Source organism: Cupressus sempervirens, chromosome 8, assembly GCF_028749045.1.
Source record: "Cupressus sempervirens isolate cs-2001-9-10 chromosome 8, ASM2874904v1, whole genome shotgun sequence".
NCBI lineage: Eukaryota > Viridiplantae > Streptophyta > Pinopsida > Cupressales > Cupressaceae > Cupressus > Cupressus sempervirens.
In genome coordinates this window covers 322698066-322770154 of record NC_143125.1, presented here as the reverse complement: position 1 = coordinate 322770154, position 72089 = coordinate 322698066, and positions in this window count along the sequence as shown.

The window sequence follows — 72089 nt, the reverse complement described above, 5'->3', positions numbered from 1 at the left end:
AAAATCATAGAAAGTGCACATGTGAGAATTGATGAGTTTGTAGAAAAGGTTGAAGAAGAAAGCAAGAAAGAACCAGAAGAGTATAGAAGATTTATCTACTTTGAATTTGATACATTGCTAGGAATATTTAATAATAAGGAGACTTCATCTTTCAAGAACACTACAATTACCGAGTTGCAATAAGTTCAAACTAAGTCACAAGGACTCGAGTTATAGTCTAAAGCTAACAAGTTAACACCTACCAAGTATGAAGGATTTGAGCCACAAACTGAACAACCTTAGTCTCAAGTTGAAATTCAAAAAGAAGATAATGTAATTCATTCAAAAGGCAAAGAACCTATATTGGCCAAGTATGTCAGAAGGCATCATACACCTGATCAAATTATTGGAGATAAATCAGAAGGTACTATGACAAGAAGCAAGCTAAAATGTACATGTTTACTTGTTGAATTTAAACCTAGAAGTGTTAAAGATGCATTGGAAAATGAAAGTTGGATTGAGGCTATGAATGAAGAAATAGAACAAATAGAGAAGAATAAAACTTGGACCCTTGTACCTAGACCTAAAGATAAAAATGTGATTACAACAAAATGGGTATTTAGGAATAAGTTGAATGAAGATGGTAAAGTATCAAGAAATAAAGCAAGACTAGTATGTAAAGGCTACTCTCAAGAAGAACGCATTGATTATGGTAAAAATTTTGCCCCTATTGCAAGTATAGAAGGTGTTTAGACCTTACTTGCATATGCAACACACAAATGATTCAAAGTATATCAGATGGATGTTAAATCTACATTTATAAATGGTATTCTTGATAAAGAAGTCTACATTGAATAACTAGAAGGTTTTGTTGATCCAGACAAAAGGGATATGGTCTGCAAATTACACAAAGCACTATATTGTCTAAAACAAGCTCCTAGAGCATGGTATGAAAGGTTACATAACTACCTTATACAGATTGGTTTTCAGAGAACTAATGATAATAGTAGTTTGCATATCAAGGAAGGACCAGATAACAAGATTGTATTGACAAAGATATTTGTGGATGATACTCTATTTATAAGGAATGATGATCTATGGAATTTTTTTTCAAAACAAATGAACAAAGAGTTTGAAATGTCCATGTTTAGTGAGATAAAATTCTTTGTTGGATAATAAATACAATAGAACAATAATGGTATCTACATTACTCAATCTAAGTATATCAAGGAGATACTCAAGAAGTTTGGAATAGAAGATTTAAAACTAGTTGGAACCCTCATATGTACTAGACTAAATATTACAAAAAATGTGACTCCAAAGAGGTAGATCAGACCTTACACAGATCAATGCTTGGGAAATTATAGTATGTAGTTCATACAAGACCTGACATTGCTTTAGTAGTTGGAATGGTGGCAAGATCCTCAACAAAACCTAGAGAAAATCACATGATGGCAATCAAAAGAATCTATAGATATTTGAAAGGCACTAAAGACTATGGTTTATGGTACAAACTTGGAGAAAACTTAGACCAAAGGCATTCACTGATGCTAATTGGGCAGGAAATCTTGATGATAGAAAAAGCACAAGTGGTGGAGAATTCTTTCTTGGTAAAAGGTTGGTATCTTGGACAAGTAAGAAGCAAAATTGCACATCCCAATCCATGATAGAAGTAGAATATGTTGCAACAATAGTGAATTGTTCTAACATTGTTTGGTTTAAACAATTGCTGGAAGGCATGAAGGTTGAGATCAAAGAAACAATTGTCATGTTTTGTGATAACACCAATGCAATTAACATACCAAAGAACCCAGTGATGCATTCCAAAACTAAGCACATTACTATAAAATATTATTTTGTCAGAGAATTGGTGTAGGACAAAGAAATCAAATTGGAATATGTTCATACAAAAGAATAGATTGCAGTCATATTCACCAAGCCATTACCTAAGGATGCATTCCTATATCTAAGAGGTAAGTTAGGGGTCATTTTCCTATTTTAAGCTCACTAAATGAAGTTTTAGTGATGCATCAATAGGAACCAAGTTGAAGATCAATTAGTTGATGAAGTATAGTCAAGAGAATAATGCATATGAATCAATACTCAAGGCACATTGATACTAATTTGGTATGTGTTGTCAAAGAGGGAGAAGATTACTATCATATCTTTTTGAATTTTTTTTTTGTCATTTCAAGAGGGAGAAGTTATGTAATTCCTTCATAGAGGGAGATTACTACATGAAAGAAGAAGTTTTTTTTGGTGAAAAATCTAAGAAGGAGAAACTTTCTATTAGAGAAAGTCTTGTTCTCAAAGTTCATTATGCTATGACATGTTGTGTTGCTATCAATGCCAAAGAGGAAGATTTTTGGATATAATTATCTAATTATGTGTTGTCTTTGATGTCACACAAATGTCATATCATTTGTCAATTAGTGCTTACTAAGCTCACTTGGTCAGCAAGTCATTTTTCCTTATCTATCAAGCAATCCTGAAGTTTACTCTATGAAGACAATTTCTACTGAGCTCACTCAGGTATCAAAGGAAATTATGGTAGAAAACAGTGTTAACCGAGTTCACATGGTTAAAAAAGGAAAGTTGGACAAAGTTAGTGCTAACCAAGTTCACTTAGTTACAAAATGATTTTTGCAAGTTTGCACTGTTGACCAAGCTTTTGTTGGTTAACATAGGAAATCATCTTAGAACTAGTGTTTACCGAGTAGGGTCAGCTAATAAAGGATTTTTTTGTTTTGGCATGAGAAGCTTAATTATTTTAAGTATTGGTTCTAGCTGACTATGGTAATGATTAATGGTCATTCTAATTTGTATTGAGCCAACTTGACAATTTGGATGATATAAATATAAGGTTAAGTTGTGATTTTCAAGTGTGTGCAAGTGTATTGTGCTGTAAGGGATTACAAATTGTAATAAGGTTGTAATCACTGGATTGTAATAATATTGGACTTGTAGTTTGGTGGATGTAGCCTAGGGATTGGGTGAACCACGTTAAATATTGGTGCCTTGTGTTCATTTTTGTGTGATCTATTATTTTTTGTTATTGGTTATATTTGCATGCAATTTTTTTTTTTTGTCCGTGGTTTTATGCTAACAATCATTTGGACAGTGGGTTCATTGATCTTAACCTTGAAGCTATTTGGGTAGTGGATCCAAGAATCTTCCACAACTCCTAATAGGGTTGGAATCTCCTAATAGGGATTAAAAGTATCCTAATAGGGACAAATATTTATTGATGTTGTAACAAAATCCTAATAGGGTCCATCCTCTAACAAAAAATATTTATATACATCATCTTGTGGGTACCATCCCTACTAGGGTTTTCTTTCTAATCAAGGGTTTCCCTAATTAACATACTTGGTGTTAATTGTGCATGGGTATCTTGTTGTGGTTTCAATTTATATTACTCACATGCTTAATTTTGTTTAAGGTTAATATTTTTAATGATAGTTGTATAACTGATTCACTCCGCCTCTCAGTTATATTAGTGGACTATATATATATCCTAACAACACTATAGTACTTATTTTCTTCTAATAGTTGGGTGCATGTTCTTGCCTATATATCTTGGATATCTTCATACATAGATAACACAACATTATTATTGTCTTGTATATTATCAATCCAATCATTATTCTTATCCAACTCTTCTCTCATATAACATCTAGTAGCATTTGGTATCTCTGACTTCTGAGTGTAAATCTATGAAGCGTGACTTCTTGGGTACTACTTGGAACTTTAAAGTCATGGGTATGGGTGCGATATTAGCTACTATGGAAGATGATGAAACCATGGTAAAATTAGGGACCTTCAAATGTGTGCATCTCTAGGACTTTAAAGTTGTAGACTTGTGCACTTATGCACCTTCACACCTTTGGAACTTTGGGCATCTTCAAGACTTGTAAAATTGTAAAATTGTACACTTGTGCACTCATGCACCTATGCACTTGCACACCTTGTGTAACCACGTACTTGGAGACCTTTGCAAGGTGCTCAAGTCCCCAAAAATCAAATTTCCTAGATTTGAAAATGATTTATGAGTTTTTCTTAGATGGGGCCTTGGAGAAATTCTATGTATTTATTTCTTATTCTTTTGATGATTTATTCCCTCCTTATAGCCCAACATTATCATGGAATCCTTGTTCTTCTTCAATCTAAACTCCTAAAGCCCATGTGTTGAATCTCACCATAATAGTTGCATAAGATGACAAACTCATTTAGGTTTGTATGTTGAAGCTCTATATCTTTGATCTTTGAGTGTGTAACACTTTGCTTGGGAACCCAAAAGAAATAAACCTAATATGTTAAAAAGTTTACTGAACTATTTTTTTAAAAGTTTAAACAACATCAAAGTAATAATAATGTAGAAGCAATATATACATACACATCAAGAATACATAATCAATTACAAATACAGTTTCAATTCCTCAAGGGTTTCTTCACATTGTGTCACATTTAATAAAGTTTTATTAATAGGTTTAAATCTCAATTACAATGTCCATAATCATAAAATAAATAAACATATACATAGTCATATAAGAAAATGCATAAGTATAACTAATAATATGAAAGAATATCTACTGAATAACATCCACTGCACATGTCATAGGGTATGTGAAAATAGATACAAGTACATCAATATACAATACAATATCTTATAGGATCTCAAAACACATGATACATAGACACATCAAATGAATAGAAGTCTTCAAAAAAAAATAAAAAATGATAATGGTACCACTATATCAAGAAGCATCCAACATCTGTCAATCTGAGGGAGACCCAAATGGTAAGAATACACTACCTCTCAATTGCATGGTCACCTAATTAGGCTCCCACTCCCATCGTTGAGGAGAGATAATGTACGATTCACATATAAATAATCAAATCATAAAATAGTCTTAGGCAAGTAATCCTGATAGCCAAAACTACCTCAAGGGTAACACAAACTACTCAAGAAGAAAAGATAACCAAAGTTAAAATAACACTCATCCAATACCAACACCATGTACCAAGTCAACATCTAGATATCAAATATAAATCAAGTATCAAAATCTAAAAAGACACAACTACCTCCAAAAAAATGTCAAGTGTCACAAGCACAATAATCAATAGATAACAACTGTCATCAATAAAAGTAAACCACCAATCACTAACTCCAACAATAAAGAACACCACTAATGAATAACTGATCATTCTTTAATAAAATTCAATTGTCAACAATAAATGATATCTAATCAATGAGTAACAACTCACAATAAATACACCATAAAAAGTAATATCCAACAAGTACACCACTAGAGGCCAATATAAGAAAATCATGAAGGAGACTTAGGCTACATACTATGAAGTGTCATCACATGTGCCAACTCTAAGGTTCCCTAGCAGTCTCATACAACCCTAGCCCTCTAGTAACTCTATGTGGAATCAGAACACCCTCTTGTGAAGACAAGGAAACTAGTCATACCTCTCAAGGTATCATTTTCATCTCATCCTTAGTCTATACAAGCACTTAAGGCATGAATGAGGAAAAATCTCTAACTTATTTTGTAATGCATCTCAAGAAAAATGGCTAGGCATGATAGTTTAATTATTATATTATCATTTGTTACATTTGAACTTACAATGAGTTACCCTGGTAGCCACTTTTGACCTAGGCCCCCATTGCAAGCCACTCCCATAGACATGCACCTAGAGTACCTTCCCAAAAATTGCAAACCACTATAGTGTCCCATACCACAAAAAGTAATATTGATCGAATTTGGTTCCTTAACAAGCAACCCAAAAAATAATATTGGTTCTCAAAACCCAAGTTCTCATAATTGCTCAATAGCATAAAACTCATAAAATGTAAATATCAATTTAAATCATAAAGTTCATCATGACATCTAGTCAAATAATCATAATTTTTTTTTAAAAAAAAATGCCTCTATGCATATCCTAACTTGGCGAACTAAACAACCCACAAAGAAAACTATCAAAAAAAAAAATATCACAAGACTATAAATAAAATATTAGAAAACACATAGTTTTTAGCTACATTATTTAATTCCACAAATTTTTCTTGTTTAGTTTGGGTCATAAGGATGTGTTTAGAAATAAAGTAAGAAGATACACATTAATATAAATTATTATGCTAATATACTTATTTAAAATAATAAGTATTTAAATATCCAATCTTTTTGTGCATATAAAATATCATGTAATATTATCATGTTATTAATTTAAATAATCTTAAATCATAAATGATTTAATTAATAACATTAATGTATATTATAATATTTAAATATTGATATTAATTTTAATTTCAAAAATATTAATATGACTTCTATTTAAGTCTAATATTAATATTTACTTTTTCTTTAATTCATAATGCAACTAGAGATAAAATTATAAATTTAATTTAATTATTTATAATTTCTCTCATAAAGTCAAATAGTTATAAACTAAATGATTACAAAGTGAGCTCTACCACAACTTCTCTTAAAATATAAGAAAATTCTAAATATTTATTTATTAACCTCCCTCTTGCATTAATTAATATGAAATTATTTATATGCAACTAAGAGTTTAACTAAACTTAAATAATCACTAATACTAACATTCACTTTATAACTAAATAGATATTATCTATTTCATTTAAAAATTAATTAATTAATATTATTATTTTTAAATAAATAAATGTAAAAATTAAATTATATTTTTATAAAATAAAAATAAATATGCAATTAGTATTTTCACATGTCTTTGATCTCTCAAACCATGCAAGCATACTATACTTAGTTTTCTATTTTAAGTATATTTGTTTTCACATGCATGTAACCTTACTATACTTAGCTTTCTGTTTTTAGAATATTTGTTTTCTCATGCATGTAATCGTACCATACTTAGTTTTCTATATTTAGCGTATTTATTTTCACATGCATGTAACCACACTATAATTAGTTTTCCATTTTTTACATATTTATTTTCACATGCATGTAACCATACTATACTTAGTTTTTATTTTTAGCATATTTATTTTCACATGCATGTATACGTTTAGTTACAACATGCTTTCCTCTCAATTAATCTTTTTCCTTTTTTCAATAAATATTGTAATTAAATTATTTTAGATGAAAGAAGAATATTCATTTATATTTAAAAAATTTATGATAATCACATAGTTCTCATGACAAATTTAAAGTTGAAACCCTATTTGTTCAATTTATTGTTTTCTTCCAATTTTCAATAATCAAATTTTCGTTATATTAGAAAGGAGTTTATAAGAATATAGTCACAATAATTTTCTACAATTTTTCTTAGTCAAGTTTTCTTGATTAATAAGTTTTCCTTTTTCTAATATCTACAACATAAGTCTTTATTCAAAAATCAATACAATAAATTAATAAGTAATATGTAGACACCTAGGAAGACACGAAATAGACAGATCTTTCAATGAAATTTTACAATTGATTTTCAAACCCTACCTCAAAACAACAGCTAAAATTTGAGACAATTTATGAATGCATACAAATCTAAACCCTTTGAAACTCTCAACAATTCTTTTGATCCAATCCCAAATTTTGCTCCCCAAAACTTGTGTCATTGCAAAATGAGCTATATATATATCTGATAAAGAGTTCTCTCCTAAATTAGGGCTCTAATTATGCAATCATGAGAGGGAACTCACTGATTAATTACTATTTAATACTTTATTATCTTTTACCTTTTCATGCACAACTCTTTTAGATATTTAATTACAAAATATCTTAATTTAAATAATTTTCTTTCTCTCTTTAATTAATTTTCAAAGCATTTTTAATAATATATTTATTAATTTAATTAATAACATTATTTAGAGTTTATTATTAAAATAAAACTCTTAAATAATTATGATTAAATCAAATAAATATAATTACGCCACAATTAGAAGTATAACTCTATATCTTAAATTTCATTCTTTTATATTCTATTTTTCTCCAGTTTACTAATTAGTACAAGCACTAATTAAAGCATAACTTATTATTTAAATTAATAATAATCAAAGCTCATTGTTTAAATACAACTCTAATTTAATTATTATTAAATAAATAATTATAATAAAATAATATTAAATCTTTAATATTTTAATTCTCTTTTTGTCTAAGTTTTTAAACTAAATCTTTTAAATTGAAGTACATATTTAATTAATTTATAATTAATTAAATATCATCATATTCTAATTTCTCTTTAACCAATTTTCTAAATTTATACTTCTAAATTAAGACTTTTAAATTAAAGCACATATTTAATGAGTTCTTAATTAATTAAATATTTTCATGCTTTAATAATTTTTTAATCAAATAATATTTAATTATAAGATTAATCCAAATATTATAATCAAACCATTTACCAAATAAATAATATAGCGAAATCCATATAAAAGCAACATTACCAAAACAAATTGAAATTCAAAATCAAACAACACAGACAAAGATAAACTCACGGGTTTTAAAAAGGTAGAAAGTTAGTTACAAGTCCTCCTTGCAAGGCAAGTATTTAGGCTATGGTTGGAATTGGACTTGAACATTATCTCCCCATTCTCACCATTGAGTTATTGTGATAGGGCATGCTCATCCTGGCAATTCAAAGAAGTCGATGCCTAGTACCTACATTTTGCATAAAAGACGAGCATGTACATGTATATAAATATATCTAAAATAAATAAGAAATGACAGGGAGTGGTATATTGTGTAGATCTTGACTAGCAAGTGACTACGACTCCCTCCCTTAACCACATCAAACATAACAAATAGAAAGATAAAATAGACACACACACCATACACATGCAATTATGAGGTAAGTACCATAATAATTGTAAGTCAAACATCAAATGCTCAAATAAAATAATGCATCGTTACAAATATGAAGTAATTATCATTAAAGAATCATTTGATATTGCTATGAAAGAATCACATTTATTAACTATGAATCATTAAAGAATCATTAATGCACTAGTAACCATAACCATTAAACAACATATGGAATGTAGTCAACTAAGTAATCATCGTTGATATATCTCTAGTCCAAGTTACAAAATAATATTGTTGAAACTAACACATCCATGAAATAGGCATAAAAGAGTATAATAAATATAATAGAAAAATTATCTATGGGTGGGCACTACAGAGTACACATCTATGAAGCACAATTCTATGTTGTGCAAGTCTATGAAGCTATGGTAACTTATAAAAAAGGATAATCATTAGTAAACTCCTATGTCTAGAAGGAAAAAAGATGCTTAGTGATTCAAAGAAATTGGTGAAAAAATGACTGACTGACTACAAACATGAAAATACCACAAGGTGTGCACTTGTGCACCTATGCATGTGCGTAGGGTGCACAATGTGTGCTAAACTTGCTAGGTGGAGTTTTTTAATAGAAGACCAAAGCATGTTGCATGGTTGTGTACATGTACAAGTCCACAAGGTGTGCAACTATGCACTTTGGAGGTGTGCTCCTACATTTGTGAACTTAGTCTATGCATAGGGGGAGATACAAACTTTGTACACCTTTGCAATTTTTAACCAAAATAGCTCTTTTTGACCATCAAGGTTGGATGACGCTTCCTTATCTTGATTACCAAAATTAGACCAATCCTCGAGGCATCTTAGAAGAAAACCTATTTTAAAGAACAAATTTCCATGACCTAAAAGAAAAAAGATGGGTCCCCAGTTTTGAAGTTGAAAATAAGGAGTGTATTTTGGAACATCCACAAGTTACAAGAACTACGACTACAAAAATACAATGAAGATCTCATGAAGGAGATTGAAACAAGATAAGGATGATCATAAAGTTCAATGAAATTTTTATTTTCTGAGTGACTTAATGCATTGAATTTGAGATCTACGGATTTGGTTAAGAGAAAAAACATAGAAGAATCTAGAAGCATATAGTTCACTATTTAAGGAGATGTTAAAGAATGTTTTTTCATTGAAGATCATTACTGTTATGTTGGGTTTTTTATGTGAAGCAAAGAGAAGGAAAGAAGAAAAGTGAACCAAGAAGAGAAAAAGGAAGATCAAGTAGAGTTAGAGAAAAGTGAAAATGTAAAGAAGTGAATCAACCAAATAAAGATCAGACAAACTAGAAAAAATATCTAAATAAGTAAGGTAGTGTGAAACCTAATAGATCATTTGACTGTTACTTTATTACCAATGTAGAAGAAAAATATCTTAACCAAGTGGACCTAACAAGTCTATGAAATCCTATATAGTAACATTGATCAGTGATGTTTGCAAGTCCTTTATAGAATGTTGCTCTTTAGATAGGATAAAAAATGATAAGGTCTAGATGATCTTTATGTTGAAATTGTCTAACTAGGTTACACTAAAAATGTGCGTGAAGCCTATAACAAGGATGGCTCCTAGCAAAGCTCACTTAGAAGAGTAAAATTATTTGGGTTGTCAGTCTCAGGTGGTTTTTTCCCTTTGTAAGGTTTATTCCATGTTAAATCATGGTGTCAAATATATGATTTTTTTAATGTTACAAGTTGATTTTCATGATATTTACTTAATACCCCAACTCAATAAAATATAAGTTATATTTCTGATACTCAATAATAATAAAAATAGTGAGATATAAGTTTGAAATAAATTGATCACAAGATTGAATTGTAAAGTTGAATGAGATCACCGAGTTATTACCATTGAAGTTTATGAAGTTTGAATTGATACTAATTGTTTTGGAAGGCCTATTGGATAATTGGACATAATTGATTTTCCCACCCCCCACCCCCTCTCAGTTATCTAACAAACATATATGGTGTTGGTATGCACGGTTCTATTTCTATGGTTGTTGCTTCTATAGTTTACATGTTTCAAAATTAATAAAGATATTGAGAGCTATTTTAATTGTATAATTGATTCACCCCGCCTCCTCTTAGTTATCTTAGTGGACTTTACTTTCTAAGAATTGGTATTAGAGATGAGGGATGATCAAGGACCTAGTAAACAAACTAGGGAAAGTTCAAAGAAACATGAGACTATGGATGATAAAAAGATTGATGAGATAAGGGATTCTACAACTGAAATGAACATTCTAGTTGATTAGGCAATGGACTTGTTGAAGACTTTCTAGCTATTCTTCCATTATCTTTCTTTGGTGTTTTTGTTATCTCTATTGTTTGACCCTTCGTTGGGGATTCTTTGTTTTTGGTTGTTGATGCATAGTTTCATTTGGAATTTTTTTACTTATATAGTGTACTCTTTGTAAATGTTTTAGGCCCTATTAAAACCTATTTTTAGTTAACCAAAATAATTGGTATTAGAGATTGAGGTCCTTGAAATAAAATTTTAATAGCTTAAAGATATCCATGGATTATTTCAAGAAAGAAAGTTTGAAGTTTGATGGAATTGATTATAAAATTTTGAAGGAGAATATGAATTCTCACTTGCTATGCATTGGTCCAAAATTTTGGCTAGTCACTATGAAGAAGAAGATTGTGGTAGATGAAGACAAGCTCAAGAATCTTGTGAAAAACCTAAGAAATAAATATTTAAATCTTTCACATGAAATTTGGATTACTTTACATAAGACATTTGAAGGTGACGAACATGCTAAAAGGCTAGATTAAAAAGTTGGATATGTATGTTTCAAGATGCTAAAATGCAAGAAGATAAAACCATAAGAGGATATTTGATATTATTAAAGGAATCAGAAGTTTTAGTGGAACTAAGACGTAATATGAGATTGTGTGAAAGATTGCAAAGACTTTGAAACTTGATTACCATCATAGGGCATAGATAAATGAATAGGTTATTCCTTATACACCTAAATTTACAAAATAAACTCTTCTTGCAAGGTTACATTCATCTGAATTATGAGTGAAACATAATAAATAATTTCCTAGAATGTAACCAAATTTTAGTGTTCAAAGAGACAAACCTACATTGGCAAGAAGTTCTAGCACAAGTGGAAATTATGCTAGTGACACTTGGGAAGAAAACCAAGAAGAAGATAAGAAGATTGATGAAGGACTTTCCTTGCTTATGAAGAGAGAACCTAAAAGCAACAAAATTTGTGTTTGTTGGGCATATAAAGAACTTGATCATTATTCTTCTAAATATCCTAAGAGAGAAGAAGTTTAAGCCTAGAAAGCTTTACAAGTCAAGAATACCCAAGGATTGCTTCTTTATTAATGAGGATGATGAAATTAATTTTAAGATGGAGAATTTCCTAGATGGTAGTGATAATGAGGATAATGAAAAATGATTTGTTTCTATTAAAGAGGAAAGTCCCCAAAAAGAAATAAAAGAAGAAAAAGCTTAAGTATGATAGATTGAGAAGAAAAAGTCTGATTGGATTATAGATAGTATCTGTTCCCATCATATGATTGAAGATATCATTTTTTTTAATGAATTTAATAGTTATGATGGTAGAATAGTTAGAGTTGGAAATAATGCAACATGTCATGTAAAAGGAAAGAGATCTATTAATCTTGATGGAAAGACTAACACTAAAGATGTTTACTTTGTGAATGGATTGAAACATAAGCTTTTCAGTGTTGGATAACTTGTTGACAAGGGATATCTATTGTAGTTTATAGAGAAGACTTGAATTATCAAGGATAAGAATGGTACATTTATTGGGACTAGTACAAGAACAAGAGGCAATGTATTTTAGTTGAACCCTATTGAAATGACATGTTTAGTTGCTAAAGTTGTGATAGTTGGTTATGTAATAAAATATTTTGTAATATAAATTTTATAACATTGTAAAGGTTAATACTACATTTTTAGTTATATATTTTCCTAAGATTGTGAAACTGACTAATATGATGTGCATAGAATGTGTGCTGGCAAAACATAAGAAAATTTTATTTCAAAGTCAGATGTTTACTACTTCAGTAAAGTTGGATATTGTGCATACAGATCTAAGTGGTCCTACAAGAACAAAATATTTTAATTGTGAAATTTATTTTGTTTTTCTTATTGACGATTTCACTAGAATGTCATGGATTACATTTCTTAGAGATAAATCTAAATATTTTGAAAAACTTAATGTAATGCCCCACCAAGGGATCCAAAGAATTGACCTAGAATTTCACTAAGTTTGGTAGCATTTTTTTTTAAAAAAATATAAAAGTAAATACCACATATAACTTATGCACCATAACGGAAGCAATATCAATGTCCATCTAAAAGTAAACATAACATACACAACTAGTTACATTCTTTAAGATCCCTTAACATTGAATTACATCTAAATCAACTAAAATTATTGAATCCATCTAATATAAAAACCACATAAAATAATAATGATAAGTCCAATGTTTATGCATTACATTTCTAAATGCTCAATCATCCACTGTACATGTCACAGGATATGAAAAGCTTAAAAGAATATACATACGTGAAATATATCTCAATCATACTGATCGAAGACTCCAAAATGGTTGAGTCAAAGATGTCACAACATGACATCATCAAGAATAAAACCACATTTCAGTCCCATCATGGCGACTAGAAAATAACCAAGGATAACTAATCGATGACTCAAAAATATAGTTAAGTCAAGCATCTCAGATACATAAGGATCTCAACTATGACAAACAGTAAATACCAATATTACATAGAGCATTCCATCACATAACTATGGTTGGGTTTATAAAGATCGAGATTAAAACATCATCATGACATTACAATCACATCACCCCCAAGCCTCTGGTAGACGTCCTATAACTGGTCAACACTAGTCAACCCAAAACCCAAAACAGTAGCATAAAGAATACACAATACAAACACATGTTTTGGTTTTGCTAAATTTACAAACTTGAATTAAATGTAGAGGTTTCAGTTTACGTTTCCAAGTTTGGAGAATGAATGGAGGAACATTTTGTACATTTTTTCTAACACATGTATTGTTTTGGATGGATAAAACTTTTCCTTAATAGGTCTAAAAATCTATCTTCCAATTATAATATTTTTTTGAAAACGTCCCCCACCAAACTACCAATTAAATTTCATATATGAACCTTTGATATAAATCTTTATCAATTCAAATTTATTAATAACATATTTACAGACCACATATATATATATACATACATACATACATACATATATATATATATATATATATATATATATATATATATATATATATATATATATATACATACATATATAAATATATAAATAATAATTATTATTGCATTTTATAAATTCGAATTACAATAATTTTGATTGATACAATATAACATATGAAATTTTATTAACAATGAAAATCCGATTTCATATATGACATGAACGACTGTTATACAAATGCATACATATTAATGAGTACAACCGGCGGTACGCAAGACCCTGTGGTCGCAGGGCTCGCGATGTTAGTGGATACTATGTACCCCTGCCGTCGCGGTACTTGCTGCAGCAGATACATTGCGACCGCAGTGGGTACGGGGGCGCGGGTCTCGTCCCCCCCCACTTATACATATTTCCTTTTTTTTAAAAAAATTGCATAGGCGATTTCATTCGCTGGTTATTATATGCAATTTTGATTTTTAATAAAGTTTTTCTTGAATAACATTTTTAAAACGTATTCAATCAATCTTGGTACGATATCATTTGATTTTTAATTAAATAAATATATATGTATATATACATATGTATGTATGTATGTATATATATATATATAAGTATATATGTATATATATGTGTGTGTGTGTATATATATATACACACACACACACACACATAGAGTTTTATCAAATATCTCAGCATATAAACATGTATACATATACATATATATGTGTGTGCGTGTGCATGCATGAGTGTGTGTGTGTGTGTGTGTGTGTGTGTGTGTGTGTGTGTGTGCAGATTCAAAAATATAAAAATTCTAATTTCAAAATTTTCCTATAAACTTTTGATCTCAAATATATCCAATAATTTATCTAATGGCTTGGCTACAATTTAAACCCTAACCCCGTGTTCTTTTCAAATCTATGCTTATAAGATTCTCAAATAAATTTAACTACCCATATTGAGAATGCATACAATTAAATAGAAAAATCCTCAGAAAACATATGGAAGACATGGAGAAGATAGGGAATGCAAGATGCGGAAATAGCATAAGTAAAATCACAAGAATCTACTTGGATTCTGATGCTGATTCGCTCTTCCTCAGAAAACCCGCAGAGAAAGCTCCTCCCTTCTTCAGAGTTCCTGAGTCCTCCAATGCTCCAAATGCTCTCCAAACGCTATGTCTAAGCTTCTAAGAATGCCTGAATATAAAGAGCTCTCAAGAAACACCTAGAATGTCTCTAGAAATAGCTAGAAGGTGTCACCAACTAAGCATGTGTCTTTTCCAACCTTCTAGATAAGTCATAAGGTTGTAGACACCATGTGATTAATTGATGCACTAACCCCCCTGTTGTTGACATATGAGAAATAGAAAGGTACGTTAACTCCTAAACAAGCTTATAACTCCAATTTACTTTTTATATAATTTCTATTTAAATTTTTATAACTTTCATTTTAATTTTTATAACTTTTATTATTATTTTATAATTATTATTAATTATTAATTATTAATTTTCTTTTATTTAATTATTTTTCCTTAATTAATTCTCATTTAATTAATTATAATCAAAATATCAAAAACCATGATATTTTATATTAATTTTCTCAAATAATTAATGTATTAATTAAATATATTTATTAAGACTTAATTAATAGAAAATTCAGCATAGACCTCCAAGATAAAATATGAAAACCCATCATAGAGCAATTCACACAAAATTAGGCTAAAGGGTTAAAAATAACAAAATATGTCATCTGACACATTCGGTGGGTAAAATATCCAGATACTTGTCCTACCTTACTAGGACAAATGGTTTAAGGGTTTGGGATTTGGACTTGAGAATTTATCTCTTTTCTCTTATCATTGAGATAGTATAATAGGGTACACTCATCTTGGCAATTCAGAGAAGTCAATACCCGGTACCTACAACCTACAAAAAAACCATGCATGTACATACAATATCTATAATGCTAAGCTAAACAGGCAATTGCAGGAAGTCGTGCATCATGTAGATCCCGACTAGCAGGTGACTATGACTCCCTTCCTTAACCATATCAGAAATGCCATACAATATGAGCAAACACGCACAACATACAGATGCAAGTATGGGGTAAGTATCCATAATAAAACACATGAGATAATAAACGATCTAACTAATCATCAACAATAACTGAAAGCAATGTAATGATCATCATGCATACATGAAATGTAAAGTCTAAATGATCTCATCATATACCAACTGAATCCATCACATAATGTCTGATAATCTCAAAACAATACCACTAATCCATCATCATAAGGCTAGTCTAACATCGTCTGATAATAATACCAACAATGTCCAGAAAAGATGTAAACGAGGGTAGGCACTACACTTAAGATATTTTAGAGTATAGTATAGAATGAATCTAGATTAAAGATTAAATTCTTGATACTAGATAGAGGAAGATAGTTCATCTCAAATGATTTTAACAATTTTTGTGAGAATAATGGTATAAAGAGACAACTTGCAACCCCTAAGACTTTGTAGTAGAAAGAGATAGCAGAAAGAAGGAACATATCAATGATAGAGGTAGCTAGAGAAATGATATTTTAAAATAATGTATCACATACCTTTTGGAGAGAAGTAGTGAACACTGTATCACATATCTTTTGAAGAGAAGTACTAAACATTATAGTATACACTATAAACATAGTGCATAGTAGATAAGGCACTTGTAAGACACCATATGGACGTTAGTTTGGACATATAGCTACTGTGAAATACTTTAGAATCTTTAGAAGTAAATACTATATTAAGAGAGATGATGATATTGGAAAGTTTGATTTTATAAGTGATCAAGGAATTTTTCTTGGTTATTCACTAAAAAGAAATGAATATAGATATTTTAATCAGAGATTGAAGACTATTGTCGAAAGTTCTAATTTGAGAGTTGAAAAAAAATTTAGAATTTAGAAAAGGATACTTGATTATGATTCTAATGGAGGGACTAATCACAGAAAAAATAATCAAAATTTTGAGCAAGAATTATTTTTATTAAATTAACACTAACTTGCAGACTAAATTACAAGGAGAAGGATATAGAGAAGAACCAAGATTAAAACCTAGAGAAGAAATTAGAATTAAGAAAAGTTATACCTAACATAAATGTGGAAAATAATCAACTTGTTAAAAAAATCTTTGGAAGTGCAAAGGAAGAAGTTATGATAAGAAACAAGGTTAGTGAAGAATTGTGTTTAATTTCTCAAGTTGAACCTAAGAATGTTAATGAAGCTTGCAACGGTGAATTTTTCATAATGTGAGGCCTTACCTCGACCCATCATAGAATAGATATTACATTATCATTTGATATTTTATGTTTTGAGAATTTGATACACTTTAGACTAATTTGGATAGTGATTTAGAAGATCTGATACTATGCAATGATTTTCTTTATGGTGATCTTACCTATGATGATTAGAACCTACTTATTATGCTTGATGATAATTTGTATATGTACTTAGTTGTTTATTTTATTGATGGATATGGAATCATGATTAAATACAAATGTTAGATGAGTTATATTTGAAAAGTTAAGAAATGATGTTAATGATTATATCATTATGATATGGAATTATGCAAGTATTTTATATGGACATTGATTTAGAAATGAAAGGGTTATTTGAAATTAGAATGAGAAATGTTAAATGTTGAAATTCAATTATGTGATTATTTTTATGTGACTTTTCCTTGGACTAATGATATGCGAGTTTGAGTGTGTAGGAAAATAACCATGGTAAAAAGTTAGAGAACCAAGGCGAAACCTATATGCAAATTGTGAATGCCAAGCTTTGATCTATTGAAGAGATTTGAACCTTGTTGTTATGTTTTTCATGAATTCAATGTGAATGTGTGTTAGATTAAATTCATTTTGTGAAATTCATATGTCACTTATAATGTGAAATATATTTTATGGTGTCACTTGACACTTGTAATGTTTATGTGTATAGTGAGATGTTGAGTTAGGATGTTGGCAAGAGACACCTAACCTATGACTAAACCAATTAGGATGCCTAAATTAAATTTATTTACATATTATAGTCACATTAAAATTCCTTTTAGATGAATTTAGAATTCATAGTTTAGGGAAACTTTAAAGGGCTTAATAATGTTCCTAAAATGTTCTTTTAGTGAAAATAACTTACGCTTATGTTAGCACTATCAGTTAAGAATTTAGTTTTGACATCCTTAATGCATAAATAACTTTTATGACCCTTGAAATATTCTATTTACTAAGAGTTTAAAAAATTGAAATGGTCATAACCAACTTTCCTTCTTATCCACATGTTTGGTTGAACTTGCATTCATGAGGGGAGACTTAGGTGGACGAAATATGCTTCTCACATTTATGATGATTAGTGGGGTAGGATTTTGGAGGTTTTTTAGAGGAGATTTTCAAACTTAGTGGTTGTTCACCTACTCTCTAGTTTTAGAGACTTCTAGATTTTGGAGATTGCGAAAGCTAAGAAAGGAAAGGGGCTCTTCTCAAGTTTTTATTTTCCATTATCTTTGGAGGAAGGTTTGTGCTCTTGACATTAAAGATACTCTTGTAGTTTTTTTTTCTCTTTGTTGATCTAGTATGAAATTTTATTATTTGCATATATATTATGTAAATTGATCTTGTTGTAGTGTTTAGTGTGATCAGATTTTATTATTTTCCTTTTTCATTGTGATTTTGATAGCATGATGTTAATGGATGTGGAAGGAAATCACTCACCCTTGAGAGGGGAGCAATGGCCTTTGGGTGAAGGAGTTAGTTGAGCCAACCTTTGAGTGTAGAGTCTCTTCTCTAGAAGGAAGAGGGATAAATGATGAAGTATGGGCTTCATGTGTCAAATATGTATTCTACACTTAGGGGTGATAAGGGGAGAAATTTTGAAAGAAATGGCATATGTATTGTGAGCCTTTTGAAGACACATTTTTAGTAGCCTTGTGAAGGCATGTTATTATTTGTATTTGGCTTCTTCTCTTGTGGTTGACACACTTTTACCCTCTTTCATGGGTTGCATAGGTGATCCATTGTAATGCTAAGAAATGGGAGTTCAATGTTGTGCTTATGTAAGTTTTTCATTTAGAGTTTGTGTATGTGTGTAACTCATTTAGTCTTGGTTCATCAAGCTTGGGGGTGGTCTCCAATAATACCTAGGCTAGGAGGTGAGCTTTCCATGGTTGCACTCATTGTTTTTTAGGTTTGACATGGATTAAAGATGTGTAAAAGCTTTGGAGTTTTTCTCAAAATGGTTTTATTGTAAGAAAGAGAAAATGATCTATTATATAGTTTCTTTGTAATGGAATAATTTCCATGATTTTATTTATCTTGTATTGCTATGAAGAAAACTATGTAACAGACAGAATGTATCTAGTTTTTGACTATGCAATATAATGTGTAGTGCAAAAGTGTAAATGTATTTTCAATGTGAATGGATTCTTTGAAATCATTATGGAAATTGAATTGAATGAAATAAAAAATTCTTAAAAGTTTGAATTCAATGTGTTTCAAAAGATAAATGAAATGTATAAGTATGTTTGCAAGTTCATTATGAAATCTGGAGTTATAGATGAAATGTTGAAGTTATTTTACATGTGATACTTAAAGGAAGAATGAAAAATTTGAAATTGGTGTAAAATGTATTTGAAAATAAATTGCATTTGAAAGAAAATGAATATATAGTTATATGGAATACATTGTTTATTTTGGTAGAAACAAACTTTAGAAACAATGGTCATTTGATGTTCCAATAAGGTTCATTTTCAAATTTAAATCAAGAAACACTATAGTTTCAATTCAATTAATTAAATTGATTAGTTGTATTTGAAAATAATTAGATAGAGCATTAGTTTATTTTATAACTTAGAAACAAAATCTACAAAGTAGAAAATTAATTAAGTTAGTAAAATGGGGAGTAAATCAAATGAAAAATGATAAGAATAAAATTTACAAATAGAGACCTTCAAGTCTTTGATAAATGTATGAGAACAAAAAATAAATTATTTGTTAAAATTTATAGAGATAATTAATTAACTTTCCTAAATTACCTCCTAAATAGGTCCTACTAAATAGGTGCAAGCTTTGGGTTTAACCATGGAGGAAACTCCTTAGTTAAGCGCGCTTAGGCTAGAGTAGTACTAAGATTGGTGACCTCCTAGGAAGTCTCGGTGCTTCACCCCTATGAGCATCACCTAGATCCAATGAGTGCTAAGTGTTCAATTTATTCTCATGAGAGATGGATTCATGTTGAATTACTACTCATGAAACATAGGTCAATGAGTTTGAATAAAAAATGACATAGTTAAAAAAAACTATTAGATAAATGTGGAAGTTTAAAATAATTGGGAACTATAAATAAACTCTCATGCTCATTGTCTATAAATAGATATAATAAAGTTGCTTTATAAAAATAATTACTCCTATTATTATGGTTGAATAGTTGTTTAAAAAAAAAAAAAATATATATATATATATTGTAAAAATAATCATTTTATAATAAAATTAATATAAAAATATATTTATTTAATGAGGGGTACTCCGAGTGGGTCCCACCCCCTCTCACATGCTCCCAAGCGCATATGCACATGCGTTTAAAAAGAAATATATTAAAAATTATTAATGTTTGTTAGAAGAGGGACAAGCCAGAGACACATGGATGAAGGAATTTGAATTGTTGAAGACAAGTTTTGTAGATTATCTTTCCAGAATCTCAAATTGATTAGAGGTAACAAATTTGGATTTGTATATAGATTTTGACACTTTTTTCATTTATGTCAAAGGGGGAGAAGTATAAGGAAAATTGCATAGAGTATAATGTAAGGAGGAGAAGAAATATAAGGTAAAATGTATAGAATTGTATAGAGTATTATGAAAAAGGGAGAAGTAGTATATGACATATATATAAAGGAAGAGTAGTAACTAAGGAAAAGATGGTTATAAAGTTGATGATCCATAATTTTGAAATTTTAAATTTTCGAAGGCCACAATTTTGAAAGTTTTGATCAACATTTTGGGACTTAGCCAATTTTCCCATATGTTGACATCAATGCCAAGGGGGGAGATTGTGTGAAATATGGCTAATTAGGAAAAGTTGATATAATGATTGGGTTTTCATTTATGGAAACATATATCTCAAGAAAATAAGGTACAGTGTATAGATAAGTATTTCATAGTTAGACATGGAAAATTGTCTAAGGATCAGATAGTTTCACTAGAAACACAGACAAATTTGATGTATGTGGTTAGCAGAGGTAATATCAACACATGCATAGTTAGGTACAAATGGTACAAATCTCAAGGATTACATTTCTAAGCCTACAAGTCAGTACGAATAGTACAGATCAAGATATGAGTTAGTTACCAGACGTACAATGTATAAGAAAGAACATAGCATATCAATAAATGGTGAATGATAGGTTAAGGAATTAAATTGGTTATGAAATAATTTCTTAACTAATTAGGGATGAAATCCTATATGTTAACCATAAGTTAGCAAGAATTATTTTTGTACTTTACCAAGCATGTGATAGCTTGAACATCGATTGGGAAAGATTTGTTAAAGTGCAAGGTATAAAGGAAAGATCATGTTATGTGAAGTAAAGAAAGAATTATATGTAATATGAAAACTTATGTATATACTATATACATGTTATTGAAATCAATTTTGATGCAAAATATGATGTATGATCAGAAGATTGAGAAGAATAATAGACAACAAGAAAGAGGTTTTTATGTTCATATGTTTGTGTAAAGGAACTTTACTATATATTAATGTTTGGGTAGTGGGCTCATCTTGAATACATTTTGTAATTGTAATACCAAATATTAACAAAGTTGAAGCAACTCCTAATAGGGTTGAGGCTTTTAATAAGGCCTAGTCCTCTAACAAGGACCAAGACACTATATGTATTGCATATACTCCTAATAGGGTCAACATCCTTAACATAATACTTTTGTTTAGTGGATCATTTTGTGGGTACCATCCCCATCGAGGTTTTCCCTTGGCTAGGGTTTCCCTAGTTAAAAAAATATGGTGTTATGAGTTTTCTTTGTGCATGTTTATTATTATTGTTCAACATTGTTACTTTACTTTCATATGCATGTTATAAAGTAATCAAAAAAATTCAGTTGTGGGCAAAAGTTTGTAGAATACTAATTCAGCCCCTCTTAGTATTACCTATTTCTAACATCTACCCCTTTGGCACTAATGGGAAATCAATTAGCAATGTAGTCTTGTGCCAAGGTATCCTTCTTATCATCTTAGACTCTATCAACTTTGTCTTTACTTCTTCTCCCTTCCATCTAATTAGTGTATTTCTCCCCCTTTGACAACAATGCCAAAGGTGACATACCTTTGCTAAACTTGCACATATTTTGATGTTCATGTTAATCCTATTTTCTTAATTTTTCTAACTACTCCAATCTAGAATAGCCTCTATCTTCATTAGTCCATGGAAAAATTATTATGTTAAGTTCATGAATTGATGCATACTACATCTGCTTATTCAACCTTTGATAGGTGCAACACCCCTAACTTACTCCTTAAATTCTCAAAACTCTTTCTTGGTAGTGGTTTGGTAAATATATCAACAACTTGTTCCTTGGTTGGAATGTACTCTAATCTAACCTCTTTATTTAGTACCCAGTCTCTTAGAAAATGACACTTTATTGCTATATTCTTGGTTTGTGAATGCATTACTAGGTTCTTAGATATGTTGATAGCATTGTTGTTGTCATAATGTATAATAAGCTCTTCCACTAGTTCTTGTATACCTTCTAAAACTTGTTAAATCTATACAGCTGCTACATACTCTACTTCAATAGTTAATATTTTTATATAGTTCCACTTCTTTCTAATCCATGCAACCAACCTTCCTCCAAGAAACAATGCTCTGGCACTTGTGATTTTTCTATCATCAATATTGCCTCCCCAATCTATATCTCCATAAAATTTCAAATAAAATTCTCCTTTTTTTTGTACCATAAACCAAAATCTTGAGTACCTTTTAGATATTAAAATATCCTCTTTACTGCTATTAAATGTGAGTCCTTGGGCTATGCCACAAATCTTGTAATGATTTGTACAACTTGACAAATGCATGGTCTACTATGAACAACATCTTGTAGCTTTTCAATCATTTACTTATATAAGGTTTCATTTACTTCTTAGGATTAATCTTCTTTAGACAATTTTCAATTGGAAACCATCAATGTATTGACATGTTTTGATCCTTCCATTCCAAATGTCTTCAATATTTATTTTATGTACTATCACTTTGTAATATAGATACTCTTCTTCATTTTTTGTACCTTTATTCAAATCAAAAAAATTATTCCACCAATCATAGACATTTCAAATTCATTCCTCATTTCTTCTAAAAATGATGTGCTTAATTCATCATCACCTCCAAATATTATATCATCCACAAAGATTTCAGCAATTAGGACTTTGTCTTAGATTTCAATCTTGACATACAAGTTACAGTTATCAATTTTTCTAAGAAATCCTATTCTAATTAGATAAGTGTGTATCCTCTCATACCATGCTCTCAATGTTTTCTTTAATCCATATAAAGGTTTCTACAATATGCAAACCAAATCCATTCCTTTTTCTATAGAAAAATCTTTAGGTTTCTCAATATGAACTTCTTCTTCCAATATTCCATTAAGAAATGTTGATTTGAAACCCATTTGATAGATTTTGAATCTTTTATAGGCTTTATATTCGAACAATATCCTTAATATTTATAGTCTAGCTATGAGGGAAAATGTTTCTCCATAATCTAGTCCTTCTTCTTGTGAGTAGTCTTTATAGACCAATCTTGCTTTGTTTATGATCACTTCACCACTTTGATTCAACTTCAAAATACACACTTATTTTTTGATTAATTTTTTGTCCTTGGGCTTGGGGACTAGTGACCACATTCTATTATACTCTATTTGATCAAGTTATTTCTTTATAGCCTGCTTTCAATCTTCATCTTTAAGAGAATCCTTCACCATTTTTGGTTCTACCTTTGATATTAGGCATGTAGAATTTCTTGTGTTTAGATGACTTTTGGTTAATACTTCTTTGTTTCTATCTCTAATTATGTCTATTACATTGTGATTTATTCTAATCCTTTTTGGTGTAACCAATTTTGTGTTTGCATATCATTCCTCACTTTGATCTTGTTGAGTCATTGTTGGTAAAGTCTAATTAGTTCTTGTATTTGTTTCTTAGGTGTTTGTTTTCTCTTGTTCAAAGTATATCAAGTTATCATATTCCTCAAGTTTTCTCCTACTGTGTTCTTCATTCTATTATGAGAATTTAACTATCTTCACATTTTCACTCAATAATTTTGTTTGTTTTCAAGTTTAGACACTTGTATGCCTTTCTCTTTGTTGAATAAACCAAAAAAATTCCTTCTTCACTTTTTGTGTCCATTTTTTTGTTTCTTTCATCTTTTCTTTATGTAGCACTTATTGCCAAATATTCCGAAACAACTCACATTTGGTGTTCCTCCATACCATATTGCATAAGGCATCTTATTTACTCATTCCCTAAGTTGTACCCAATTAAGAGTATAGACTAATATATTGATGGCTTCTCTCTAAAATTTGCATGATACATTATTTTGTCTTGGCAATTTCCTTGCATATTTAATTATGGTTCTATTCGTTCTTTCTACAATACCATTTTGTTATCATGTTCTTGGTTCTGTTAGCTTACTTTTGATTCCATTATCTTCAAAATATTGATTGAATTCATTTGATGTAACTTTGCCTTCTCTATCCGATCTAAGACATTTCAAGGTTCTTCTAGTTTATTTTTCCACTGTAGCTTTGTATTTTTTGATATATTAAATGATTTTGATTTTTCTTTTAAAAAAATTACTAACATCATCCTTGAATAGTCATCAACAAAAAGAATAAAGAATTCATCTCGATGATATTTCTCTGGACCAATAGTACCACAAAGATCTATGTAAACTAGATCTAACAAATTTTGTGTTGAGTATTCCTTGCTTTAAAATCTTAAACATGTCATTTTTCCTAATTGACATTCCTTATAAATATCATTATCCAATTTTTTTACTATTAGGATACTTCTTACACTTTTCTTTTTGCTCACTTTTTCTAGATTGTCAAAGTTTGTTTGACATAGTATCTTGTGTCATAACTAGCTTTCTTCAACTTTAGCAATAAAATATTATCCTAGTGATGCATGTATCTTAAAAAGGTTACCTTTTTTCTATTCACCAACAGCAAGTTGTCTTACACTCTTTTCAAATATTTTGCATTTTCCATTAATAAAATCAAACTTAAAACCTTTATTTATCAATTGTGAAACACTCAAAAGGTTGTACTATAAACCATTAGCTTAGTAAACTTCATCACATACAATATCATCACTTAGATTAATTGTACCTTTTCCTTTGATCAAGCAAGGTTATCCATTTTTTTAATTTAATTGACCCTCAATCACATAGTTCCATGGTTGCAAACTTATCTTTATCTCCAGTCATATGATGTGTGTATCCGCTATCAATAATCTAGTCATTGTTCTTGTCCACTTGTGTAATTAATGCCTTCTATTCTCTGATAGCTTCTTTGTCAGTAGATGATTCCTCCTTTATGACAAAAAAAACTACCTTATAATCATCTCCATTTGCATCATCTTCATTATCTTTATCTTCAATTATATAACATGCTTTCTTTCTTTTTTGTCCAAAGTATCTACTCTTTTTGTATTGGTTCTTTTTTTCTTCACTTTGCTCCTTCTTTAGCTTGTTAGCACATCTATGTGAAAAATGACCAATGTTTCTACAATTCCATCATGGAATGAGATTATTTCCTTTCTATATACCTTTTCCTTTGGGAAATATTTTCTCTATTTAGGCTTCAAGTCCTTCTATCTCTTTTTCTTCTACTACTAGGCCTTCATATTCTCCATCATTAAAAAATATTCTCTTTCATTGTATGTCTTCACTTGATAAAGCTTTAAGTGAAATTTCATTGATTGGTTGATTGTTATCATAGTTACTTAGCTCAAACTCTATTTGCCTACTGATAAGTGAATCAACAACAATCTTACTCTTATCAATAGTTCTTAATTATTTTATAGTTGAAACTCTGATTGCATATCAGTTAGGTAAAGTTCTCAACATCTTACTTAGAACTTTATTTTCATCAATAGTACCTCCAACTCTTTTGATTGGAGAATTTTTTTTAACTCTTGTCCCATAATGTGCAATAGTATCACTCACATTCATATTTATGGCATCCATCTTTCCTTTTAGTCCTTTTTGGGCTTCTAGAACATGTGTATCTCCCTCATGCACTTTTAAAAATTTATCCCACATTTATTTTTCTATTTTTAGACCCTTGATATCAAAATAATTTGAATCCTTTAGAGCACTAGCCAATTCTATCATTACTATCTTGTGTAGCAACCTCATTTTCTTTTGTGCATCATCAAGTTGTCTAGTAGGTTCAATATACTCTATGGTAAGAAAGCCTTTGGTATTATCTCCAAGTCCTAATAAGTGTAGTTTCATCTGACTTGCCCACATGCCAAAATCTTCATATTTGTTGAACTTTGGTGCTTTGTTCCTATACATCTTGTGATATTTTCCCAAAGAAGTTATGCTTCCAATTTAGAGACCAATGTTCTAATACCAATTGTAGATGTAGGAATTGTTGAGTAGTCATTTTTCACGATGCCAATGATAAAAACCCTTATGAATTTATCTCTTGAAAAGATGATCAAATTGGCCAACTCCAAGGCTTTGGATGGTTATTTTCTAACCTACTAGGTAGCTCAATTGAAAATAAATGTGAATGTTCACAAGGAGGCCTTTGTTGGTACTTTTATCTATAAAAATTTGTGAAGAAATATAGCTAAAAACTAATATATTTTTGTATTTTCTAATTTTTATGATGAATGCAAATTATAAGAATGCAACTATATGAATTCCTATTCTAACAATGTTTTCAAAAGAAAAACACAAAGTCAGGGTAATAATAAATTAAAAGGAAATTGCTTGAAATGAAATTCCTAATGGACATAAGTCATAGCCTCAATGCATCTACAGATTAATTTTTTGAAAGAGATAAAGTAAAAACCAATAAAATTAGGAGCAGTGCACCCTGAACTCCACTGATGCAATCTTCAAAGGGAGAAATGAAAACTATAGGATGTTTCACAACTCATAAAATGTAAAGCCACAATAAGTGTGCTTACATGAGAAAAATTTCTGTTCAAGAATTTGAAGGTGAATCTTTCACCAATTTGTCACAATAGAGGAATTTTTTAGCAAATGAAAAACACAAGAACTAATTTATCAAACAAGCATTAAAACACAACAAAACCATTGGCTTCATCACTATTAAAGAACATAAAATTCAAAAAGGAAATGCACATTCCAATAAGAAAAACTATATACAAAATGAGAGCACCAATAACATACTTTATTGCATCAAAATACTAGCCTTGAATACATTACATCCCTTTATTTATAGGAAAGATCACCCTTAATGAAAATTTTGGATATATGTATTTTTACTTGAAAAAAGCATGCTAAAATCACTAATTTTAAGATAATTACCTACAAACAAACTCCTAACTAGATGCTATGTAAACTTGTACTCTTTATTTTATTAGTTACATGGTGCATGAACCTTTAGATGACTCAGAAAATCTTAAAGAAGAAGAAGATAAGAAGAGAGGGGACTATAGATGTGTAGGACCATAAAATAGGCTAATATCTAACATAATATGAGCAAATCACTAACTCAATAAACATACATTGATACCCTCTAGTCTATCATGAAAGACAAATAAACAAAAGGAAGTAACATAAAGTTAAAAACCCCCTCTTTTACTTGTAGCTCCCATGTCTTTCTTTCTTCTCCATGTGATGTAGCTCCAATTGCCTATAGTGCACACAATTAGGAAGTAAAAGTCTATGATAATGATAATGCTATGAGAATACTAGAAGAAGTGATTTAAGCTTGAGAGAACAAAAGACCAAGGACCAAGGGACTAGAAATGAGAGGAATAATGGTCAATTTGTAACCAACACACAAGATAAGAGCATTGGAGTTATAATCTTAGATATGTGACTAGGCAAGAGATTCCTTTGGGAATCCATGACACATATGACACAAGATGCCAAATGTAGGATTGTGTGAAGCTTGGAAGTCAAACATGGCTATAAATGGAAGAGGATCTATGATGCATCATGTAACACCTCAAACCCACTTAAAGCCAAGAATCTATGACAATGGAAGCCAACTATGGACATGCATAAGGAATAAGAATATATGGATTATGACATATCTTAGCCAAGTGTAAATGGAGAACCCATTATGTGTCATGCCCATGTGTCACAGTAATGTCAATATCATGTGGAATATTTGAATTAAAAATCCATTGTTCTACACAAATAGAAATTAGGAATTTGGAAATTATGAGTGGAAAATGGGACTTAGGAAATTGTAAATTCTCATAGTTTGCAGATGATAAATCAATTAATTAATAAAATTAATTAATTGAAAAGGTTAGATATGAAGAATAATTAGTGAAATGACATAGGATTAAATTATGGGTTATTTGATCCTTTAGAGAAAATTAGTAGATGATTGGCCAATTTGATTAAATAAGTGTGACAATATCTTTTGATGAAAATGTGATGATAATATAGATTGACTAGGATGATGATAGGTAGACCAAAGCCATGGTCAAATTGATTGATTGATTAGAATTGATAGCATTCCAAGGACACATGACATGAACTAGGGACATGTAAAACTTAACTAATATTGTAAATGCTACAAGATTGAGATTGATTGATATGGTTGATCATAATAACATTGATGGATGTTGTCAATGTCATTAAAATGGTTGATAATTCCATGATCTGACACTAAGGGACTCAACAATGTCAAAGGTTGGATGATGTGAATGATAGTTTGACCTAGCACTAAGAGCCATGAAAATACTAAGGTTAGATTGATAAGATTTGATAGATTGATAGGTTTCAAATGCATTGAACTCCACAAAAATCCTAGGATTGGAAAGATGATGATTGATTTGGGATGTTTGACATGTTTTGGGTTGATTAAGATTGATTCTAGGTAGATTTGGGGTGGTTCTAGGTTGTTTTGATATGATTTTGAGTTGATTTGATATGATTTTTAATGATGTTGAAATCATTCTGAAATGATTTGCAATTGATGTGAAAGAGGATATGCATGATGACAAACATTGTTGAGATATAATCAAATGATGATCAAGTTGGCCAAAAGATTAGAATTAGTAAAATTAGAAAATGGGGTGAGTTAGTATGAAGAAGTGATGAAACCATAGATGTGAACCATTTTTGAGTGTCTATATTTTGCCCCTCTTTGATATAATGTGATCTAGAGCATTGTGTCAAATAATGCAGACAAAAAAATCATAAAAGAATGTCCCAATAATGGTGGTATATATTGGTGCCCCCTTGAGAAAATTACCAACATAGGAATATAATAGGTCAATTTCATTGACAACGAGAAGACAAAACCATAGCAACTGGAAGATCACAAATTGAAGCTAAAATGTGAAAGTTATGGGCTCTAAAGTGCAAGAAGCCATCACAACCAACATAGAAAGGGCCTCTAGGTAGAAAAAAACTATAAAAGGTATTGAAGAGGGTTTTGAAAGTCATTATCACCCTCACATTTGGTAGAAAAGGGCTATGGAGCAAGTCGAATGGAATAGTTACCCAGGGAGCAACACTATGGAAAATGAGTACATACCTACCAATGATAGGAAGATGATGGAACTCTAGTGAGTAAATGAAGGTTGTCTTTGTGCCTTTTATGCTTTTCTATGCTTTTCCATGCATTTTGGGCACTTAGGAGTCAGTTGGGGGTCAAACTAGGGTCAAATGGTGTCTCGGGGCTAGTTTAGGGCATCAAAACACCGCAACTACACCCAAAATGTAGCCAAATATGCAATGGGAACACATCACATGACCAAGTACTCATTAAGTGCAATTGGCATGACTAAGTGTGCCATGGGCACAATTGGGCCCCAATTGTGCCCCATGATGCTTCAGGGCTCTGAATGAGGTCCAAATGAGCCCAGATCAATTCAAAACTTGGGGTACACTAACAAGACCCTAGGAGGATATTAAAAAAGGGTTAAGACTCAATAAAAGATGGTAAAATTAGTCAAACTTGGTCAAACTTAGGGTAGATGTAGGTCAAACCCAGTCAGATGTTGAGAGCGATGCAAAGGGCCTAAAAGGGTGAAAATGGACTTGGAATGACTTGAAACTTGGACCACATGTTTAAAACCCTAGGAAGAGTTGAAAACATAGGTCAAATTAGGCCAACATGGTCAAAAAATGTCAAACCTAGTCAAACCTAGCTCAGATGGAGGAAAAAGCTAATAGAGGGATAGACAAAGGGTCAAAATGATGCAAATGAGCTTGAAATGACCCAAAATTTGGTAGACATGTTCAAAACCATAGAAAGATTTCAAAAAATGAGTCAACTTAGTCAAAAAGGCTTGGGAAAGAGTCAAAATTAGGCAAACCAGAGTAAAAATAGGTCAAACTTGGGTCAAAAAGTAGGTCAAAAGCTATAAAAGGTTGACATAGGTTATGCAAGAGGATCTGCCGCTATTGTGGACAAGGGGACATAGGCCTCAGAGCCTAATGTTATGTCATTAGATGACTACTAGTAAGCAAGGGATCTTGGCTAATCTTGGTTTATATCATATTATATTTATGCTAGAGGTGAGAGAGAACAAAGATCTATTGATAGAATTAATAGAGAGATGGCATTCAGAGACTAGTTCATTCCATTTGTTGATGGGGGAGGCTATTGTGACCTTGGAGGATGTATGGCACATCATCAAGATTTTGATTCATAAGGATTTAGCTGTGTACAACCTAACAACTAGGTGAGTGGCACTACATTGAGTATTCAGATGTGGAGATACAGAGCTGGGGATTTGGGATTATGAGATTGGATGGGACCTATTGGTGGTATGCCATGGGCGATTGATAGTTGTGATCTATTGGGTTATTGGTGGACTACTAATACCTAATAGGCATGGACATGGATTCCCTATAAGATGGGGCCAGGTGCTAGATAGGATGATCATGGATGAGACTATGTTTTCATGGGGCCCATGCATGTTGGGGATGTTGTACTACTATCTACATTAGGTAGCATATAGGGGTAGGCTAACATTTAGTACTATGGGTGCATTATTATAGATCTAATGATGGAATCATATGATATATGGTTTGTGCAACATCATCCAAGGCCCTTGATAGATCTAATAGTACTAGTGCCACAAGTGAGATCATAGGCAGAGCAAGATGAGGAGGATGATGAGGAGGGAGGAGATGAGGATGCTGATGGAGAGAAGGGAGATGAGGATGATGATGGGGAGTATGGAGAGGATGCAGAGGCAGGGGATGATGATGTAGGGGATGATGATGAGGATGCTGAGGGAGATTATGAGAGAGATGAGGACGATGGAGATGATGATGAGAAGGGTAGGGATGATGATGGAGATGGTGATGGGGGAGAGGATAGGGATGGTTATGAGGAGGGTGAGGGTGATGATGATGAGAAAGATGATGAGAATGACATAGGTGTGGATGCGGCAATGATGGATGTTGAGGAGGATCTAGTCGATTACACTAGGGGGACACTAGTACTAGGACAAGTAAGGCCTAGCCAATGAGAGCTTCTGGAGGTGATTGGAGGTCTCTAGAGTTAGTTAGAATGGGTTGTAGTGAAGAGATATATAGTGATAGAAGAGAGGGATCAGGCTATGGTAGAGAGGGATGCTGTAGTACATAGGGCATAAAGGGCAATGCCGGAGTCCTAGAAGCTCATTAGCAACATTAGAGATTCAAATTTTTGACAGATGGCTATGATGATGACTAGGGCACATATGGAGACACAATTCTAGAGGGATTAGTATGAGAGGGTAGTGCCACTAGGGTAGAGGGTAGAGAGATTTTGTGCATTGAGATCTCCCTCACATCGGACACATAGGACACAAAGTAGTGTAGGAGTGATGGGATCAATGTGGCCACCACAAATAATAGAGGGGTCATCCTCAAGGCCAAACAGAGGCCATAAGGCTAGGGACAACATAGGGTGACATAGAAATTCTCATTTATAGAGGGGATTCTCTATTTTGCTTTTGTTTTCTATTATGCTCTTTCATGGTTCACGCCTACAGGTAGTTAGTATTGATGTAAACTATGGTCATGTACTCTAATATTTTTGTAAGACATTTATGAGATGGCTATGTTATGATGACTATATGATATGGATTATGCATGTGTGTTATATACTTTATATGGATGCATTTATGCTTTCACATGTGGACTTTTATATGATGACATCATGCATTGATTTATCACACGTTATGCTTAGGAAATGACATCTTTATTGTTGCCACATGTTTCTCTCATGAATAAATATCTAATGAGTTGTAAAATGTTATGGAATGAATGAAAATGAAATGTAAAATGATATGAATACTATGTTTTATACATATATGTATTGTTTTGGGTTTTTCTAGACTTTTGACATATGCAAGAATGCAGGATAACAATACTTTTGGTGTATCAGAGTATGAGACCAAGGCAGGAGATGAAGGAGACATAGAAGATAGAGGAGATGGGACAAGGGATAGTTAGTATGAGGTGAAGACTTTTGCTTTTGTAAAGTGCACTATATGTTATTGGAGCTTTATTTTGATATGGCAAATGGAATGCAATGCATCATAGCATAAAGGGTTAGAGCTCAAATGCAAACCTTTTGCGTAAATAAGCACGATGTAGATAGAAAATGACCTTGTCCTTCCTAAGGCATATATACATGCCACAGACTCTCAAAGGTACATTTTAATAGATAGACAATAAAATATGATCATGAACCATCTCGACCACTCTCATAGATTAGTTTGTATCATCGAGTGGCATAGGAACATGATCAAAGAAAAACAAAGAAAAAATAAATCACTCACTAAACAATGTAAGCCCAGAGCTATTCTTGTCCATTATTACTTTTGTTTTAGTGTTCTAGGTCTTTAGATAGTGTTTGACAAGTTGATCATGTGATAGTTGCAGTTGTGGATTTGGTTGATAGGTTTATAATGACACATTGGATTAATTGTTGGTTCAGATTTCTTAGACAGGTGTGATTTTCATTGGATTTTAGTGCTTTGATTTTCAGTCAACAAAAGTGCAAGTGTTTATGCAAAAGGGTTGATAATCCACAATGATAATTTACAAGGTTTGTTACAAAATTTTTGTGGGTTTTGTGATTTTTTTGGTTTTGTGGGATATTTGATGTTTTTGTGTTACTCATTTCTTCAGGGTATTTTATGATTTTTAGGATTTACTTAAGGATGTTTTATGATGTTTAGGGAGCTTTTTCAAGATATTTAAAAATTTTTAATGATTATTTCAGGATGTTTTATGATTTTTAGGGATTTTTTAAGACATTTTATGATTATTTTAGGATGTTTTATGATTTTTAGTGATTAATTCAAGACATTTTATGATTTTTATGATTTTTTCAAGATCATATTTGAATTTTTAGGATTTTTGTAGGATCATATTTGAATTTTTAGGATTTTTTTAGGATCGTATTTGAATTTTTAGGATTTTTTCAAGATCATATTTGAATTTTTAGGATTTTTTCAGGAATGTATTTGAGTTTTTAGGATTTTTTCAAGATAGTATTTTAATTTTAAAGATTTTTTTGGATTGTATTTCAGTTTTTCAAATTTTTTTCAGGAATGTATTTGAATTTTTAAGATTTTTTCAAGATCGTAAAAGCATATACAAGTGTTAGCTCCAATCCAATATGTGATAAGTCCAATAGATAAGAAGTTCTTAGGGCTATGCCCCCAGTTCAAGTTCAAACTCATGCACTGTGTAGGTAATATGCCCCTAGACAAGACGTAGACTATGTACAAAGGACATTGACAGAGTATGTATAGACTAGTGATGCTTAGGTAAGATAACAATGGACATTAATTGGTTCATGGGCTGTGATCAAGGACTAGGGATGTCTTGCACTATGAAGGATATGATCGGGAAATGACAAAAGGGGAAAAACTAGATAGAATCCCGATAGATGGAGGAGAAATTATTGATTACACATGGTGTGTATTTGCCAGGTTTTCACCATAGTACTTGCTCAAAGTGCTTGTTTGTTAGGTTTTCACTTTTGGATGGAATTTTTCTCTTAACTCAAATTTTTGTGCCAAGATGCTTGTTTTCTAGGTTTTCATCAAGGCATCTATTTTTTCATGAATTTTTAAACTTTTTTGCTCTTCTTTTTTTCATGACCTTTTGCTATTTTTTTGATATTTTTTTAGGACTATTAGATAGAATCAAGTATAGTACTTATAGAGATGCATGCTATTGATGGACATGGATAGTGGTTCACCCTCTAAATTCACAAGCTGATATACCTCGATCCCAAATGTTGTAGTAACTACATGAGGTCCTTCTCAATTTGGTTCAAATTTTCTCGGTTTCTCTCTATGCTGCTAAGTCTTGTAGTTCATTTTTACAACTAGATCACTAACCTCAAAATGATGACCTTAGACTTTCTTATTATAGCTTCATTTGAATCAGTTTTGGTAAGTTTGCAAATGTGCCAAGGTAGCTCATATCCATTCATCAAGATTTCTAGTTCATGGAGTCTAGATATCTGGTAGTTTTCATCGTCAACATCTTGTAGGGATACTCTCAATGATGGAATTTTAACTTCAATGGGTAGTATGGACTTAGTGCCATAGACAAGAGAGTATGGTGTTGCACTAGTGGGAGCACACACGCTTGTTTGGTAGGCCCAAAGAGTTGGATTTAGTTGCAAGTGCCGGTCTCGACCAAAATCATTGACAATCTTTTGGAGAATCTTTACAATGGTCCTATTAGATGCTTTTGCTTGGCCATTTCCTTCTGGATGGTAGATACTAGAATATCCATGGTATATGTTGTACTTCTAGTAGAGCTTATCCACATTTTTGTTTTGAAAAGAACTTCCATAGTCAGGTTTAATAGCCAAGGGGACTCCATACTGGCATATGAAGTAGTTTAGAATAAACCTTGAAATCTACTTTCTAGTGGTGAAAGTCAGAGGGATGACTTCAACCCACTTGGTAAAATATTCTATTTCTATGATGATTAACTTATGACCATCAAAGGAAGGAGGAGAAATAGCTCTAATAAGATCAAATGCTCATTGTGATATGACTAGCTATAATTCTTGTGCTGGTGTGTAGATCAAATTGCTATGTATCTAGCACTTATGACATGTTTTGTAAAAATCATGGGCATCTTGTTCCATGGTGGGCCAATAATATCCAGCTCTGACATGTTTCTTAGCTAGACTTAGACTATTGAAATGACCTCCACATATACCTTTGTGAACCTCGTGTAAGGCAATTTTAGTTTCTTGTGAGTCAAGTCATTTGAGAAGGGTTTGGTCAAAGGGTCTCGTGTAAAGGGTGCCACTTATGATGACATATCTAGGGGCTTGGTGGAGAAAGGCTTGATGTTCATTTTTGGATAAGTCAGGTGGTAGGATTTGGGCATGTAGGTAATTGCAAATGTCTAGATACCAGGGGGAATTGGGACCAACAAATTCACACACAAACTCAGATTGAGAGAGTTCAAATGCTAGAATCAAAAGTTTCTTGACGAATAACTAACAACACTCCACATTTTGAGGCATATCAATCATAGAAGAGATGGTAGCCATAACATTAGCTTGCTTGTTGTGTATTATTGGTAGTTGACAAAAAGAGATAGTAACAAATTTAGATTTAAGAAGGTTTGCCATCTACTTGTAAGGCATTAACTTATCATCTTTGGTTTCATAGTCATCATTGACTTGGTGGATGAATAACTAGGCATAACCAAAAACTTGTAAATGTTGAATGTTCCATTAGATAACTAGCTTGAGTCCTATAATCACTATCTTGTATTCTACTATGTTGTTGGTGCAATTAAATGCTATCCAATATGACTTGGAGATTATGTCTCCTTGGGGATTGATAAACATAATGCTAGTTCCTAAACCATTTCTTGTATGTGATCCATCAAAGTAAAGCTTCCATTCATTAGCTATATCCATATTAAAGATGGTTTCACATGGGTAGTCTATCAACATGGGATGATCATCTGTCATAGGTGCTTTAGCCATCTGATCAACCATCACTTGCCCTTTGATTTCTTTTTTATCCACATATTCTATGTCAAATTCACTAAGAATCATGACCCATTTGGCTAAGCACCTTGTGAGAGTGGCCTTTCTTAGGAGATATTTTAGTGGGCCAATCTTAGAGATGAGCATTATTTTCTAATGGAGCATGTAATGTCTTAGCTTTTGGGCTACAAAGATGACAACAAGGCAAGCTTGTTTGATGAGTAAATAATTTAGTTCATACCCCACAAGTGTTTTGTTGATGTACTAAATGGCTTGCTCTCTTCCTTGTCCATCATTTTGAGCTAAGAGAGATCCTAATGTTGTATTTGTAGCATATGAGTATAAAATGAATGGTTTTCCTGGAATAGGAGCCACTAAAACTAGTGGATGTAGAAGATAATCTTTGAGCTGTTGGAAAGATTCTTCACACTAGTTGTTCTATTGAAAGGATACTCCCTTACGTAATAGGTGTTGAAAGGAATGACACTTATCTATTAGGTGTGCAATGAATCTATAGATAGACTATAATCTCCCTTGTAGACTTCTTAATGTTTTTAGATTTGTTGGAGGAGGCATTTCAAGTATTGCTTTTACTTTCTTAGGATCCACTTAAATGCCTCATTGAGAAACAATGTATCCTAGGAGATTAATAGAAACAACTCTGAATACACACTTTGTTGGAGCTAGATGGAGCTTATAGCTTTCCATTCTATTGAATACTTGATCTAGGATGCCCAACTAATCCTTTCATCTAGGGATTTCCAAATTAAGTCATCAACATAGTCTTTAATGAGGATGTGCATGAAATCATTAATGATGGCAGTCATTGCTCTTTGATATGTTGCCCCAAAATTTTTGAGACGAAATGGCATAACATTCCAGTAGTATGTTCCCTGAGGGCATGTAAAAGCTATTTTGTGTTGATCTTTAGGAGCTATTCCTATCTAATTGTAACCAAAGAATCCATCCATTAGTGATAGCATCTTATATCCAGCTATCATGTCTACAATGATGTCTATATTTGGTAATGGGAAATCATCTTTAGGACATGCTTTGTTAAGATCACAAAAGTAGGTACATATTTGGATGCCCCCACAGTGTTTTCTTCCTAGTACTAGATTAGATATCCATTTGACATAGTTAGTGGGTTTGATAAAGCTGACATCTAATAATTTCTTCAATTTATCTTTAACAAGAAGAGCCACTTGAGGATACATCTTTCTCAAATTTTTCTTTACTAGCTTCACTCCTAGTTTTAGTTGCAAGTGATGAAGGTCCAGTTCAAGGTCTAATCCCAACATTTCTATGTAAGACTAGGAAAAGTTGATCTGCCTCTCTAGAAATAATCTAATAAATTCATCTTTTTCTTTTGGTGATAGTGAGGTTGCAAAATGTATAATTTTAGCATTGTTAGGTGTTCACAGATTTATCTCTTTTGTCATTTCCACAAGTAATGTTGATATTTCCTTCAATAGAGGTATATCTAATCTTCCATCCTTGGATGCCTTAGAGAGGTTTTCACCCATAGATGTATCCTTTATTTTTACTTTTTCATGGTCTAATGATGCCTTTTTCTTTTTTCACCAAGAGACCTACATTTGTCTTTTTTTCTATTTTTTTAATTTTGCAACTAGAAGATGGAGTTGGATTGCCAAAATATGCTATGATATTTAGGTTAATGGAGAACCCTCACTTGTGATTGCCTTGTGGTAAATAGTCACTGAGCTCAAAGAATTATGCGATGGCATCATCATTTTCAAATTGGTCAAATGTTGGTGGTCCTTGTTGGTCCCAATCAATAAGTTTGGTCTACACTAGGGAAATTCCATCATCGATGTTGAATAAGCTTTGGTCAAAGGCATATATATGGATATTTAGTTCATTGGTATCATCAAGATCATCTTTAGAAGTAGGACTTAGATCCTAAAATGTTTTGATCCAAGGTGCAGAGTTGGTTTGAGTGATAGGTGGAGTTATATGTTTATCCTTCACAAGTAAACTATTAAGGTCAGCAAAGATATGGTCAAGTGTATAAAGGCTATCAAGAAAATTAGTTTTAGGTAGGGCATCCTCCAATGCCTTTTCATCATTCAAAGCATTCACATTCTTAGATAAGGATGACTTAGTATTAGGGAGTCCCAAAATGAATGGTTTGAATCCAAGTCCCAAGCTATGAGGTTGTCCTGATGCAGTGATGGGCTGAATAGTGCCTTTCTTTTGAGGTCCCAAGCCACTACATTCATCATATCCCTTTTTCTACATGATGGTAAATCTAGGTCCATACTTGTCAAGGGACATAGGCATAGGTTCTTGTTCTTCTTTAGCCCTTTCAATCAATGTAGACATGTTTTCATAGACATGTTCTTCATGTTGTCCACCTCCACTAGTGAAAGTCACAGAAAGTTTCTTTTGAAATGTGAACTTAGGCTTGTTTTGCATGAGCTATGGTTTACCATATGACTTGGGAGAGAGAGGAAGTTTCCCAATGTGAAAGGCATGTGACATGGAGTACTCACCACAACCTTGGTCTTCAATTTTGAGCTTTCCTTTGAATATAGGTGTGAGTGTAGAAGGATCAATATACTTGGAGGAATCAAGTGGATTATTTGCATGGTTTATCAAGACCTCATATATAGTGGTTCCTCTAAGATTGGCACAAAATTGGAAGGGGTTTGGATCACTAGGGATGGTGACCTCTACATTGTTATAGGATTTTTTTAGCATTGGTGATATGTAGAGGGAATTTCTTTCATAGCATGGATACAAGGGCATCCTAGTATCATGTTGCAATTCATTTCGATATCTAGGACGTGGAATAATGTATTCTCAATAGCTCAAACAACTCTAATGGGTAATATGATGATGCCCTTGGAGAAGAATTCACCATCATCATAGGCTTTTATTGTGATTCTTTGAGAGAGATCCACATCATCCTCAAAATAACCCAAACCCTTGATAACCTTAAGAGTATAGATGTTTAGTTTTGCTCCTCCATCTATTAAGACATGTCTAACCTTGGCATTATGGATGAAGACATTAAGATGAAGGAGATCATTGTGATTGGGTTTTTCCTTAGGAATATCCTAAGGGAAAAATGTGATATGCTATGATGCAGATAGATTCCCAACCATGGCCTGGAATTGGGAAACATCAATGTTATCTAGGACTATTGGCACTTTAAGGGCTTGATCCAAGATCTTCTAAATTTGGGGAGACACACATAGTAGGTCCAAGATGGATATTTGCACAAGGGTCTTGCTAAGCTATTCAACAAGGATATAATTAGATAAAATGGGAGTATTAGGTCTACTAGGGGGTGTAGGTCTAGTAGAGGTAGTAGGTCTAGAAGGAGCTCTAGGTAGGGTGATCTTGGTATGACGTGTAGTGACAGTGCAATGAGGGTCTTTATCCTTTAAAGTGAATGTGGATATGTGGGAATTAGACTCATTGAAATAGTTGATGGTGTAGTCATAACCAATGTGTGTGTAATTAGCTTGTGAGTTTGAGTTTGAATTGGAGGCCTTCTCTTTGTTATGATTACCTAAGGGATCTTTGAAAATAGTGTGATTAAAGTTGGATGCTAGTAGTGATGGATTGAATGTGATCACACCATCATCAATAAGGTATTGTATTGCATGTTTTAGCTAGAAACATGATGAGGTCTTATGTCCTTTGGTGTGGTGGTAATCACAATTTTTTTGTCATCCCACCGAGAAGCTTTAATTAGTGGTTCATCTTTGATCGGGGGTAACTACAAGAAGTTATTACCAAGTAATTGTTGAAGTGCAGTTTCAAGAGGTATCCCCAAAGGTGTGAATTTTCTATGTTTGGTTCTAGGATGTCTTCAAGGTCCATCTTATAGGGAAGTATCAATTTTCAATTGTGGAGTTGGTGTTTTATTGGGAATTTGTGAATTCATAGGGTTTGCACCTTTCAAAGTTAGTTAAGGTTGTGCCATGCTAATTTTTTGTGCATCCACAATGCCATCATTGGTCACATTATTGTTTTTGGAGAAATTTTTTTCCCTACCATTAGACGAGTTGGTGTTTGTGTTTTCCTTAATTGTCTTGAAAATTCCCTTATGGATAAGGGCATCTTCAATACTAGTCCCTATTCATTAGTTTAGAAATGGTGCTTGGAATTTTAATCTTAAGCTCATACATTAAGTTGGGGACTAGGTTTTCAATGCATAGGTTAACTTGTTGTTCTTCAGGAATGTTTAGTGAGCATTGACTGACTAAGCTTCTCCAACATAGTAAGAATGTGATAAATGGTTCTCCTATCTTCTTTTTAGTTGAGCACAAACTAGAGAGTGTCACCTCATTTTTAATGCTAAAGAAAAAGTGGGAGATGAACTTTTCTACGAGTTCCAACCAATATTTTATAGTACTAGGAAGTTTGGAGTACCATTCAAGTGTAGGCCCACCTAGAGAATGAGAGAACAATATCATGAGATAGGTGGGCTCATCACTGAGTTTGGTACAAGAGGAATAGAATTCCTTGATGTGATCAATAGGATTTCCTTTTACTTGATATTTTTCAAATCTTAGAGCCTCAAAGTGTTTTGGGAATGGAGGCATATATAGAATTTTATCAAATGGATTAGGACATAAGTCCATTTTTGTATATAGAGCCTATTTCTTTTGGACTCCCAATGCCTCGACCTTTTTGGAAAGTTTTTTGAATTGTTGTAATAACTCTTCATTAGGGTTTTGCATGAAAATTTTGTCTTCAAGTCTTTTGTGTCTATGAGTGGATTGTATGCTATGGTGAGAACTATGTCTACTTAGTGCTAGCATTTCTATGTTTGAAGAGTCAGGTGATAAGTCACTAGGTGGTGGAGGTATGTTAATACCTCGAAGACAAAAGAGTCTTTGTTGTGGTACATGTTGCGGTACTTGTTGTGGTATTGACTATAATTGTTATACTATGTGTTGTTGTTTGATCACTTGTTGTGGTAGTTGTTGAACCATTTTTCATGTTTGTTATTGAGATACCTCTGTTGGTTAAATTTGAGACCATGTATGTGACTGTTTTTGTAGAGGTATCCATTGAGGTTGTTGTGGAACATGCTGTTGCTGCAATAAGTGTTGTTGATATGAATTTTTTTGCCCAAGGCATCTTTGGTATTTCAACTATTATTTGAGTTGCTCTTGTTGTTTAGAAAATAAAGTTTGTTGTTGTTGGAATTATTTTTGGTACATTGCATAAAAGTCAAGTGGATTTACATTGGATTGTGTACTAGTGATGTTGGATGTGTTGGTTCTTGATTTAATAGATTTAAAAATAACCAAGAAACTAAAGCAATACATCTAAGGATAGAAAATTCCTATGATGGATGCACTTGACTGCAATTCTTGGGCCAACTATAAGGCATAACTTCTCCTTCACTTTAGGTTCTACAACCCTAGGTGGGTTAACCTTGAGGCTCTAATATATGGTACTAGTGAAAATAAACATAAAATCTAAACCTATTAACAATAGATAAGACCCTTATATCTTTTGATACTTATGCAATAACATAGAATGAAATAGCCACAAATCATAACCTATGATCCCATAAGCTAAGTGAGGGTTAATTCCTTTCAGCCCACTATAAAATATGAAAAACTAAACTAATTTGATTAAAATGATTTGTGAAAATGACCTTCATTTCAACTTACATCTGATTTAGTGATCAGTTCCTTATCCATTGCAACATAGAGTCACTACTAGCAGGATGATCTAACTTGATTTCCTTACAATTAAGTTTATCAACTAAAATCCCCAAACTCCATTCTTACTAGCATTGCCTCCATACACCTAGAAACCCTAGCAAACCATTGAAGTATTTACTTAACTCATTGAATTAAAAGTAATAACAGGTCTAACACATAGCTCATCCATGTTGTCATTTATTATATGAAGCTTATTCATTCAATCAAAAAGTTAACATCATATGAAGAAATAGGAGACAAAATAAGAGAACATAGATAATTCATTGTAAATCCCCTTTTGTATTTATCCTTGGAAAGACTAAATACATTAATTGGTAACACTAAATGAAACTCAGGATATATTACATGATCTATCATCAATTTTCATTATCTTAGAGAAATAATACATGAAATGAACCCAAAACCTATACAAGAATGGATGTGTGGCTTTCATAGCTAGAGCTCTCCTCAATAGATAGGAATTAAAACCAACCAACAACTTTGTCTCATAGCAAAAACTGGAACCCTTACAATGGTTGAGAAAGAGAAAGATATAGAAGAAGAATGGAATCTTGTATTTGATCTAGAAGTGACATGTGTCTACTTGAATCTCCATTCCTTGCTATTTTAAAACCTCTCTCATATTTCTACCCATGAGATCTAATTTTGTTTTCATCATTATTTTGTAACAAACCTGAAACATCTCTCCCTTAATGATGAAAACCCTTTTGTCACTAAAATATCTAAAATGCATCATGAAATGCTGATAATGCTTTGATTCAACTAACTTGGAGGTGACAAAACTCACCCATAACTATATTTTACTACCTTTTACATTCACTTAGCTCACCATGTCACTGGGAATTAGATCTAAACTACCTCAACTAAATTAAACTAAAAATTGGGCACCTAAAACAAATCCTTGCATAACTTGAAGTGGTGACCTTCTATGAAAAAAAAACTCTAGAAATGGAAAGTACATTTTCTCCTAACTCTAGGACTATATAATAGTGCTATATGGACTTAACAGAAACTCCTAGGATCTTGCTTTGAAAATCAAACTCCTTCTATGCTTTGATACTGTACTTGGGTATATATTTGACTAATTTCTATTTTCTAAACTATTGAATTAAATCAATTTTTATTTAAAAGATCCACTACACATTAAAAAATGGGAAACAATAAAATATTAACTTTTAAAACCTATTTGATTTTTTCCCTCCTTTTCTCCATCCAAGTCAAACTTGGTTTGACTAGCCCTGCCACTTGTCATGCCTTGATTGGCTAATTTTTTCATAGTCACCTTATTGGTTACCTACTCTACCACATCATTGAGCCATGTCACTACCACATCATCAGTCACCATGTCACTATCCTAGTTAGTATTGTGCCACATCATCATGACATAGTGACCTTGCAACACATGGTACCTCAGGACACATCATCATCTAGCCAACATTGCCATATTACTATGCCACCTCAGCCTACCACATCATCTATTACCATGTCACATAATGAATCATCTTGCCACATCACCATGACATAGCGACCTTGTGACATGCGGCATTTTCAGACACATCAACACCTCAATTTTTGCACCATGTCTAGAAGCCTCTACCACTTGTCATTGTTTGATTCATCCATTAGGTCCATTTGGTTGCCATGTATTTCCACTTGTCATTTTATGATTAATTGGGAAATCTAAATCACTAGTTGATGTTAGCGCATTCATTCAAAATTTCCTTTCCCCCAAATTGGCCATAGGTGGGAGCTCCATGCAAACCTTGGATTGCCTTTTAAAAACTGCATGTCTTCAATACACTTTAGAAGTGTGTGCTTTAGGTTATAAACAAATAAAACTCCTCCTATGAAAACTATGTGGGATAAATCCCCTTTACAATTTTTTTCATTTTCCTTCATACTTTATGCTTTCAAAGGTTCTATACACTTCCAGACAACAATCAACAACCATCTCCCACATTTCAATCATCTTTCCCCAATCATGGGTGTATGAAACAAGAAATTCTTCATTCAATAACTCCTCTAAAAAATGCATATGACAATAATATGAAAGATATCATTATAGTGCTTTGAACTAACATTTTGTGCTCTTCTTTGATCACATCAAGGACTCTTTTCTACACATTTTGGGCTAGGCATCAAAAATCCAATGCCTAGATTAGAATTAGGTGGGATTGAGGAATGAACCAAATTTATGAAGTGTGTATTAATAGAGGAATGAATTTCATCATTGCAGTAACATATTATATAATTCCCAAAATCATTGAAGTAGGTAGTAACTTATATGTCCCAATCAAAATTGATAACCAAATTTAATTTGTTTGATCAGAAACTTTAGAGTAGGTAGTTGATGAAAGTCATGACCAACATAATGCCAATATGAGAACTGTTCAACATAATGCCTAACTTTATTATATTTCAAATGATGAAGTTTAATCCATTCTTGATTCAAATAAATAGATTGGATGGACAACAAACTATATTAAATGTAAATGGGAACTCGAATCACCTAAGCATGTTGGATGCCACAACCAACCTAGATCTTCATGTGACATAAGAAATATATAATGAAAGGTATGTGAAGGCACAAATAAATGTAGATCTTTTGGCCCAAATCACCATAGCATTGGTTTGAAAGCACTATAATAATGTTTCAATGGGCAAAAATAATGATGGCTTTTACTTTAGACACCCCTTATATTCACCTTGCCTACTCCCTACTATCTACATCATCCTTTTCTATTGGCTTTGCTACCTTTCTTGGTGCGGTTTCTTTAGATTCCTTCACCATTCCATGGTATTCTTGCATACAATTTAGTGTTACTCTTTGCCATGTTACAGTTGCCTTCACAATTAAAATATCTATTGTTGAAAAAATCAGCCAGATAGACTATGGTGTATTCACACTTCTTGAAGAGCTGCACTCAATTTCTAGGAGGATTTAGCAATAGCTCCACCTTTCCTACTTCTCAAAGGACCAAGAATCTACTTGACCTTTTATAGCTCAATGGAACATCATTTACAAAGTTCAAGCCTTTTCTTTTCTTGAATATCGACTCCAATTGTTGGAGATGCCTCAATTGTTGCTTGAATAACATGACCAAAGGTCTTCATTAGCATTGCCAGAGCTTCTAGGGATACACTAAAGTGTCTTTCAATCTCACTTACAAGAAATTGAATCAGTAATGGAAGTAGGATTGTGCAAATATCAAGAGTGAAGACATCACTTCTTTCAATTAGTCTACTAATTACATTAGTAAGGACAAAATTGTCCCCCATCTTCCCTAATGCCCTTATATAAAACCCCAATGCACTCCATCTAATATTTCATTTCTCTTTACCTAGCCTCTTTCCCTATGTTAAGAGCTAGTGCAAATAATTTAGGGAAAATATATATCTTCACATTCCTTTAGTAAGGCTGCCAATGCTATGAAAATGCAGGGTGATATGCTCTTTGAAATATATTCCATTCTTCTTTCAAGCAACCTTTTAGAATAAATTCTCAGAATTCAGTTGCATATCTCTAGGGGAAAATTCATTCATCCTTTTTACAATTAATGTTTTCTTTAATATAATGCATTTCAATACTACTTTGGGAAGAGTGCCTAATTATGGGATTTTCTTCAAACCCACTTTACTTGCAATATTCTGAGAACTGTCAAGCTATTGAATTTAGTTGGATCCCAAAGTGGATCTGGCTTAATTTTTTTTTTTTTTAACACAAACACCTAATCCTTCAGAGTAATCCATTGATTACCAGATACTAATTGGAAACAATTTGACCACTGAACCATCCATTAAAAACTCATTTTAACTCTTTTTGCCAACTGCCAATTTCATGCCAAAAGGTCCTTTGGCTAGCTTTAAAAACTGAGAAAAACACTTGAAAAAGCTTTGAAATCAAACATACTGATTCTTTGTTTTACATTATTGCACCCTACCAAATCTTGTCTCATGAAGAAATCTTAGTCAAAAGATATTGACTGTCAGACTTTCCTTCTTGGAACTACCTGCACAAAAGCTTGTCAAAAAACCATACAACACGTTTAGATTTGGCTTTGAAAATAAGTCAAATTGATACCTGGGAGAATGAGAAATGGGAAATTGGTTCACTATTAGGGGGAGATTATAAATCTAGGATTTAGGCTCATGATGAATAACTGGGCATGTTTGGCAAGTGGTCAAAGTGGGCTACTTAGAATTTATAGACTAAAAACACTGATAGAAAAGTAGTTTTTGCAAATGGAATGAACTTGGTAAAGTGTGCAAATAGATTTCTCAAAACTTGTAAATTGGCACACTTAAAGAATTTTTAGAGTAGAATATAATAGTATAATCCATTTGATTTCACCTATCACAAATTCAGAGTTATAACATCATGAACAAGGATACTAACCAATTTTCACTTTATGACACCAATAAAACTTTACAAATTACTTTTGGAATCACGTTCAAAAACTAATCAGACGAATTTGTCCATATTTGAAAATTGATATGTGATAAGTCTTTGCCTCTAGAATATAATGCAAAATGATTTTTTTCATTTTGTTCAGCTATGTCAAAATTATAACAAGTCAAATAGGGCCTTCCATAATTCTGAACAATTTGCATCAACATGACAACAATAAATGACAAAAGTTGAGGGGTTCAAAACCTAGTCAAAACATATCAAAATGAATCAAAATATGAAACATAGGTTCTTTGGTATGGATAATAAACACTTCCAAAGTAGTGAGTCATGAAACATAACTGGGTGCAAGATATTCAAATGCAAACTAGGCCTCCTATCATTGTTTGACACAGACAAAAATGCAGATTTGAACATTGCTCAAAATGAAACTTCATAGTATGACTTAGAATGGAAGTTTATTTTTATGGGATGAGTGGGTATACTAAATAAAAGGTGTTAGAAACATTACACACCTCTTATGCGTCGAAAGGACATCCAGGTAGACATGCATCAAAAAGTGCTTATAGGGCTTGATTTTTTGAATGGTACTAAAAATTAGGGCTTTAATTTTGAGTCCCAACATGATGCTTGCACCACTTGAGGTTGTTGTTGTTATAGTTGATATTGCTATTGATATTTAAAATGTGTGCTGAGTGGATTTAAACTTGGTTGTGGATTGCAAACATTAAGTCCTTGCACCACTATAGGTTGATGTTGTCGTGGGAGTTGATTATGTCCTTAAGAATTGAACATCACATTTGCATTGTTGTTTTGGTATCTTGTGTGTTAGATGTTTCTCCTTTGGACATTATATTGATTTGATAATGAGACATGTACCTTTTGGGAATGGGTGAAATGTCAATAAGACTTTTCCTTTGTATGTCAATAGTGATTTTTGCAATTGATGTTTCACATGGTGTACTCATGGGGGGCTCCAGAACATTTGATGTCATGACATTTGGTAAAGTTAGGAGTAAGGGTGCACTTTGTTGATTTTCCTCCAAGGGAAGTATGTTTGACATCCCTAGAGTAAAAGTCCCTTTAGGCACATATTGTTGTTGTATTATGTGATTGAGATCAAGTCTTAATGTCCTTTTCAGATATTTAAGGAAAGTCTTGTTTTCATTCACTAGTGGGGGTTCATCAAATAAGGGATTAATGTTGATGTGTTCAAATGTACTTTGGAGGATTTCAATGGTTGATTCTTGGAGGGACCTTATAGGTGCAATTATTGTGTTTGAAAAATTTGAAGGCTGTTTGCCCTTATATAAGCCCAAATTGATCATGGGTTGTATGTTTTTGAGTGTTTAGTTGGTTTGATGTTTGGACTTAGGCCCCTCCAAGTTTGGGTTGAATTTGACAATTTCTTGGGCTACCAAAAGTTTAAAGTTCTTTTAGAAGGTTTTTTCTTGACATGCCCTAGCCATTTCTTCATTAGTTATAACATAATGAGTGTTAGAGTCATCACTTAAGTGTATAGTACCTTGTTGTGTATTTGATATGTTAGGGTTGAAGGTACTTGTTTTGGGTTTGCTAAATTTGAAGGAGTGTGTTTGTTCATCCTCGGATGTGGTTGGCACACTTACCCCTTTGAGTGGTTTCAGTGCAAATATGGGTTCAAAGTTCAGACTCCATTGAACCATTCCATGTGTAGGAGAAGTTTTGGAAGGAAACCTCATGGTAGGTGTGTTGCTTGGGGTTTTTTGTGTCATCCCTTAATTATTGTGATCTTATAGATACATGTTTAAGGGATCCACAAGTAAAGATTGTGATGCTTTAATTTGGTCTTCATCAATTTTTTTGGGGTTTTCTTGTTCTTCTTTTGTCTTGGATGAGGTTTTGGTTGCATTTATGCCTTAGAAAACAAGGGCTAGTATAGTTCTTCAGTTGTCTAAGATGATTGTGTCCTTGTAAGTCCTGACATGATACCTAAGGATGCAAATACAATGGAAGAAAACCTAAATGGACTCTCTGCCTCCCAAGTGTGCACCTAAACTACCAAATTTTATCATATAGTACAATGTGCACTCTTGGTGCACTTGGGGCCCTAATGGTAGGTAAAAGGTATGTAGTTGGTAAATAGAGGTGTTAGGGTGACTAAAATGAAGAATGTGAATGATTTGAGTGATTTTTAGTGTTTTCCAAGGTTTAGGGATGTAATGCAAGCTATGTAGGTGTAGATTAGGGTTCTAGAACCTAGAATGAAATCTCTAATTACCAAGTGCATTCTAAAACTACCAAATATGCATTAAAACTACCAACTGTGCACCTAATGTGTGCAATTGGTAAAACAGGGGTGTAGTTGGTAAATTAGGGCAAAACTTGGAAATCTAAAAGTGGGTATGAAATATATGAGTGTTGTCTGAATTTTTAAGTGTTTAGGGATGTTATGTAATGTGAGGAAGTTCCAAATGAACTCAGGTTTTGATATGTAAGGTGAAATTGTCCTAGGGAAACTATGCAAATGAAAATGTGAATGACGTTTTGAAATTTGACTAAAGGAGATGAAAATGACTCTATGGTATGCAAAATGATGATTTGGGTTAGACTTTGGACTTGAGAATGATGTTGGAAGTTGATGTATGCAAGGTAGATTATGCAAGGGATGGTGTGCTAAGGTTGATAATGACATTTAAGATATGATTGAAGAGTTTGACACAAGATTTGGACAAGATGATTGTTGGAATTGTTGATGGGATTTGATGTTTGGAGATGAATGCTTAGGGTCCTAGACTATGAAAAATGGAGTGATTATGTAATTAGGGATGAGTGGAATGACATTTAGGGTGCCTAGGAATATGACAATGCTATGATAAGGGTATATGATGCAAGCTTTTGAACTTAGATGAAATCTTTGAAAGGTATTAACCTAAGACTTTAACATTATGACAATAGACTTTGGATCTTGACCAAAAAGAGATAAAAGTGAAAAGATAAAAATGAAAAAGTCAATTACATCTTGACATAGATAGAATTTTACCAAAGAAAATATAAAAGAAAATGACAAAATAACCATGGTCAAGATCCATTATCCATTGACACAATGAGATACTCTAGGGTCCATACTTTTCTTTAGATTTTTGACTAAATTCAAAGTTTTTGGGTTCAAAATGATGTTTAGGGGCTCAAAATTATGGTTATGCTGATTGAAAATGCTATATGAAAAGGTCCTAAGATGCAAAATGAGGTTTTGGGTGCAAGATGATATTTTGGGTCATATGTAGAATGAGGACCTACATAGGCTTCTAGATACAGTTTTAGGGTCCTAAAATGTAGTTTGGAGGGCCAAAATGGTTATACAAGTACCCAATTGCACTTTGATAGCACCAAGTGCACTCCAATAGTACCAAAAAATTCCTATGGTGCACTTGGGGCTAGTTTGGGTGCAGTTGGTAGTTTCATGGCGTAGTTGGGAGGCTGGGTCAAATGTTTGCTAATTTTGAGCTGGGTGATGGCTAAGTTGCTATACCAAAGAGCTATGATGTTGGGGTTGATGTTATGATTGGATAGGAGATGAAAAATTAAGGTTATGACCTAAGGAATGAAGTCCTAAGTAAAGAAAATAATGACTAGGACATGTAGAATGCAAATCAGGACATGCTGAGACAATGGTGCCTATCTAGGTACCTAAGGACACTTCCAAAGTCTTAAAATGCTATCTAGAAGTTCAAACTAGGTTCTAAAACTACCAAGTTCACTTATATAGTACCAACTATACCCATGGTGTAATTGAGGTCAATTAGGGTGCAATTGGTAGTTTTAGAGTGCAGTTGGTAAATTGGGTTGAAACTAAGGTGATTTTAGGTGTTGAGGTTTCCAAATTTACATGTCAGTGAGCTAAATAGTGGAGGATAGTGATAAGACTAGAATGAAGGTGTAGAATGATATTTAGGACACCCAAAATGATGGTTAAAATATACAAAATGAATGTTGAGTAATGCAAAAAATGCAAATGGAAGATGCAAGATGCAGATTTTGGGGCTAAAATGTGAAGACTAAAGAATGCAAAGTGAAGCCTAAGGAATGCACTATGAATGATGAGAGATAGTAAATGAAGCTTAGATGATGTAAGTATAAGGCTCAAACTATGGTGGATGTAAGTGGATGCTATGCAAAGATGAAATCTAAGTTGTGCCAAGTACTTCTAAGATTACAAGTTGTCATGTTTTCCAAGTCTTGAATGTTTTGGACCAAAGTTTGCAAAGTTCTTGACAAAGGTTGTAACGTTTTGACAATGTGTGATGTTTTGACAAGGTTTGAATAGTATCCAAGGTGTAAATTTGTAAGTTGGTTTTTATCTTGATTAATGTTTTATACACACATAAGACACAATAAGACAAGAATAGTTGTTGTTAAAGTGAAAATACAAACCACAACCTAGGCTTGAGGACTATATCCATTGAATTCCTGCTTGAACCAAAGTTTAGACATACTTATCTAGAGAAAAAAATTTAGAATCTTGGCACCACAAGCTCCCCCTTATAGCGTACTTGCTTCTCGGGGCTACCAAGATCTACTTCCTAAGGGGCATGACTTCCCAAGGGATTGTTCTCTCTATTAAGGACCATTAGAATGTGGGATGTCTTCACGAGCATGGGTGACCCCTTGAGCTAGTAGATAGAAAGGTTTTTGGCCACTAAAAAAAGGTTTTTAGTATAGGAATTCCATTTAGAAAGTGAATGATAAACTTCCTTAGAAGGTCTCCTAGCCCTAAGAATTGGGGTTTGATGCACCACAAGGGCACTGGAGGAGAGCTATCATGTAGCAATGCTGCCAACACAATATTAACCATATCAATTTTTATATAGTGGCTAGAATGTTGATCTAGCTTTGGCATATTACTACTTCAAAATCATCCCCTGGCATACCCAATATTGGGTATCTTGGTCCAAGGTAGGTTTCTCTATAAAAGTCACATGGATTTCTCTTACACCTAAGATCCATGAATGGCGAGGGGAGAGGATATGTCCAAGTAACTCCTAGGGTTCTAACAATGCATGGACACCAACAAAAATAGAAAAGTTCATTTTAGTGCACCAAATGTAGTGTTATCTAATCTAGGAAATCCACACACATAGTTTACATAAGTACATAGGGTCTTCAACAACATCCTGCAAACAAGCTTTAGTAGTTTGTAATGATTATGTCTTCATCCAATGATCACAACATGCTACAAATAGATCATTAGTAACGCAAAAACATCTAATCTAAGTCTTAGAAGGAAATATAAAACCTAGATGCAAATTTTGAGTGAAGTATGTGCTTTCTATGAACCAATTGTGCTCTAACACAATAGATTGTACCCTAGAAGGCCAAAATAGCTTAGGATGTCCCCAAGTGCAATTAGACAGTGCTGAATGCTCCCATGGTGCACTTGGGACCCATAAGGGTGTAGTTGGGAGGCCAATTGCGAATTGTAGGGAAATGATGCCTAAACAAGACTCAAAAACTAAAATTTTGAACTCTACCTAATCGAGTACACCCAGATAGTGAAAACTATGCCCATAGTGTAGTTGGGGCCAAAAAGGGTGTAGTTGGTTGTTTCTAAGAACATTTGGTGAGATAGGAACAACATGTGGGGGTTATGGTGACTCCTAGGCCCCTAGAACTAACTCCTCAAGGTCCCAAGTGCACCTTGATAGAGTAGAGTGCACCCTAGGATAGAAACCTAAGTACATAAATGAGAGCATATAATCATGTTACTGGTCCTCCTAATATAGATGTGATAAGGAAGTGGAGATAGTCATTATACCCTTCCAAGTGAGCTCCTTCCTTGCACCTACAGGCACAAAAACAAGAAACCCAAGTTAGTAAAGTGTGTTCACGTTGGGTTCACCAATTGTAGGACCATAAAATGGGATAATATCTAACATAGTATAAGAAAATATCTAACTCAATAAACATAAATTGATACCCTCTAGTCTACCATTAAACCCAAATAAATAAAAGGAAGCAACATAAAATTTAAAACTCCCTCTTTCACTTGTAGCTCCCATGTCCTTCTTTCTTCTCCATGTAATGTAGCTCCAATTGCCTCTAGTGTACACAATTAGGAAGAAAAAGTCGATGATAATGATAATGCTATGAGAATACTAGAAGAAGTGATTTAAGATTGAGAGAGGAAAAGACCAAGGACCAAGGGATCAAAAATGAGAGGAAGAATTCTCAATTTATAACCAACACGCAAGATGAGAGCATTGGACTTATCAACTTGGATATGTGACTTGGTAAGAGATTCCTTTGAGAATACATGAAACATATGACACAAGATGCCAAATGTAGAATTATGTGAAGCTTGGAAGTCAATCATGGCTATAAATGGAAGAAGATGTATGACACATCATGTGAGACTTCAAACCCACATAAAGCCAAGAATCTATGACAATGGAAGCCTAATATAGACATGCATAAAGAATAAGAATATATGGATTATGAGATATCTTAGCCAAGTGTAAATGGAATATCCATGATGTGTCATTCCCAGGTGTCATGGTGATGTCAATATCATGTGGAATAATTGAATTAAGAATCCATTATTCCACACAAATAAAAATTAGGAATTTGGAAATTATGAGTGGAAAATGAGACTTAGAAAATTGTGAATTCCCATAGTTTGTAGATAATTAATAAATTAATTAATTGAAAAGGTTAGATAGGAAGAATAATTAGTGAAATGACATAGGATTAAATTATGGGTTATTTGATCCTATAGAGAAAATTAGTAGATGATTGGCCAATTTGATTAAATAAGTGCAACCATATCTTTTCATGAAAATGTGACGATAATGTAGATTGACTAGGATGATGATAGGCAGGCCAAAGCCATGGTCAAATTGATTGATTGATTAAAATTGATAGTATTCCAAGGACACATGACATGAACTAAGGCCATGTAACACTTAACCAATATCATAAATCCTACAGGATTGAGATTGATTGATAAGGTTGATCATAATAAAATTGATAGACATTGTCAGTTCCATTAAAATGATTGATTATACCATGATCTGACACTTGGGGACTCAACAATGTCAAATATCAGATGATGTGAATGATATTTTGACCTAGCACTGAAAGCCATGACAATAGTAAGGTTATATTGATAAGATTTGATAGAATGATAGGTTTTTAAGGCACTAAAAGCCACAATAATACCTAGGATTGGATAGATGATGATTGATTTGGGATGTTTGACACATTTTGGGTTGATTAAGATTGATTCTGGGTAGATTTGTGGTGATTTCAAGTTGATTTGATATGATTTTTGATAATGGTTAAATGGTTCTGAAATGATCTGCAATTGATGTGAAGGAGGATATGAATGATGACAAACATTGTTGAGATATAATCAAATGATGATCAAGTTGGCCAAAAGATCAAAATTAGTAAAATTAGAAAATGGAATGAGTAAGTATGAAGAAGTGATGAAACCATAGACATGAACCATTTTAGAGTGTCTAGAAGATGATCTAAGAGTCTTTGGTACTTCTTTAGATGCAAACTTAGGCTCCACTATGCATCTCTTTTAGTTAAACTATTGCAAAAATGCAATTTTGGTGCTTGAAACACTCAAAAAATAGAACTGGTAATTGATTATCAATGCCATCACAATTGATCCAAAATTTTTGGCACACCTATGCACCTCAAAAAATAGCACACCTTCACAAAAGTGGACTTATGCACCTTTAGAGGTGACAAGACCAAAACTGGTAATTTTTTTCTAAGTGTCAAAATTTCAATTTCGAGCATCTAGGTTTTGTGATCCTTCCACCAAAATGATGTCTAGATGTGCTTCCTTGAACTTTTGGATTATGGTGGTGATTTTTTTGGTATCTAGAAAGTTTAAGGACTCATAATTCATTATTATCTCTCAATGATATTCATTGACTTCTTGCTAGATCCCTACAAAATCCTCTAGTTTGGAGTTCAACTCTTTCAGTGCTTCCTTAGTTCTTGAAAATGCACCCAATGTCATCTTCTAAAGATACATTTTCAAAGAAGGCTCAATACTATTGCACCATTGCCTCACTTGATCATAGTTGAGTTTTAGGGTCATCTTAAAAAATATCCAAACTTGCTACACTATAATATTTATCAACTTCAAAAAATTGATAATGGGCCCTCTTCTTTACGTCCTAAATATCTTCATATAGCTTGATCATTACTTTATTATTAGCCACTATTTTCTCTATCCAATCAGATCTACTTTATTCAATTCCTCCACTAAATATATACCTAGTAGCATTTAATATCTTTTCCTCTTAATAGTATGTAATGCTTCAAAGTCATTGGTCTAAGTGGACACTTCATCCATTAACCCAAAATCTTGGTCCACTATAGTAACCAACATGTCAACATTCTATTGTATACTGAATAATAAGTTCATATTTGACTCAATTAGTCTATACTCACCTATCTTCAAAAATATGACACCATGTTTTTCATGCATCTAACATTGAGTAGTGGTCAGAGTTCATTTGCCAAGGGTAGTTGATAAGGTGATCTTAGGATGGTCAGGATCTAATGAACCAACTACCTCCTTCACATACTCATGTAATAGATCATTCTTCATTCTAAAATCCAAAATTTCTATCTCATCTTCATCCAAGTGTTAGAATATTTGTTTGAGGGTTTTAGTGGTCAAAACTTTGGCTGTACCTTAGATGGCCTTTCCAAATACTACCTCTTTTACATGATATTCTTTGGGAGTAATGTACTCCATAGTATTATGAGGAGGTGGAATAGATATATGTGCTACTAGATCATTTCTCTAGTTCTTCATAATGAAGGATACCTATTTGAGATCACCATGAATGACTGCCAGTATTTTCACTTTCTTTGTTAATGCCTCCAATCCTTCCTCTATCTATTCTACATATATCCTTTAGTGAGCCAATCCCTCTAATTTCAAAAAATTCAAAGTGGTACCCATAAGAGGCATGTATTGGCCTAATGATGAGGTCATTTCAAAAGATTACCTCTTCACCCTATCACTCCTCTCTAGGGTCTTCTTTGTTCTAAATGGTTCTACTACTAGAGTAGCGATTATCATCCTTTGGGAAGATGATCTCGACTCTACCATAGGAAGTGTTTTCTCCCTCTCTCTAAAAATTTGGCCTTCCTCAAAAAAATCATCAATATCCAATTTCTCAAAGTCATCCCTTCCTACACTTTGGCTCTTAGATTCTATGATTATTGGTCATAGTGGGGTGACTTCCTATTCTAGTTGAGGATAAGGGGGTGATGATGGATTCCCAGGTGGTATTACTAGCCCTTGTAGAATTGAAGGAAATTGGTTCCAATCTTCCCCTAATGATTCCTTGCATAGAGAATCCTTTATAACCCTTCCTTATAAATGGGTCCATGTGGATATAAATTAAAACTCAGAGAGATGAATGACATCTGAACCGTCTCCTTCCACATACTCGGTCAACCCTTCTTGTTCTTGATCTGTAGATTCTTCAAACTAAATTGATTGTTCTTGAACATATGGGGCATCTAAGTTACACTCTTTTCTCTCTCTTCTTCTAGGTGTTAATCTCATTGAAAGATAAATTGTCAAGTAGTGTCAAAACACTTACTCATAATGGAAAGGTAGTAGTAACTAAGTTACCAATTTGTAGTGTTAGTCGAGCTCATAAAAGAACTATGAAAACAATGTTAACGTTGCATGAAGCTTCAATGTCAACTAAGTTGATACTTCCCACTAAGATATAGTGTCAACCAAGTTGAAAATTTCTAGTGAGCTCTAGTGAGAACCTAGTCAGAAAAGTATTTCAAGATGATAATCAAGATGGCAAAATAGTGCAAGCAGATTCATAAGTGTCTACTAAGTGATCATTATGAATTGAGCATCCAATATTAATCAAATGCCGAAGTCATCCAAGGTGATAGTTGTGCCCAAGTGTCTCTAGAATTTCCCAAGTAAGTCATTGGACTTGAGTTACAATAGTGAGATGACATGGTGATTATTTTTGGAAATGATTATGTTGAAGCTGACCTATGAAGGAACTATTTGGGTTGATATAAGTATGAGGAATTTTGTTTATCCAAATGAATATAATTGTATCATCATTCAAGCATTAAGCATGTTGGAAATATAAGAGGAGTAATTGAGAGGGGAGGGGTGAATTAGTTACTACTAAAATAAATCCCAAATCCCTTAGATGTTAGTACAAAAATACAAACTAAAGACTCAATACTATTGAAGCTTGGTAAACACACATAAAATGCTGTAACTTGGTAATAATTGAATTAGCTTAGTAAATGCTTAAGATATAAACTTTAGATGTTATTTGTGATTATCATTACTTTAAATAAGTTGCAAACACATAAAGGAAAATAACATGAACACATTTGACACCAAGATTTAATGTGGAAACCCAATTTGGGAAAAACCACCAATTGTAACTAGTTACTATTTTTGATACTTTGGAAGTGAGCCCTTTTAGGAGCCAACCCTATTAAAAGTTACAAAACACATTGTTAGGTGTGACCCTATTAAAGGATTTAATCACCCTATTAGGAGTGGCCTCATTAGACATTTTGAGAAAATTTAATGGAACTGCCACCTTGTTAGAGGATTTGCAAATAGTTGTTAAGCCAACTTTGTCAAGAGATTTAGATCATTGATACAATAATTAGAGAATAAAAATGAGATGACCTAATTTGAATGCAATTGATTTTTTGATCTTTTTTCTAGCTTGTAGTTGATCCTTCCTGATCAAATATAGCTTTGCTGCTACACAAGGATATTCTACTTATCCTTCAAATTTGCTTCTTTTTCTTATCATTAAATCTTCAATAACATCTTCATACTTTCTCACACACACACTTTGAAATCACAACTTGAACTTATACTTATATCTTCCACTTTATCAAGTAAACTCAAATATAACTTAGAATAATTAATATTCATCACTTTAGTCAGCTAGAATCAATAGATAAATCAATTAAGCTTAATATGCCAAAATGTAATGTCCCTCCTTGTAAGGACTTATAAGTATTATCCTATAGGTTTAAATTAATTAGTCTAAGGTTTATTATTGTATTAAAAATATTAATAAATAATTCTTTGCATATATTTTCTTATTCCAAATTCTATAATTAATGATATTAACCTATTCATTTAATATTTATACCATCTTATCGTATTTAATTGTTATGATAGAGTATTATTTGCTTTGTATCCATCAGTTTTCTTAATCCTTGAGATAATATTATCATGATACTATTCTCTCACCATTATTTTCTTAATCTTTGATTCTATTAATTGACACTATATTCTTTCACTATTATTTTCTTAATCTTTGATTTTGTTAATTTATTCTTTCACCACTTACCATTTAGAGTTTCATAAAACTCTTCCACCTTTTCTGCTAGGCGTGAATGTACTATGTAAAATTTTTCTACACATGTATTGAGTTTGTATATTCCTCCTTTACTATGCGTGAGTGGATATGACTTCTTGCTGCACGCGAGTGTTGATGACTTCTTGTTGCGCATGAATATAAATATGGTTTGTATACTCTCTTCTTTGTTGGGTGTGGGTGAATGTTTTTAAGCTCTCTTCTCTTTGCTGTGGGGCTCTACTATCTTCTTGATTTTCTTTTCTCTTTCCCCCTTTAATGTAGAATAGTGTATGATTATAAATATGCAAAAAACATTCTTAGTTGTAAGGTCGTGCCCCTTGGTTTGATATTATATTATATAGTAAGGTTTGACTATTATTATAGATTTCTAAATTAATGCTAATTCTTTTCTAATACATATTAGTGTATTACATGAAATATTTGATATTATTTTTGTTTCCTATTATTACTTATTGTCATTAGATAATATTTCAAGTTTATGTTTGATCTTCATATTTATTAATTGTATAACTCATGTCACTATTAAATTGATTGATGGATGACATTGGTCATTATTATTTATTCAAAATACCAGCAAATAAATTGTGTAGATATATTTATATTTTAAAGATATTTACTTTAGTCATTTGTCACTATATCTAAATATCCACATCAATGATGGCTTATGACACAAAATAAGAAAATCCTTCGTTAGCCAACCCAACTTGGTAGAAACTAACTCAGAAACAATTTCCTTTATTAACTAATACGAGCTCAGTTAACACTGCAACTCACAAAGATCCTTTGGCAATCAAGTGAGCTCAGTTAGCACTTGTTCCATCTAACTTTCCTTCATTAACTGAGCGAGTTTAGATAACACTCATCTTTTGCATATTTTTCTTTGATGCCCAAATGAACTTAGTAGACATTTCCTTCTAGACTAGGCAAACACAGGAATACTCAATAGACACATAAAACTGTCTTCATTACCCTAGTGAGCTTGACATATACTAACTGATAATGATTATGAAATTTGTGTAACATCAAAGAAAATACACAATTAATCAATTGTATCCAACAATCTCCTTCTTTGGCATTGATGGCAACACAACATGTGATCGCACAATGAAATTTTGAATTGGTTCTTTGAGAACTCCCTCTATAAGTATGAGCTCTTTCTTTCACTAGATTCTTTCTTTGTCTACAAAAAATTCTACTAAGTTCATTTAGAACTTTCTCCCTCTTACATCAAACTTCTCCTTCTTTAGTTCTTTAGTTCCTTAATTTATTCTGGTTCCAAAAATTTCTTAGAGATATGACAGTAAACTTCTCCCTCTTTGACAACACATGACAAAGACAATAATTCTATAAATACCAATGTACCTTAAGTACCAATTCATTTATAATATGCCCATGCCAATTCTACACCAACTAATTGATCTTCAACAAGTTCTAGTTGATGCATTCACAAAAATTTATTTAGTGAATTTCAAATAGGGGAATGACCTCTAGCTTACCTCTTAGATACATAAATGCATCCTTAGGTAATGGCTTGGTGAATATGTCTATAATCTATTTCTTTGTATTAACATATTCTAATTTGATTTTTTTCCTTGCACCAATTCTCTTAAGAAGTGATATTTTATTGCAAAGTGCTTTGTTTTAGTATGCATCACTAGATTTTTTGATATGTTAATTGCACTAGTGTTATCAGAGTATAGGACTTCTGGATCCTTGATCTCTATCTACATTCCTTCCAACAATTTTTTGAACCAAATAATGTTAGAACAACTAATTGTTGCTGCTACATATTTTTCCTTTGCTGTGGATTGAGATGCACAATTTTTTTAATTTTTTTTCCAAGACATTAGTCTTTTACCAAGAAACAATGCTCCACAATTAGTGCTTTTTCTGTCATCAATACTTCCTACCCAATCAACGTCAGTAAATATTTTCAAGTCTAAATTGCCTCCAAGTTTATACCATAAACCATAGTCTTTAGTACCTTTTAGATATCTCATGATTATCTTGATTTCCATCATATGATTTTCCTTAGGATTTTTTGAGAATTTTTCTACTATTCCAACTTTTAGAGAAATATCAAGCCTTGTGTGTACTACATACTATAATTTCAATCATTGATCTATATGTGGTCTAATCTACTTCTTTGAAATCATAATTTTTGGAGAGTTTATGTCTAGTAGACATAGGGGTTCCAACTGGTCTTGAATCTTCCATTTCAAATTTCTTCTATATCTCCCTGATATACTTAGATTGAGTGATGTAGATACCATTTTTGTTTTATTGTATCTACAATCCAAGAAATAATTTTATCTCACCAAAGATGGACATTTAAAGTTCTTTAATCATTTCTTTTCAAAATGCTTTGCATAAATTATCATTTCCTATAAATAGAGTATCACTAACAAATATTTTTGCATCTGCAACATTTGTTCTGCAACTTTGTCACCCATTTTCTTTTTGAATTTTTAATGATGGAGGGCCCCAAACCTTCAGATCCGCCACCATGCTCGGACCTACAACTAGTGCTTGCGATGTGTAGAGATGTAGACTAGTTGATTGGAAGTGGGTCCATTGATGTAGATGGGTTAGGTAATGTCAAGTCAGCTTTGGAGGAAGGACGGTCGAGAGTGGACATACCTAAGTTGGGGGGAGGAAGTTCTTCTTGTTGTCAGCAGGGGGGTGCCCAAAAGTTGGATGTGGGTTCTCTATTGGGATGGAAGAGTGTGCTTATGGGTACCAATATGTCCAGTCCCAACACAGAGAATCCCAAGGTAACTCATGGACAAGAAGGTCCTATGATTACAATCCCTAATATTATAATGGATAATGAGACTTCTGGCCTCAAACTTTGTGTTGTAGGCAGATTTGTTGCTTTCCACCCTTCTATCAAGACTATAAGGAAATGGGTGGACCATAAGTGGAAGGTCAAAGGAACTATAAGTGTTTCTACCATGCCAAGTGGACTTTTTTGTTTCAAATTTACCACAGAAGAAGATCTCAATGCAGTTCTTTTTGGGACTTGGTATTTTGGGAAGCACTGTCTGGCCCTGACTAGATGGCATCCAAGCTTTGATGCTATTTTAGAGCTAAAAAAACTTGCTCCAGTATGGGTAAGATTACATAGCCTCCCTCTGGGATTTTGGGATGAAAGGATATTAAGATGCATGGGGAACTCTGTTGGTCATTTTGTTACTACTGACAAAGTGACAATGCAAAAATTGAGACTTGTTTATGCTAGATTCTGTGTGAATATAGCGCTGAACAGAAACTACCTACTGTGGTCACTTTAAAAACTAAATGGGGTGAGAGAGTTTAGCCCATAGAATATGAGAATGCAGGCTTGTTTTGCCAAAGATGTGGGCAATTTTGTCACCTTATCGTGGATTGCAAAGCTAAAATGCAAAAAGATAAATAGAAGGAGAGCTCTCCAGGGATAGTTATGGAGACCATTGGGGAACCTTCAGAACTGACTGAGAAGATAGTAACAAAACCTTCTATGACCGTGCCTAATATGACCTCCACATAGGATAACTGTTTGAGTCCTAGGGGAAAGGATACTAAGGAAGATGAGAAGGCACTAGAGGAATACCCTTTCAAAAGAGATTTGGAGGATCTTTTGGGCTCACCTTTGCCAAAGAGTTCAGCAGAGGAGTGTTTGGAAGATGGAGAAATAGAAGGAACCAAAACTCTACAGGATTTGACAACAACCTAGATTGGGGGGAGCAATCTTGAAACCCCTTCTAAGGAGAAAGGGGTAACCCCCTCTATTATGGGCTCCTCAACAACATCAGGGGGGGGACCATAAGCCTAAGGAAGGTGATTTAAGGGAGTTATTTTGCACCCCTATGAGGATGGTCAAGGTCTCATAGGCTGAGACAGTGGTGAGAGTAATGACAAGCATTGATAAAATGGATAAGGAGATGAGCCCCTCTTCACCTTAGGAGGAGGATAATGGTGAATGGGAAGTGAAAAAGAAGAAGAGAAGGGGGGGGGGGAGAAAACCAGATATTGGAGTATCAGGAATAGTAGGAAGACCATCAAGTAGAGTTACCAGGACAAAGCAAACTGCTAGAGGTGTAGCCAGTGGTAAACAACTTACATTAGAGACAGTAACAAAAGGTAAGAAATGAAACTCCTCTCATGGAATATAAGGGGATTGAATAATCCCTAGAAGTAGTATGATCTTAAGCAATTAATATGTCAGAAAAAAATAGACTGTGTATTAATTCAAGAGACAAAAACGTCTAGCTCAAATTTTGATAAAATTGCTAGCTATATCTGGCTAGGGGCGGGGTATTTACATAGAGATTTAGATGGATCATCGGGGGGAATTGATAACATGTGGAGTCTAAACTCTTTGAAGGGCTATGAGATTTGGAAGGAAAAAAAATTTATAATTACTCATTTCCAATCGAATAGCCACAATTGGAAACTGATTAATATCTATGCACCTAATAGCAGATTAAGGAGGAAGGAAATGTATGACAATTTGATAAGGATATCTAAAACTATGTTGGAAGAGCAATGGATGTGTATGGGTGATTTCAATACTCCTCTTTACCATTTGGAGAATAGGGGAGGCAATAGAGAATGTCAGGAGAGCTTACAAGACCTAAGTGAATTTACGAGGAAGTTGGACTTCATGGATGTGGAGCTGAGGGGTAACCCATACACCTAGACTAATAATAGGAAAGGTGAGGATCTTATTCAGGTTAGGTTGGACAAATTATTATTGTCAGGGAATTAGAATAGCATGGGTAACTCCTACTTGGAGAATCTCAATAGAACGGTATCTGAGCACTCACCCATTTTATTCCATTGGGAGGATGGCTTTAAAGGGGGAAAGAAACCTTTTAGATATAAATAATGTGGGAGTCACATCTGGAATTCAAAGATAAGATTTAGGAGTGGTGGAATATAATAATAGAAGGTACTGAAATATACAAACTTACCTCAAAAATTGATAATATTCAAAGAAATATCAGAGCATGGGATAAAAGTTCATTTGGGGACCTTTTTAAAAGTAAAGGATAAGTAGAGGAAAAGCTTAAAAAACTCCAAGGGGTTATTGTAGAAGGGAATAACTTAGAGGAGAATATTCAAGAAGAGGAGAAACTTAGAAGGAGGTGGAAAGAGATCCTCCAAAAGGAGGAAACTTTTTGGAAACAAAGATCTAGAATTCAGTGGCTGAAGGAAGGGGACAAAAACACTACTTTCTTTCACAGATCTACTTCTAACCACAAAAGAAGAAACACTATCTCAAAACTAAATGAAGAAGGGGGAAGGGAGTTGAAAGAGCAGGAGGAAATGGGAAAACTTGTGGTTGACCACTTCAGTAAGGTGCTTAAGAAAGATAACTTCGATAGGAACCAAGTGATCAGGAGAAGTCTGATTAATTCAATCCTAAGGAGTATAAGAGAAGAGGAAAATGATCTAATCCTTGGTAAGATCATAGAAGAGGAAGTGAAAAAGGAAATTTTCTCAATGAAATCTTTTAAGGCCCTAGGCCTCGATGGTTTCCCACCTGCTTTCTTTCAACACTTCTAGGAGGTGATCAAATCAGAGGTAATTTGGGCAACTAGTAGGGATTTTTTTAGAATAGGTAAACTACTATGGAGCATAAACAAGACCTTTATTGCCCTAGTTCAAAAAAATTCCAATCCTCTAAATTTAAATGATTTTAGACCTATAAGTCTATGTAATACTATCTACAAGGTCTTTGCCAAGGTTTTAGTCAATAGATTGAAGCCCTTCTTGGAAAAAATTATTGGTAGTCCTTGGAAGGGGTTTGTGCTAGGAAGGTAGATCCTTGATGCGGCTATTACAACCCATGAGGTTATCCATTAAATGGAAAAGAGTAGGCAACCAAGAATGGCATTCAAGTTGGACATTTCCAAAGCTTATGATAAGGTCAATTAGGACTTCCTTTAGGATGTACTAGAAAGAATTGGATTTAACAATAGGATTATAAACCCGATCATGTTGATGGTGAGCTCAATGTAATCCTCTGTCCTTCTAAATGGGTCCCAATGGGGTAACATAATGGTAGGAAAAGGCTTAAGATAGGGTGACCCACTCTCACCTTACCTATTTATCATGGTAGCAGAAATCTTTGGAAGGTCATTCTGTAAATTAGTGGATTTGGGTTGCATTAAAGGTGTTAAACCAGCCACTAATGTTGAAGTTGAGGTTATACAACAATTTGTGGATGATACCTTCCTATTTGGGGAATCTTTACTCATGGAGGCTGAAGCCTGGAAAATGATTTTACATAATTATGAAGAAAGCTCAGGGCAACAGGTGAACTACCATAAAAGAAAGATTTATTTCTTTAACACTGATTCTTCACTTCAAAGAAGGATTAAGAAAATATTGGATTTCCAATCTGCTTGCCTCCCAAACACTTATTTAGGCCTCCCCCTCACTACCAAGGAGGTTTCTAATGAATTTTGGAATACAAAAGTGGAGAGAATTCAAAAGAAGCTTGTAGGGTGGAAAGGGAAGATATTAAGTAATGTCAAAAAACTACAACTGATTGCTACTGCTCTTCAGGGAATTCCTATTTATTTATTATCCATATTTAAGATTAATCTAAATATGGCTAAGAAAATTGAGAGAATTCAAAGGAATTTCCAATGCTCAGGGATTGAAGAGAAAAATAAATTGAATTTTGTCAACTGGGAGGAGGTGTGTAAACCAAAAGCTAAGAGGGGGCTTGGGATTAGAAGAATGAAAGACCTTAATAAAGCTCTTCTCACAAAAATTGGATGGAGATTGGGAAAAGGAAACACAGGATGGGGAAATATTATGAAAGATAAATATTTGTCTAATAGCTCCTTTTGGTGGAACCTATATAATAATGACCTCTCGGGAGGTTCAAAGATCTGGCAGAACATTGTTAGAAATAGAGGACTGCCGAGAGAAGGATTGAGGTGGATTGTGGGCAATGGCTTCAATATAAGGTTTTGGGAAGATAGGTGGATGGATGGAAAACTGCTAGCCTTAAGTAAATATAGTGGTTTAATGGAACTCCTTAAGGAGGACATAGGGGTTAAACTGTGAGACTACATTGATCGGGGTAGGAGATGGAAGAAGCTGTATAAGGAGGACTATCTGCGAGAGATAGTTATTCTCATAAAGGAATTGGAAGAACTAATAAAGGAACATAGACTCCCATTATTGCCACACAAGGATATCATGGCTTGGGATTTAACTCCAAACGAGAACTTCACTGTCAAATCTACTTATACCTTAATGTTCAATAAGGAACTATGCCCAACTACGTGGAGCAAGGTATGGATCAGTAACCTTATAACTAAGATTAATTTCTTTTGGTGGACGGTTCAACATGGAATTTTTTTAACAATTGATAATTTGAAAAAAAGGGGATTCTACATAACAAACCATTGTTGCCTTTGTGAACAAAAGGAAGAAAGTATTTACCACCTTTTCATTGAATGTCAGTTTGCAGTAGACATTTGGACTAAGGTTTGGGAAAGATTGGGGGTGGCTTGGGTCATGAAAGATAACTTGGGATAGTTTGTGGACAATTGGGATTGCCCATTCCATCATCCAAGACTAATCCTTTTATGGAAGATTATCCCACCATATGTATGCTGGCACATATGGAAAGAAAGGAATTATAGGATATTCAAGGAGGTAAATAGGATGGTTGAAGTGGTTTTTGGAGTGATGAACAAATTGTTGAAGGAAAATCTAAAGGTAGCTAAATACAAGATGCCAAAGGAGGAAACCAAAAGTCTTGAAGGCATTGTGGCTGAGAATTGGGGTTGTCAAGAGGATTTCTTCCTTTTTGATAACTTCACTAGGAGGAGGAGACAACAGACAATATGGAGACCACCTACCATCACATAGTATAAACTAAATTTTGATGGAGGTATGAAAGGAGGATAGGGAGTGGCTGGAGGTGTGCTGAGAGATAGGAATGGTGATGTGCTATTGGTTTATATAGGCCAGGTGGGGATTGGTAGCAATAATGTGGTAGAAGCTATGACATTATTATGGGGTCTTCAACTCTCTAGGGAAAGAAACATTTTAGAGTTAACTATAGAAGAGGACTCCAAACTAGTGATCGATTGGGTAAAGGGGGAGGAAAAATTGGGATGGAAGATTAGAAATACCATCCTAGATATTAAAAAACATATTGGAGGAAGTGAGAATGGTCCACCTACAACATATCTACCGAGAGGGTAATCAAGTGGTAGATGCTGTGGCTGCCATGGGGTTTAATGTTATTGAAATCACATGCTGGGAAAATTTAGTTGATATCAATGAAAATCTAAGGATGTTGATATCCAAGGAAAAAGGCAGTAAAATTCAAAATGGTGATCACTAAATTTAAAAGTAAGGCCAAATTTGGCAAGATGAAAAACTTTTTTGCTAAATTAAACTTTAGCATTTTGGAAATAAGAGACAGATGTGGCCATACAAATGACAAGTGTCATAATTATGAATTAAGGAAATTGTCTTTTCGTAATTATGGAAACTCGTTGCAAGCTTTGAATCACTCTCAAAAAGGAAGTATGATAGATATTATGGATTGGGATGTCAAAAATCAATGGGGAGAGAAAATTAGGTTTTTTAATACCCACAAATCTCATAATAAGATGTTATGGGATTCTGGAGCACATCATACACGGGTCTGTAATTTTGATCCCTATTTCCTTAAAGCATTTAAGCAAGAGAGTAGCCATAGAGAATTTGGAAGTGATAAAGTTCTGATGCATATTTTTGAAGAAGAGAGGCTAGATAGTGGAGGAATTGAAATGGGAGGTGATCTAAATCGGTTGGAACCAACAAGATTAGAGAACTTCAAGAACAGGATGGCGACCTGGTATCTTGTGAAAGAAGGGGGTATTTTGCCCTATATGATGTCCACGGCTGGGTATGATGAAAATTGTGCATTACAATTTGTGAATAATTGGAATGATAGGAAGGTTACAATCAACAACATTACCTTTCAAGTCATAGCAGAGGTAATTGCCATGGAAACAGGACTCACAATGAAGGGCAAAAAATGGAAGAAAGTCACCAAAGTCTCATATGAGGCTAGCATGAAAAACTTCTTTGCAGAGAATGAGGAGCTGATTCACTATAGAGGAGGGTTTAAAAGGGATAAGTTAGCTGAGCCCTGGGTTGATGTGTGTCTGGTCTTGATGAAGTATCTCAGACTAGAAGACAGGTTTGGAGTGTGCTATTATTATCATTTTCCTTTGTTGAATCACTTTAGAAATAGGGACTTCATTTCCATTCCATTTTTTCTTCTATATTTGCTTGAGAATATGATTAATGATATTAGGGAAAAAAAGAGTAAAGGCTTAAACTTCACCATTATTCATTAGGGGTTAATTTTCCATCTATATTAGTTAAACTTAGCTTTGTGTCCCCCTAGAGAGGTTGTAGTGGAAAACCCCCACCACAGTCTGGTTTCCCCACCGAGCTCCAATATGAAGATGAAAATCTATACTCCTAGGCCATCTCCTAGCAAGTATACTAAGAAAAAGAAAAAACTTGACATATCCCTACAACAAAAGGGAAACAAGAAAATTAAAGCTGATAAGGTGGTTGAGGTTGTTGGAGAGGATTTTGGTGAGGATATTGGGGGAAAAGCTAGAAGAAGGTCTAGTAGGTTAGCTCAGTCCCAAGCTAGTGTTAAGTAGAAGTCCATCAGATACCCTATTGAGGAAGTTGAAGAAGATAGCTCAAAAAATAACAATGACAAAAGGGAGGAGGAAAATATTTCCAACTCCAAAAAGGATGAAGATAATGAGGAGGGGGAAAAAAGTTTCAATTCTAGGAAAATTTTGATGGATGATACTCAAACTCAAGTGGTAGACGACAAAGAAAGGAATACTGAGACAATCCATATTTCAGTCAGCTTCTCTCTTAAACCTATTACTTTTTGTGATGAGATGAGCAAAAAGGATAATTCCTCAATTACCTTTTCTTCCCTTGTTAAGGAAAATTTGAAGATCTCCTCTAACCCAAGGGTGCTGTAGGATAAATCATAGGGATAGAAAATGAAGGAGGTTGCTACAAAGATGGTTGAGGAGCATAAAGAGGAGATTGAGGTGGTGGAGGAGCATTACATGAACCTAGAGGAAAGGGTCAAAGCTTTCAAGGAGGGGTTTTTCACCTTCTCCAAGTTTGGACTTAAAGTTACTCATGTTGCTGCTACTACCCTCCAATTGCTGGTACAGGAGAAGGATGAAGCTGACTTGGACATGGAGGACAAAAAATTACTCTTCAAGTTTCTTGCTGTTGACTGGGCCCAGATTCTACTTCATGCAAGGGGAAAAGGGAAAAAAGAAATCTAAGTCTTTTTAGTTCTCTTCAGTTATGGGGATCTAAGGATCCAAATACTTTATATACTTTTATGGTAGTTATGATTTTTCTAGTAATCAGCTATATTTAAGTTTTTATTAGGCTTGGGTGCCTTTATGGAGTTTGTGGTTAGTAGCTAGGTTGTTTTCTTTCTAGTTCTAGCTTTCTGGTTTATGGTATAAGTCTCTACCTGCTGGTACTCCTATTCTATTTGTCTATTTTTTTTACTGGCTGGTAATGTGCTGGTTACCAGCCTTTTGACTGTTAAGGGTGTCATGTCCCCTTTTCAAATATTTAAAAATAATAATCTTTGCTCAGGCAGGCAGGCACAAAAAAGGTGAAGTTTCGGCAAAAGGGGCTAATCTTTGGAAACCAATGGAATAATAAATAAAAATAATTATTAAAATATATTTTATTAACCCCTCTTGGATGTGAGTTAGGGTTATGCCCTCTTTTAAGGGATTTGGAGGCATTTTGGGCTCATTCCAGAACTTGATTTTCACTTATTGCTTTGTTGTTCTTCAGAGGCTGCCAAACTTGTGGAGAAGGAGACCTAAGGATGGGAGTTTATAGGTTTCTAGGAAGGCTAAGGATAGGATTTTGAAGCCATTCCATGTGCAAGCTCATGTAGAGTTTTCCCTTGTGCTAAACAGTGCAAATTTGTGGATTTTCGGGTGTGTTTTTTTGTAAGAGTTTGGTGTTTTCGGTTGAGTATTTCATATCAGTTTGGGTTTCTGCTGTATTTTAGACTTTAAAATGTTAAAATAGAGCTAAATATATGTATTGGGATGTGGTTAAACTTCTCAGATAGATTATTAGTGTTTTTGTGGTGTTTTCGAGCATTTTGTGTTAATTTCGAGAGCCCGATGAGCATGGTTTTTGTCCTACGTTTGGAAGCTGTTTTGTAAATGCTATACAGATCTAGAAATGTCATTTTTTAGGCTGTTATGCTGCTGAAATTTTTGTAAAAATGTCTATTTTCAGATTTATTAATAATGTGTGAAGTTGTGAAGTTTTTGGCACTATTTCAGACATACTCGATTTGGAGTTTATTGAGCAATTGGTGGATCTTTGTAATATTGGTTGTTTGATTTTGAAAATTTGATTAGAGGCTTGAAATATCATACAAAAATCAGAAAAAGGGACATTTCAGTGGAATGAGAGCTATGATCTTTCCAGCCTGAGGGTTTGTAGAAGTTTGTATGCAACCAAGTGAAAGAGTAAAGAGATATTTGCAGCGAGAAAAGAATAAAGAAATTTTGATCAAACGTCCAGCTAAAAGTAAAAGTACAAAATCCAAAGAAGGAAAAAGTATGGCTGATCAAGATGAGATGGCAAAGAAATTTTTCCAAGACATCCAAGATACTCAGAAGAAAATAGTGGATAGTTTGGCAAAAACTAGAGAGGCTTTGCGGATATTGACGGAAAAATTACAAGGAGTTGCATCTATTAATGAGAAAGGGAGCACTTCAGAGGAGCCAAGAAATCTAAAACCCACACCATCTAAATCAACAAAAACTATTTTCCTGCCTGCAAATGAGCCACCAATACCAAATCTAGCCCTTAATCCCATGGAAGAAGTTACTGGTAACTTGATTTCATTAAGACCTACTTACAATGTCTTAGATGATGACTTTTGCAGTTCGGTACCTTTTAGAGAATATGTGGATATGATGAACACTTTGATGCCGAAGAAAGAGTATAGAAGGGAGCATGACCTAAGTGGAAGAGAGCTCAAAAATAAAATAAGTAAGTTTACAGCACCTACTTTTGATGGAACAAATAAAATTTCAGCTAGAGCATGGCTACAAAAATTACATACCTTCTTCACACTTAACCCCATGAAGGAGAGTGATGCTGTTCAATTTGCAAGTCTACACTTGGAAGATGTAGCCTATGATTGGTGGTATCATGGAATGACTACTCAAGGTCATGATCAGGTAACTACATTTGATGATTTCAGTCAAAGAGTGATAGATAGATTTGACCTCAAGGATGATGAAGAGTACTTTAAAGCATTGTCAAAATTGAAGCAAACCAAATCAGTTAATGAGTATATAGAAGAATTTCAAAAAGTGGCTATTATGGTACCTGATATGAGTTAAAAGAGGATTGTTTATCTTTTTCTTGATGGCTTGGAAGATTCTGTTAAGGGTTTGGTTAAGGCTTTCTCACCCTCAACCTTATAGGAAGCTATCAAAAGAAGCTTGCAACTTGAAACTTGCGTGCCTATGAAATTAGTCACTACTCAAAAATCCCCAAATCTTGGGCAACATGAGGGAATTTTCAGAAATTTTTTTTCCAAAACTACCACCAAAAGATGTGATAAATGTGGCAAAAAAGAAGGTAGATGAAGAGACTAGGAGTGAATTATGAAGGAGAAAGCTTTGTTTCACTTGTAGAGAACCATGGGTTCTGGGACATAGATTTTTGGGGAAAGGTCAAGTGCACTATATTGAAGTTGCTTCAAAATCTGATTCAAATGAGCATGAGGAATTTCATGACACTAAGGAGGAGGAAGAAGAAGAGAAAGGAAAAGAAATTAGCAAGGATGGCACTTTAGCAACATTATCAGGAGTCTCAAGATACCATCCCTTTCGAATTTGAGGGGTACTAATAGGGCAAAGGTTGACAGTTCTTCTTGATAGTGGGGCAACTCACAATTTTATTGATGTGAGATTTGTCATGAAAAGAGGGCTTAAAGTAGAAGATTTTGAAGGATTCAATGTTACTGTAGCTGATGGATTCACTATGCCTTGCACACGGGTGGTAAAACAACTCAAGATGATCTTAGGAGATTATGAGTTATGTGATGACTTCTATGTTGTTGGCATTAGGGAGATAGATCTTGTATTAGGTGTTCAATGGTTGCACTCTATTGGAGGGTATTACATGAACCATCAAACTATGGAGTTTAAATTTCATTCCAATGGGAAAGAAGTCTTATTGAGAGGCTTATTAAATGGAGCACTTAAGGCGGTCTCTGCAAAGAGTATGGAGAGGACTTTTCGAAGAGGACAAGTAGCATGGGCAGCAGGAATCATAATCCATCCAACAAGCTCTCCAAAGAATCAAGGTAATTTCCATTTTGAAATTCAAAATATTCTTGATAAGCATAGCATAGTTTTCAATGACTTGCCTCCAGGATTACCACCAGATAGAGGTTTTGATCATGTTATAGAGTTAGAACAGGGTGCCAAACCAGTTATAACAACCCCATACCGCCATCTAAGAGGTTATAAGGAAGAAATTGAAAAAAATATTAAGGAACTCTTGGACATGGGATTCATAAGGCCTAGCTCTAGTCCATTTGCATCATTTGTGGTACTTGTCAAGAAAAAGGATGGTACATTGAGAATGTGTATAAACTACAAGGCTCTAAACAAGAAGACAATAAAAAATAGGTATCACATACCACGCATAGATGAACTCATTGATGAGTTACATGGTGCTCTATACTTCTAAAAAATTGACTTAAGATCAGGGTACCATCAAATTTGAATGAGGGATGAAGGTGTGGAAAAGACTACTTTCAGATGTCACTATGGGCACTTTGAATTTCTTGTTATGCCATTTGGCCTCACTAATGCGCTTGCAACATTCCAATCTTGTATGAATAAGGTATTCAGCCAGCATCTTCAAAAATTTGTTTTGGTATTTTTTGATGATATCTTGATTTACAGTAAAACATGGGAAGAGCATCTAAAGCACATAGACACTATTTTGGGAATCTTGGAGCATAAATCTTTCTATGCTAAGCCATCTAAATGTGAGTTTGGTTTGACAGAGATCCTATATTTGGGACATATTATAAGTTCTAAAGGAGTATAGGTTGATCAACAAAAAATTCAGGCAATTTTGGATTGGCCTCCACCCACTAATCTTACACAGTTGAGAGGTTTCTTTGGGTTGT